A 67,525-nucleotide genomic window follows, 5' to 3' on the forward strand; every position below is an offset into this window, starting at 1 on the left:
TCACTTGTATGTTTATCTTATATGCATATATATATATATATATAGAGAGGATAAAATGCAGACGCGAGCGAGGCTTTATAATTGGTTCCATTTTGTTTTCGTCTAGCCGTCTCGGTGCTAACCGGAGCCATTAATGAAAGCGTGGGAAGCAAGAATTTGTCGGGGGGGCGGAGAGGGGGGGGGGGGGGAGTTTGAGGGGCGTAGGACTTTATATGATCATCATGCATGTTGCCCTTACGGAGTAATAAGCGGGTTCTTAAAGACTCTTATGGTCTTGAATTCGAATATTACTCTGAATTTAAACTCCCGTGACTCGTCTGGGGTTGCTGTGTAAGGTCACGACGTACTCCTTTTGATTTGGTGTACTCGAGTCGGAGCATGTTTCGAATTATTAAAAAAAAAAAATGAGCTCGAGTCTAGAGCATGTTCCGAATAAAAAAAAAAAAAAAAGAAGATCATCATGGATGTTGCATGCTGGTTTTATGTCACTAAATGACAGGTGGCGGTAGAATGGTGTGCCGTAAGCATTGACGTATATGATGATCTTATCATTTCGGCTCTGACGAAAAAGAAAAAGAAAAAAGACTCCTGGTTTTACTAGAGATTCATGCACTTGTTAAACAGTGTTGTGTTCACTTGATCAGTTTTAAAAATTTAACGTTTAAAATCTTGGTACCGGTAGAAGAAGCAACTTAGAAACACGTAGTAATCTTGGGAAGGATGGTGAGAACGCGCAAGAAATTGCGCCTGTCATTTTCATTCTGGTCAGTATGTTTAGATCTCCCAACGGTTTGGCATTCAGTTAAACGGAATCAGGGTCAAGACGGGTAGTTAAGTGGAGCCAACGGCATTTATCGTATCGTATGAGTCCTTTTTTTTTTTTTTTTTTTTTTTGGCGATTAAACCTGTAGCTCATGTCGGTGTGACTTCTACCATTTGATTAAGACCTTACTTGACTAAAGAAAAGCATTCCATTTTTCCCATATCGATCAGGATGAGTCATCAAATCTAATTTCCGCATCATCCTACTTTTGCTCCAAAATGACTTTTGGAACTATAATAATAATAATAGGGGTCCCGTACAATGGTCATATACCTAATCACCCGGAGCCACTTGTAACCTTGCTGCGTCTTTCCCCTACTCTATTCGGATTTTCGTCCGACTCACACGTCAAAAAAGTTCTTTTTATTAAGCTTATATATATACTACTACTATTTTTTGTTAGAATTTTTGAAATCTTCATATATATATATATATATAGTCTCATAGATGCAGGGACTCGTTATTGTTTTTGAGGTGTGAGTACTCGGAAGTTCATCGTCCACTCAACTCGTTTGGCAAAAAGTTAACGACTACTTTTTGGGTTTTAACTCCTCACCAGTGCTATTTGATACTCAAACGTCAGTATTTAGGTTCATTTGGCAAGTGCTTGCTCCGGAGAATCCAGGTGCGTCTTCTAACGAATTTCTCATTGTTAGATGAAATCTTTTATTTATTTGTTCGATTTTGAGTTACTCCACATGACATCACACACGGGATCCTCAGAACCACTTTTTCGGTGCCACTTCTATATTTATGCCAAGTGTCCTATTTATTTAATTTGTCATGTGCTGTTTATTTGAATTTCTCCTATCATCATCACGTGATAGGTGGGATTGACACTGAATTTGATACCCAATAATAGCATAGAGGATCCCAACTGATGACATCATATGTTGAGGTGAGAATTGTGGTCGGTTTAATGATGATCCTCCCGAAATTAGTGCACCCCCCAACCATATTGCTTGCTTTATTCACAGTAGAAGTGGGGTGCATTGCATCTAAATCGCTCCAGTGAATTAGATATTGAAGTGGACTACCGTGTCCAATTTAGCAGCTGGTTGGAAAAATCGTTCGTTCCTTATTTAGGAGGTATGATTAAAGTGGAACTCCTTTTTGAATTCTTTTTTAAATAGTGGGGTCGGTTTCAATATATTAGTTGGGGCTTTTTCCTCTTCTTTTCCTTTCTTTTTTTTTTTTAAATCTAATTTTGAAGAAACCAATTTAGTGTAGGTGTTCGAACTTGGTTAGGATTGGTAGCCCCGAAGTATTATCTATATAAGATATCCGAGGCGCACGAGCGTATTTAGCGCCTCAGGCTTCTTCTTATTCCGTCTCTTTCATCCTCCAGTTTTATTGTCGGTTACGTTTGCCCGAACTTAAAAAGTCTCTCCATTAACGGGTATGCTCGCCACAACTTTCTTTTCCTCTTATACTCCTCCAATCTTTACTTTTGCTATCTTAAGTTGAATTCTTACCAGTACATACATACATGCATATCTATATATATATACAGGAGTACATTCGGAATTTTTCATGAAGAAGTTCTTCGTCTAATTTACTGGATATCCTATGTGTTTTCCATTGGTTAGATATCCATTTAAGGCTGAAGCCCAATACAATCCATGTTAGTAATTTTTCTTTTGGGTCTAGTCCATTGATGGTTTCTTTAGGTGGGAAAAAAAGATGGGTTTCTCCGAACGAGGGAAAAAAAAACTGTTATCTGTTAAAGGTTTTTTTTTTCGACTCAAAGCAATTGATGTTATCTGTTAAAGGTTTGGTCGGTTTCTTTCCTGTTTGTTTCCTAGCCCTGATGGAATTGTTGTTGTTGAGATGGCTGTAGTATATTCTTTTCCCCCTAAGTAGAAATACAATACAATACCTGGGTCGGTCGTAAAAATTCCAACCCCATGTCGAAGACCCGTATGGACGTTTACCATTGCAAGGCCCAACGATTGAATAGTACTATGCCTGACAACTGTTGCTACAGGTAGTAGAATTTTGACAGGCTCAATATGGGATTCAGCAGATTGTTTGGCACGACGGCGAGGTATGGCGTGGATTACTTCTCAAGAGCAAGAACCGATAAGATTGAACCCCACGAATACATTGAGGATGATAGCCCCGACGAGCTCAATGCAGCTGATTCCAAGTACAGTTATTGGTTGGTGAGTAAATAAAGGGTTGTGCTCATCTCATCAGATAGCAAAGAAGAATCCAAGATGATGTTTTCCTCTGGAATTCAATTCCTTAACTTCCTTTATTTATTTGTTTATTTTTCTTGGAATTTGGGTATATTGTTTATTCTATTTTAATTTGAACGTAGAAAGAGCACCCTTCTGCATTGAGAGCATTCCAAGGGATCATGAAAGCAGCAGTGGGAAAGCAAATCGTCATTTTTTTAGATTACGACGGGACTCTAACACCCATTGTGGATGAGCCCGACCGTGCATTTATGTCTGATGCGGTAAACATTTGGAATTATTCAGACAGCATTTGATAAGAAGTTATAGCCATCAGTCCGCCACTAACCGCCTATCGATATCGATATAGATATCATCAGCGCAGCCGCCCATGACTTTTTTTGCTTATACAGTTCTGAAATGTTGTGATATGCAGATGCGTTCGGCTGTAGGGGAAGTTGCCAAGCACTTTCCGACCGCTATAATAAGTGGTAGGAGCCGCAACAAGGTAATAAACTGCATGTAATGCAGTAATATTTACGTATATTTAAAAATATATATATATATATATATATATATTTTTTATTATCATTTACCTACTTCTTATCCGAAAGGAAGCAAAACATATTAATTTGCTTCTTCTTTCCTACATTGATTTAGATCCAAATATTTAATTATGTTATTTTGTTTCTTGTGTTTAATTTGTTTTTTTCGCTTTTCAGGTATATCAATTTGTTAAGCTAGATGAGGTATACTACGCTGGGAGCCATGGGATGGACATCATGGGGCCTCCTACGAAATTGAAGTCCTACTCCTACGAGGGCAAGTATCACACAAACGCCCTTGATAAGAAAGTATGTAAAGCAGGGGTTGACCGTAAATTGAAAATACTTGTATGCATGTATATAGATATTGACAAACTAGCTAATACCGCTGGATAAAAATTTGCAGGGTGATGAACTATCCATCTTCCAACCTGCCAAGGAGTTTCTGCCTGCAATTCAGGAGGTGAGCTGACTCAAAAACACAACATAGGTTTTTTTTTTTTCCCTGTTATTCGTTCTAAGCTTAAATCTTGACGTTGACAACTACAGTAGGAAGTATGAAGGACCGACCTTTGATGTTTTGTGGCGAATTTTGCTTTGAATTTCCTGTGATGGTGATACAACTGCTATATTTTTTGTTACTTGTTCGGATTCAATCAAGCAAATTTCTTGTGCTTCACCAGATATTAGATAAGATGCAGAAGGGAACCAGTGACATCGAAGGTGTCTTAATCGAGGATAATGGGTTCTGCATTTCTGTTCACTACCGACATGTTGCCCAAGTTGTAAGTTTTACAGCATCGTTCTTGTCACTTGAATAATCAGCCCAAAAATGATGACAAATTCGGACTTTGTAATAAATACCCATTAATTATCAGTATTTTTTGGGGTTTTCCGCAGGATTATGGTCCATTAGAAAAGAAGGTTCTGTCGGTACTTGCAGGGTACCCACGCTTTCATCTGACGAGAGGCAAAAAGGTTTTAGAAATCAGGCCATCGATACAGTGGAACAAAGGCAATGCACTGGCTTACTTGCTTGATACCCTTGGCTTTGCAAGTTCCAGCAGAGTTCTCCCAATTTATATTGGAGATGACAGAACTGATGAAGACGCTTTCAAGGTAATCATTAGTTATTTTTTGAAGAACCGTGATTTTTACTGCTTAATATGTACTGGTAAATTTTCGAGATTAGACGGTTTGATGGCTGTTAAGGCACACGAAACACGAAAGTTTAATTCTTGACTGGATTGTCCAGGTACTTCGACGCAGGGGAGTAGGATATCCTATCATCGTCTCTTCGGCCCCAAGAGACACTTTGGCTTTATGCTCCTTGCAAGATCCTTCAGAAGTGTTATCTTTCTTGATACGTCTGGCGAGGTGGGTGTCCTCCTGATTAATTCTCTCTTCAGAAGTGTTTTCGGGGATGTGGCTGGTGTACATAGATGAGAGATACATCTTCATATCATGGGACTTGAAGTTTTAGGCAGGTCCCAGTAGACACTAGGTTGTTATTTCGTGTACAGCAATCGGAAGGTCTGCACTGCGGTTTTTGGTCTAGTGCAGATATCAGCTGAAGTTTTTCAACCCAAGACTTTGATGGAGGAACCCATGACAAGAAGAATAAAGAAGAAACAACACCCCCTGCCCTTAGTATTACGTCTGAGCTGCATTTTAATTAAATTCATCAACCATCCTGAACTCCTGATGCTAAACTATCCATTTCCATGCTCTTTCTAATCTATATATAAACTTGTATTTGAAGTTGGCTGTATTCGAGTATAGATAGAACAACTCTTGGCAGCAAAGATTTGCGATGCCCATGGGTGCAGGTTTCTTCCTTCTACAATTTTCTATTTGGGTCAAGAAGTCTGGGCTGGTTCTGGAAGTCTTGGGAGCCTACGGATGACGAATCGGTGGAGATTTTGTCCAGTTTATCGCCTTGCGCTATAAGAGCATCTTTAGCATTTTTGAAGCGGGTATTAATTCAGCAATGATCAGATTTTCACTGGCGGCCCATGTTCTTGTCCTGTTCACTAGATTTGGACAAACGAAGCTTGAAGCTCTGGGTATAAATCTACCCCCCAAATAGGCATCAATCGTTTTATTATTAGCTTGGGCAAGAGAAGGAAACGTGGGCGAATAATAATCAACCCTCAACCCCCGCTAGAAAACCTACGTATGCCGGGTGGTACGGCAAGGATTGTACCCTCCAATGATTGGGTTGGATGAAGCCCAGCATCCATGTCACGTATTCTCACTTGTCTTCTCCATCTACAGTCTGCAGCCTACACGCTTTTTTTTTTTATATATATATATATATATATATATAAAAAAGAAGAAGAAAAAGGGTGGTAGTTCCATTCCATCTTCTATGTAGAATAATCTATGTGCATGATTTCACTACTACTGTCTCTCACCTGTCGTCACTTGCCTTTGATTAATCACTTCACCCACCAAATATTTTTCTTTGTATGATTTGCAACGGCACGCGTGATAACCGATCGATTGTCATTGTCAATTGGTAGCTCTTTCAAAACCTGTCCGTTTCAGAAAACAAAGAGTGATGATACCCAATTACGTAAATTTGCTTGGATTGCCGAGTTTTTCAAATACTATTAAAATTTTTAAAAAGCACTCTAAAAAGTAGTTTAAATTTTTTTTAACATTTAAAAAATATCTTAAAAAATATTTCAAAATATACTATAAAAATTCTGTTACAGTAAAATTTTTCAACTAAAAAATAGTTAATCCAAACACAATAGTCTTTTTTTTGGGACTCAGAAAATAGTAAATTTTTTTTTTCTTTATTGTCATGTCATGGGGACAACATCAATCAAATAATAATTTTAGCTCACTTCGTTCTCTTTTGTAGCCTACCATACTAGTAACTAATAATAACAAGTCGTAGTTGTACATCGTGGATGCTCCCAACCACCCACCACTTGGGATGTATCAAAAATTAGAACTACCCTTCTGTACTCGGATGCTAAAAAAAGCAAGGGCGGCTGAGCAAGGCCATTGGTCCCTGGCCCAACTTGGAACTCTCTCTTGGGTTGGACACGTTTTGACTCTCTGGCCTTTCCCACCCGCGCACCCCACTCAGGATCCTCGTGTCTTCAGCAATCACAACTCAAGCTAAGGCAGCTGACACATAACTACCAGCCAGTATGATTACCATTAATTCTTTTAAGTAAGTAATTTAACTAATTTTTTCTTTGCTTTTTTTTTAAAAAAAATAATAATAAATAAATAAAGCGAGTATGATTAATTTGGTGATTTACCAAGTCCACTTGTGGATTGATTATCGATTCAATCCTCATTTTCTCTTCTAGAACAGAGCCTAAAGTACGATCGTAAAAGACTTCCAAACAAACGCATTTCATGTATGTCCAATGAATGGATTACCTATTAGAAAGGGTTATCATCCGTTTGTTCTGCCGCAGAATCTAGTCTAGTCAATGGAGCAAGTCCGTGTCCGCTTGTTGACTATCAAACAAATGAACGGTACTCAAGTGCCAGTCTCATCAACATAAGTAGATAACATGGCAACTCCATTCAGCCAGAATTTTCGTCGTCCTCTCACGTGCCCGGCATGTGGATTGGAATCATCATGTTGTTCGCGCATCGCGCGTTAGTTTTCCCATCTGGCCTCGCCTGCCAGTGTCCCATGTGCCCGTGCTTCCGTCTTTCTGATCTTCTGCTGCATTTGCTCTCTTCCCGCTGCATTCTCTCTCCCATTACATTCTCTTTCTTTCTTTTTTTGGTTTTTTTTGGGATAATGTTGCTCTATCACTTATCCGCATCCTCTGGAACCTGGTACAAAATTTTGTTGACCTCCTCCTTTGTTTTGTTGTAATAGGCTTTCTTCTTCATCTCCGGTGAGGTCAGATCTTCTCTTCGGGTTACCTCTGGTCTGCCCCTCTTTTTGTTTTTTTTGTTTTTTTTTTTTTGGCTAAAGTTCGTATTTCTTTTGTCCCTTGTCCACTGACGTGCAGTTTTCTCTTTTTTTTCTCATCCACGGGCTTGTTACCGCCCAAGGACGTGCCATCTTCACTGTTGGTTGCAGATCTTGTGCTTTCTTCTTTCTCTCCAGTGAGGTCGGGTCTTCTCTTCAGGTTGCTCTGTATTCATGTTTTTCTCCTCCTCTGTAAAAACTTGTTTGATGCTAATGGTTCTTGTGTTTTGTTGTGCAAGCATTTTTTTCATTGCTTTTAGGAGACTGGTTTGTGATTTCTTTGGTAGCTGGGATTTGGACTCTGGAAGCCGTTTGTTTGGCTGCCCCTCTTTACTTGTCTTTCCCTCTCCTCCCCATCATCAAATTCCAGCCACATCTTCTAATGTAGCTCTCTACTACTTACAGACGGAATCCGCAGTAGAAGTTTCTGAACTGAAAAAGGAAAGCTAATCTCAGGGAGATAGATAGAAGAGAAGGTACGATGGCGTCCAAGATGCAGAGTATCGCGGTTCTTCAGACCGAGAATAACCTTGCAACCGGAGGTATATTTTCTTCAACTTTCTTCCTTCTCTCAATATCTCAATCTCTCTCTTTCGCGCTCTTTTTTCTTTTGTTTCAATTAATCTGAATTTCTATCTACATTTCAACGGAGTAGTAGTATATCGTCCTTAATTGGTGCACAACATTAGGAAATCTTGTTCTCTTTCGTTGTTTCCCCTCTTTAATAATCGAACCACTTCAAGAAAAAAACCGACCTTGGGAATTATTTTGCCCTAATACCCATTGTGGGTTTCGTAAATTTTGGTAATTTATTATATTTAGCTAAGAGAATTGGAGGTTTTGGTATAATTTGTGTAAAATTCCACGATTTTTCGGCTAGCAGTTTGGGCTTTAGAATTGCTGGCTTTGTCTGAATTTTTATCTCTTCTATATTTAATGGATATCTGAGGATCATTTAGTATCTGAAACTAATAAATCTACCAACGCTTACAGTCATGAGTGTAGAGTTAACTAAATATGTTAACCTCTTTATGAATAACTTTTTAAGGACTTTTATGCTAATTCTTCGCATTCAAAAAGGAGATAAATGGAAGAAACATTATTTTCTGATATTAGAGACACCTGCGGGAAAGAAGATGATAGCAAGTTACTGACCCCAGGTAGTATGAGATGAGATTGTATTGTAATTGAGCAGGGTTCACTTATCATAATAGATTGAATTTTGTAGTTTTGAACTGATACATTGTTCTTTTGATTGACTGAATGGCAATTTGGGAGCCATGCAGTTTGTTTTTCTTGTTTTTATTTTCTTATAATCCAAACCTGAAAAGGATTTGTTTTTTTCTCTTCCGAGTGATTGTTTGGTTTTCCAAAGATTTAAATTTTCCAGAGATTGATTGTTTGGTTTTCCGAAGGTCAATCTCTTTAACCCAAGAAAATAATAATATTAAACTGAAAAACAACAAAAATGTTGTCTTGGGAAACTATTGTTTATTTACATGGCTTGAAAGTTGAAATTGCCAGAAACAAGAAGCTCACTTTCTCTGATGGTCATATTTCTTCATCAGGTTGACCATTGCCAAAAAGAAGAGCTTAGCTACAAGACATCTCATAGCAATATCACGTCTTATTGTTGAAAAATTTGATTTTATGGTAGTGTTTGTAGGTTGAGTTATGACCCATGATTTATGCTCAGGCCCTTAAAATGGAGATATATAGTTAAGAAAAGTATAAAGGATTGGGGTGGCTTCAACATTTACCTTCAACTAATTTTCCTTGTGTTTTTCCTTTTTGAATTCAGCTTTGTGGAAATTGTGGCTCCTGTTTTCTCGCGGGATGCTTGGCGATGTGTTTGGCATATGATTCAGGTTCCCTTCTCTAACTTTGTCATTTGTATACGTATGTTTTAAGCCTTGTTGTACCTCCAACTATTTTTGCTTTTAGCTGCTCTCATTAGCCTTGGTTCTTTCCAGCTTAGAGCTCACGCTGATTTTTTACTTTCAATAACATTTCTAGAATGATTTGGTGCATGGTTGGGGATTGGATTTTGCACTAAGGAGATGTGTGGAGGTCAGTGGTTTTATTTGTTTCTTATCACTGTATTATTTGAAAGATTTAGAAAAGAAGGCTTGTCTACCTGCTTTTCATATTCCTGTTGGAAGGAGAGATCTGCGGGACAGTGGCATGTAAAACAGATAAAATTGGAAAACATGTATGTATTTCAAATGGATGTCTGCGTATTATCAGTTTCATTGTAAGTGTATTTTGCCTGTGTAGCCTGCACATGAGAAAATTGATGTGGTTGACTCTCAGTGGATAGTTCATCAAGTTATTCCTTCTCTGGGAAGTCAGGTCAGTTAACTACTTTATTACAACCATCGGGACTTGCTTTTCCTTTTCCTAGAGGTGATTAAAATAATGAAGTTTAGTTGTTTGCAAATGTTGTTCTGTTCAACTTTAATTTCCATTTTTGAGCAAATGGTTCTTCATTTATAAAATAAGCAACTTTTTAGCAGCAACCCCCTTATTTACATTTTTTTCTTCCACGTCAATTATCCTACTTGTCCCTTGATCTGGTTTCCCCTCATTTAGATTTGTTTTGTTGATAATGATGCTAACAGCTTCAGCTTCGTTGATTCCAGGGTCAATCTGAAAATGGAAAAGCTCCTTGGCAAGGGGTATGTAAGCTGTTACTTGTTCGGTTTCCATTTCAACCTTTCTGTATATTTTTTTATTGAGGCCTTTTCTTTGTCCTTCGTTTTTTTTGCAAAAGTCAACTCTGAAAGCTTCTTCATCCAATTTTATGGTAATCTGAGTTATTCTATATCACCTACATTCTAACAATCATGTTTAAATTAGGATTCATAGGTCTTATATCTGCACTCTGTTTGAATTGCATGATTTTGCATTGAACTGAATTTCATTAGATTTGTCCAAACGTCAAGTAACTAGCTTGAATTCTTTTCTATCTAATTTGGTAGGTAAGAGAGAGGTGCAGAAGTGAGTGGGTGCAGTTTCAAGATCGCCTAGCCAATGCAGATAAGAAATATATTGAACAGTTTGGGAGGACTTTGAATTAGCTAATTTCTGGTTATTACCCGTAACTTTCTTCATTTTCTTTTGTCCTTTTTCCATCTTTGTATCATTGTACGGAAGGGTGTTTTGGAGCCCAATTCTCTCACTCGATGTCTTTAAAATTTTTTTTTTTTTGCTTCTAGCGGGCGGTAGCTGAACTTCCTGTAGTAGTGAAAACTAACGATCTGAAACTGGAAGAGAGTGATCCTTTTTTGTGTATAAATAGATTAGACTTTGCTTCATTTGACTCCCATATTGCCAATATTCATTTCCTTTTCTTTCTTTTTTCTTTTCCTTCTATTTTTTTTCGCCCTTTTTTGCCCTTTTCTATTTTCTTGAGACGGGGAGGTGTGGGTGGGAATCCGTTGGTTGCCTCATACTGAACTCACCCGCTTACAGTTGTTATTTGGAGAACCATCCCCTGTTACCACTTTATTGAGCTTATTACCATCAGTAGTGGGATTATATGAGTTGGAGTACTTACCTACTTTATGTTTAATATTTCACTATTAAGTTGCGAATTTGGAGACGGAATTTCTGTTATATGCCAAATTTCTAATATTCTGGGTATCTCTTTTGCAGGAACGAGGTATTTGAACAACAGAAAGTTTTGTATCCTTCTAAGTTTTCTTGCATTTGGGTATTGATACTACTCACCTTTATTGCTCTGACTCCTATTTCTTTGCACAAGTTCCCTTTGACCTGCAATGCTTCTTTACTTTTTTTTTCTCTTAACTTCTTGTAGCTCTGATTGGAAAAGAAATATAGAGACATTGGAGAAAATAGTGTAACCAGTCTGAGGACATTGATCAATCTTGGTTCTGAAGTGTACATGCAAGCTGATGTGTATGTCTCTTCATACCATATCAATGTCATTTTACTTGGTTGTTCATAGGATTAGTATACATTTGAAGTGTTTATCAAGATATGAAAGAATTCATTTCTTTTTTGTTTGAGGTGTGTGTGATTTATTATAACTATATATGTTTGTGTCTGCCTATGCACTGAAAAAAAAAAGAAAGTATATGGTACCTTAGTTGTTCCAAGTATGTCTTCAGCTATGGTGAACAAAGTGTTGTAGGTTCTTTGGGCTACGAGCTTGGGTTTTGGTAGTCTCAGTACCAGATGGAATCATGTTAGATTGATATAGGGTGCAAGAGAAGTGTTCTTTACTTGATGTGATGGTGCTTACTGTAAACAAATATGAGAGATAATTGCAGAAACAAGGCAAAAACAATCAATTATGGGGACAGTTCAAAACTTTAACAGCTTACGAATAAGCGATCGAACCTGAATTTATCTTTCCTGATTTCCAATTTTCAACTCTAGATATTCCCCAGGCAATCACGACCTTCAAGCTTCTCATCATAACTATGCGTCTTTAGGAAACATCTGTTTTTTTGAACTTGATAAGTGGAGCCGATCCATGTATTCTTAAGGTAGCTATGTCAATGATTGAGTTGGAATGGAACAAACAAAAGAGAATGATTTATAATGTCAATGTATCCATGAATGATTTATAAGCCTATGTGCTTGATTTATCAACTCTAGATATATTGAGTGATTGAGTTGGATCTATTACAATTATCTATTGATTGAATACCTTGAGCTTTTTGCCAAAATCTGTCTCAAAACTGATTTTGATTTGTAGCTATGGTACATTTGCTACTTGAGGTTGTGATGGTTATGTTGATGTGTGGGATGGAAACAATAAAAAAAGGCTGTACCAGTTATTTTTCCTTAATTGAATTTGAAATGTCTTCCGCTCCATGACAACATTTGTCAGTTTTTTATCATACTTGTTATATTTGTCAAAACAAGGGTTCTTTTTTTTTTTTTTTGTTTTTTGCCTCTGAATTTGAGATTATGATTTCTTTGTTATACTAACTTATTCTATTGTTCGTGGAAATTTATTACTTTAGCTCATTTTTCTGAAAGTGATCAATTGGAATGCTAAAGCAAGATGAATTGTATTAGAGACTTCTTTTTGTTTCAGACTTTGACAAATGCTGTTTTATATCCTGTAAATGATGTTCTTCTGTGTTTGGTTCTTTCTGCGAGATGTTACTTTTGCTTCGGTGTGTTGTGTATAAAGGCATCTTCATAAGTTACTTGTGTGAGTGCTGTTTTGAATGATTACACTTATTCTTCTTGAATGATTTTGAATGCTTTTGACTGAATAAATAGTGTGTGCAGACTAGGAATTCATTGGTTATTTTGAATGATTTTGAATGCTTCTAATTTTTTGCTGCAGAATTCTGAACTGACTGCTCATGTGGCCAAGCAGTAAAGAGGAAGGAATCTGCTGTCCTATGTTAGGCATTGTCGTTTGATTATGAGTGCAGTTTCATTGGATGTTTTTTAGTTAATGTGTATTATGTAGTTATAGTTGTTAGAGGACTCAAGCACAGAAATTCTGTAATAGCTAGGTTGTTGCCATTTCAGTTTGTTGCCATTCTGTAATAGCTAGGTATGTATTGATCATATAATTTCTGAAGCATTCTTGATGGGAGAAAAAGACTTTGGGGTAAAGAATCAAGAAATCATATAGAGAACAAAGTTGAAATTAATGTAAGACGAGACCATACAGCTTTCCTAAGATTGATTCTTTATTTGGTTCATTATTTCTGAAATAAGTTAAATTCTTTGACCACCTTTTTTTTGCACATTACTTATTCATTTTTTTGTGTTCATCCTAGATTAGATTAATAGTTTAAATATACTTTCCACAGTAATTAATTTATAATCAGTTCCACAATTTAGGTCTTGGTTTTCTTTTTATGACGTTGGTATAATAACCTATAAAAATGTTGGGTATATCATAATTGTTAATGTGTCTAAAACAAAATGACTTCTTATATACAAAACAATTAATGTCATTCTTATATACAAAACAACTAATGTCATTTTTAGTGTGAAATGTCTTATTGAATTTCACTTTGTGTATTTCAAGCTTCTCTGGCCTCCAAAGACGAAAATTCGCTGAGAAGACAAGAGCAACAGCCGTGATGAAAGGATTGTTTTACTACCATTACTTCCTTACAAGGACTAAGGACAATTCATGAGGTCCTAGAATCCGGTATTTATTACTACCATTATATATATATTTTTTGCTTAGACGGTATTTATTATGGCTGATATGGTTTCTTTTGTTACTTTATAAACAGATCATGAAATCTCAGAATCAGTTCTCCATCGTATTGTCTCATCTATGAATCCATTCCTAAAACATGACTGGACTACATTCAATTGCTTCTATCAATTTTATCTATCAAAGTACAAGTACAAGCTGGTATAGTTTTGCATTCTCTAACCTTATTAACTCTCTTTCTTTTGTACATATGTGTATTTACTTATCACAATTTTTTTTCATACATTTATAGGATCTACCAGAATTTGCGAATCTAAGGCTAAATGAAGATAGTACGACGACTATAACTCTTACAAATAGTCATAAATATTATCATGTTGGTATGACCGGCAGATGTTTTGATCAAAACTGGAACCGTTTTGTTATTGATCATGATCTAAAAAATGGCCAGATATTGCTTTTTATTCCACAATCCAAGACTCCCTTTGTTGTGCTGGTGTTTGACCGCAAAGGAATAGAGAAGTTGTTTCTATGGCAGTTTGCATTTTCCATTTGATGGCACATCTGATTTACGTTGATTCTGCTTCAACGCAATGCACGGCATTTGTTGTATTTATGTTCTTAATGGAAAAAAGTTCTGGTTAGAAAAATGCTTCCAAAGCACTGCAAATTTAATGTTTAGCAAGTTCCTACTGTTGTAAACAACAATTGAAGCTTTCATAATGGATGTTCCAACGGCATTACTTATTAAACTTTGATGTTTAGCAATAAAGTTGATCCTACCTTTGGTTACAAAAAACAAATGGCTGGTATATATTAAATTTAGAAAAATGCTCCATTAAATTTGCATTAACAAAACTTCAGAGTTTGGAAGTTCCTATTAAAAATTTAGAAATTTAAATTTGCATTTCAGACTTTGGAAGTTTAGCAAAATTTAGAAATTCAGGCTTTGGAGGTTCCAAAGCACTTCCATTAAATTTAGAAATTTAGCAACTTCCATGAAAGTTTGTAGCCAAGAAATATCAACAAACCTTCAGACTCATGGTATATATATACTAAAAAATGTACATTTCTAAATGAAATGTTTTTTTTCTTACTTCAGAAATGGAATGGGCATTTTACATTACTATCGCGCGAAGCGCGTTATTGCCTCCTAGTCCGAACAAAAGAGTGGAAATAACGGGTGACAAAGGACCTACCATTCCAATTCTAACCCAAGTTGAATTCGCCGTCAATTTTGCTTTTAAAAAAACCTTCCTTTACCGTAAACAACGAGTTAAGTAATTATTATGCAGGGCAACAAGAAGAGGATTTTTTTTGTTATGCATCTCCACCCCCCATCTTTTTTTTTTTTTTTTGGGTTAGGAAATTAATTGTACGTAGTGATCGATGAGTGTGTTTTGATTGTAAGTTATTTGTCCAAATATCGTTTTGTCTTACATCACAATTACAATTTCCCATACACCTTTTTGTCTTCACAATTATCTTTTTATCTCACATACATCACATCACAAAAAAAGTGCTACAGTAAAAATATCTCAAATAACTTACAATCCAAACACACTCGTGACGGGTTTCCTCACATGGGTTGCTAACAAAAAAAAATAAACGATGAGTTAGTCACTTTATTGCAAAAAAAAAAAAAAAATCGACTCTTGTCCAACCATGCAACACATTTCATCCGTTAAACATACATTTCATGTACGCCAAGGAACGTGAGAAGAGCCACCCAAAAAAAGGTGGTACTACTTTTTTTATATTTCTTGGGGCGCGGCAGGCAAATTGCGTGTGTTGAATGCATGCTGAACACGTTTGAGAGTGATAAATTGAAGCGAGTAATTGGTGACTAGCTCGTGTTAAGAATCAAAATTTGAATTCAATTAAATTTAAGGAAGTGATTAAGGAGTTTCAGTTTTTGTAAGGTGCCCCGTGTTTGTGGGATTCGAAATCCTTCATCCCCTTTTAATATATGCTTTTGGAGCTGGTTGTGCCATAATGATACGGTGATAATTTTCCTTCCCATGAAAGAATGGACATCTGGTTTTTCCAAAGAAAAAAAATCAGTAATTATTAGTACATTTAATGGCGCACTTACTGATAATAAAAAAAAAAAAAAAGTAATGTGATACAATAACGTGTCAACGCTAACGATGTGGTACCTGCTCAAAAGGAGCATGCAATATAGCCTTCCTTCCTTCCTTTAGGAAAAAGGAAAAACTAAATAAATAAAACAGAGCACAAGTAAGTAATTCCGTATTGGGGGAGCGGGGATAGGGATGGGGAGAATAAATATGAAACACAACTAACAGCAGTAGAGCGTAGCAATCTCAAACTTAACGCTCTCGGCGGCGGAAAACGACAAAATTATCACTTGCATGTAACCGTAACGGTGAATGAGCCAGCCATGACCATGAGCACGAGCCAGCCAAAAAAAGAGGAAAGCCACGTGAACCGAAGACGTGAATACGGGGCGAGGTCGGGGTTATTTTGGTCTCCATGAGATTTAATCTCAATGGCAGCGCAAGACGACAAAAACAGTGGCTCGCCTCAACAGATATAAGGTGTATTAGGAAGGCATTGAAGGGCAAAACGGGGAAAGGCAAGAAAAGCCGCGGCCAGTCTCTGTCTCTCTCTCTCTCCCTCCCTCCCTCCCTCCCTCCTTCCCTCCCATACAAGGAAACGGAATGGATGATTGTGGATTGAGTGAGAAGAGAAGCATCGGCGGCAGCAATTACTGCTACTACTAGCAAAGACGGCGGCGACGATTTATGCATAAGACTCGACCACACCAGAGTAAGAAGTATATTATTTTTATTCGTTCTCTCATATAGGATACCAACGAATGTGTAGTAGCAGTCTGGTATTATAATCATAAATAAAATAGTATGTGTCCTCCAATAAAAATTTCGGTCCCGTTCGTTGAATAGATACATACATGGAATAAAATATATATATATATATTTTGATAAATAAAAGCGTGATTGCGTGAATGTTATTGAGTGCCCGCAATTTATATATTTTTAATTCCTGAAGTGACAGAATAATAATGATAATTTTAAGCAGTTATTTTTGGGAATTGGCGATGAATTGGTGAATTCAATTACAGATTCAAGTCCTTGCTGCTTACTACTGCTGCTGCTGAGTTTGCAAGCCTTCGTCTGAGTTGAGTTGACTCGTCTCCTTTGCAGCGTCCAAGATTCAACCGTACTTTCCTCCTCAGTCGTTTCTTCTTTAGGAGCAGTCTTTAGGCTTCGCGCATTACGGAGACGGAATAATTTCGCCGGCGGGTCGTTGATTGTTGGATGTCAAGATGAACGCGGCCGAGAACGGATATAGCGGAGCCGAGAGAGAGTACATTAGGAAGCATCACAGTCATCAGCCGGCTGACAATCAATGCAGTTCCATTCTCATCAAGCGCATCAAAGCTCCCGTTCATCTCGTATGTTTTCCTTCTCCTTTTGTTTTCCCTTTAAGTCCTTTCTGTCTTCCGTTATGGGACTCTTGTTTGTTTGTCTGCTCTGTGACTGCTTCTTGTTGGATCGCCTGATTGATTAGTTTGATTTCTAGATTGAGCAGATTCGGATGAGGCTTTGTTTTTTGTTCTTTTCGACGAGATTTCTTCACGTTTTACTTTGCGATTCGTGAGTTTTGGATGATTTTCTTGTTCTTGAGTCTTGATGTTTGCGTTTCGTCCGTTGACCTACTTTTACCCGGTGCTCTCTGTCTGCTAGAACGGGTTTGATTAGAACCTGCGACCATTTGGAATTGAAAGAAAGATTAGGAAATTCTTCCATCCTTTCTATTTTTTCCATATATTGTGATAAAGTTAAAATAGAAGCCAAGGATTTGGATCAAGTGCTGCTAATCTGAAATTATTGGTTTCCTCTTTTGTGTTCATTAAATTCCGTAAAATAGGAGATGAAGGGAGAGATTCAGAGTTCGTGTACTTATTAAACGTGATGAGCGGCTTGCATTGGCTTTTTCTACGGGGACACAATTACAAATTCTTGACACTGTACTACATTTCATGAAATTCATACGAAGACAATATTGCAATTTATATCAAAAATAGATTGAGAACTTTTACCATGATATGCCATATTTGTTGAGAATCACTTATAAATTTGTTGAAGAAGTGCAGATGAAAGTCGTAGTTCATTTGGAAGGCCAATATGTGTAATTTTCAAATTTGTTACCCTGTGTATTTAATTTTTATCTAAACATGAATAGATATTAATCTTTTCTGGTAATTCTTTTCTTCCCAGAGTCTCTTTTATGGTCTAACATTTGGTATATGCTGGTTTCTTAAGGTTTGGTCTCTGGTTAGGAGGTTTGATCAGCCCCAGAAATATAAACCATTTGTCAGCAGGTGTGTTGTACGGGGAAATCTTGAGATTGGAAGCCTTAGGGAAGTGGATGTCAAGTCAGGGCTTCCCGCCACTACCAGCACTGAGAGGTTAGAGCTTCTTGATGATGAAGAGCATGTGCTCAGTGTGAGATTCATTGGAGGTGATCATAGACTCAAGGTATAGTTCCCCATCTCTGCTCTTGAATTTCTCTTTCTTATGACCTCTTCACAATGACTAGATGTTTTACCATTATGGTGATTGATACATACTCTCTTGATGCAGTGGTCACTTTTTCTTGAGCGTTATGGTGATTGATACGTACTTGTGTATCAGCTTTCTAGTGGAGTGTGCAATAGTTTGGGCCTTATGTTGATTCATTTGTATAACAGTTTTCTAGCACAGTTTGAAATGGCTTGAACATAATGATGATTCATTTGTGTATCAGTTTTCCTACTTTCATGAAGTTCATTGAACATAGTATTATATTTACAGAGCTTGTTAAAGGAAGAAGAAAAGGGGGGGGGGGGGGTGGTTGGCGTTCTAATGCTTAAGTGTGAACGTTTTCCTTTTTGTATTCTGGCAACTTGTATTAGTTCCTTGAAATTCTGTTAGACTTCAAGTTGCTTGCCTTCCTTCTTCAGTAATACATCCGTGGCTTAACACAAAATTTCATGTTCCCTGCCCCCTTTCAGAACTATTCCTCAATTATTTCAGTCCATCCAGAAGTCATTGAGGGACGACCAGGAACCCTCGTCATTGAGTCTTTTGTCGTGGATGTGCCTGAAGGAAACACCAATGATGAGACTTGCTATTTCGTTGAAGCAGTGATCAAGTGCAATCTTAAATCACTTGCTGATGTTTCAGAGAGGCTTGCTGTGCAGGACAGGAGTGAACCCATTGATCGGGAATGAGGAAACTGGGAAGATCTATTTTAGGCTATATTCGCCAAGGATGAAGCTTCTATCAAGAGTTATGATTTTCTGAGGCTTCGGAGGCTGACTGGTGGAAGCTGGTTGTCCATATTGCAGAGGCTTATGCTGCTTTCTCGTTCCTCTTTTGTTCACTATGTTACACTCTTTTTTATTTCAAGTCTTATTGAACTCTCTGTTTGTAGTAGCCCAAGAACCACAGATTTTATAAAGGTTTCAAACCCCAAAAAGAATGTCAAATGCACGAGCAAAGCAATGCTTGATGTGTCTGTCTTTCTGGTTTTGACTCTGTTGGTATGTCATACTTTTTAAGAGTTGTAAATATAGATGTATGTGGCGGAGGGTACTAATGTAGCTATATTCTCTCTGCTGAACTTTTACTTCGCTTTACAAATTACAATTGCAGTTTGGAGGAAACTATTCTGGGTGGCGGAGTAATGTTGTACATGCGTCGACTTGCATGCAATTCAGTAGCTTGAGACTAGACTTTTAAATTTTTTTTGTACTTGAATCAATTTAAAGATCATGCACTTTATAAACCCTAAACCCTTGGGGTTATGCTGGATGAAGAAAACAGGCGGCAACGAAGGGCCGCACTCTCTTGAATTGTCCTCGATCTTATTAGCATTCGACTAAAAAATGTAATTGAATCAAAATAACAAAAAAAAAAAAAATTTCAAAAAAAAGACAAAAGAAAAAGTAATTGAACCAAAATGACAAAAAAGGACTTAATCAACCGCAATAGTTGTTTATCATCCCTTGTGATTATGAAAAAAGGACTTATCAACAAAACCATGAAAGTCAAGTCAAATATTTCACGATTCTCTAGATGTCCGACCACTGAACTCCTTACTCAAAGGCGAACAAAGCAGAGATAAGCTCATTAGTAAGATTCTATTCTTAGTAAGAAGAGGTTAAAACATTAGAGCACATTTTTTTCAACTGTAACGCTAGAGAAGAGGCTTGGAAGACACTTCCTATCAAAAGGGACGGTATTCAAGAAAGCTCGTGGAATTTCTGGAAGTGGTGGGAAGCGTTGCAGGGTGCTAGAAACAGAGTTAACGGCATCAGTCATATAGAAGCCACATCAAACTTCTTGTGGCAATTGTGAAAAGCAAGGAATGCCTGTAACTTCAACAAGGAAAGTACATAAGGTAACCTGATCTCAAGTAGAGCTCTAGAAGAATGGCTGGAGTACAAACAGATGTGGGACTTGGAGAAAAGGGAAAGCAAAAAGGATGATCCAGAAGTACCAACGATGACCATCACAAAAGAAATTCAGGATCAACATGCCATTCTAATGTTCACAGATGCAGCAATGGACAAAAAGAGAAGTAGAGGGGGATTGGGCATCGCAGCAAAGGACCATAATGGAAAACTTGTCAAAACTTGGGCAATCCCTACTGGAATGATGAAGGATGCTGCCATACTAGAAGCTGAAGCAATTAGATCAGCCATGCTCAAATCTCTGGAAGAAGGGTGGACATTCAGATTGTAAGTGTCTAGTAGATAGAATTAATCACAAATGTTTTGGGCTATCTCTGTCAGATGTGTTGGTAGATGATATCATACATCTTAGCCAATCCTTTTGGCGATGTTCCTTCATATTTATTGGAAGGAAATATCATTGCACTAGTCATGGTTTGACAAAATTTGCCATTAACCTAATCGATGAAACAAGATAGGAGCTTGACTTCCGTGTGGCTTAGGATTGAAGCCCACAAAGATGTCCTGGCCGTGTGCCAGTAGTATGTATATACTAGGAATATTGTAACCTTTCTCACATATATATTAAATGATGACATTTTGACAAAAAAAAAAAAAGATTCTATTCTTAGTAAATAATTTCAACTTCGTCAAGCTGTAAGCGTCAAAATTTCTACCCTAAAGGTGGGCGTATTATAAACGAATATCAAAACTCTATCAACCTAATCGTTCATTTACAATTTTGCCATGAAGAAGTTCCTTAAATATGCTATAACAACAGAGAGGGCAGGAACAACTAAGAGGTTTTATATGAATATTGCTGTGGGGTTTCTATACGCTGTACACGTCTGCCTGCCGCTGCAAAACAACCAGAAGAGATGCAGTGCCCAATTAAGCCAAAACAAGCTCCTCTTCTTCGTTTTGTTGCTGCTGCTGTTGATCTGTTAACAATCCTTCACCATGTGGAAGGAGAAGCCGTTTAATTTGCTCAGAAGTTAAGGTCTCGTACTCAAGAAGTGCATTGGCTAGGACATGCAATGCTTTCTCATGCTGGCAAAAAAGAACATCGAGAAAGATCAATTAATGTCCAGTTAATAATCAGATAAAGTTGATGCTACAAACAAATACACATGCAACGATATGTGACGTAACATGCAATTCCTTGGGTGACAATGTTTTGGCCAATCAGTTTCAAGGTACTGACTACTTATTTTCAGTCGTCCCTTGACTCTTAGATCTGCAGACAGATTTACCATGCCAAAAGAATGTCTCTCTTCCTGGCTCTCACTCTTTCGATCAGTTCAAACAAATTTCATATATCAGAACTTCACCTTTGACTCAATAACCACATCCGTGCAGGAAGACTACAACTTTTCTCTTAATTACAGTCCTGAAACCTGACAAAAGGATTCTACCAGTTGAAGTTTGACTGGCCAGCAAGATGTAATACATGGGATCAATCATTGCTGCAACGTTGTTGTCAACATTAAAATATAAGCTCTTTTTCCTCTACATTAGTCAATGAAATTGTTAAGACTCGGACATCAAAAGCTTTCCAAACACAAATATAGCATCTCTTTTGGCCATCTTCCCCCAAAACTCCCTTTCACAGATACAGAGATGTGAAAACCGTACCTTGTTGGCATTGGAAAAAAGCATAGCAACCTAGAGCATAACCATCCACTCCCTTATCCTACTTTTGATAAATGCACATGTTTTTGTTTTCTAATCTTAAAAGAAATAGCCCATGTTTAAATGCTCAAGGATATTTACTACTTTCCAATTAGGCATTTTGCCATGATGGTGACAAAATTACTAATTTGACTACTACAGAGATTCAGAGTGAAAATTTGCTAATGTGTAATGCATTTTGCGTGAAAAGCACTTTACAACGTTTGCAGGAATCAAAGAAGAAAGGTCATATAGTCATATGTATCTAAGACCAACCTTTTTTAGCAGTGCTTTTACACGATCATAAGCTTCTCTCAAGAGCTTAACCACCTGTAAATGACCAAAAATACAAATTGATTACCAGTGAAAAACATTTCACTACACCCTAAAAGCATCAAAATCCAAAAGCATACTTCAGCATCAATCCGTGATTGCATTTCTGAACCCGGCCGCTCTTTAATGTGGATTGGTCCAATTGCATCACTCATCCCACAGGTAGATACCTGAAAAGTAAAGGAAGTACATCTCATACAGAAGAACAATGGAGCTTTTTCTTAGATGAGGCAGACAGAAGAACAAAACTAATATTAGCCACTAAGCTTGGAGAGAGATAGGAACATGAAACAAGCATCAACCATATATTGAGCTAATTCTGTAGCTGTGTGGAGGTCACTACTAGCTCCAGTAGTAACATGGTCCTGACCAAAGATAAGCTCTTCTGCAACCCTTCCTCCCATACAAACATCAAGTCGAGCTAACAACTGCTTCTTGCTGATTGAGGTCTCATCATTTGATGGAAGCTGTGTAACCATGCCCAAAGCAGATCCACGAGGCATGATTGTTGCTTTGTGAATTGGATGTGCACCTTCAGTATTAAAAGCAACAATTGCATGGCCACTCTCATGATATGCAGTGAGCTGGAAAGATAAGTTCAAAATAATGTAACATTATAATGCCACATAACCTACATCATTCAAGCATTAAAATAAAGGTAAAGCAAAAATGATAAATTCAGGCCTTAACTGATGCTATTTAATATAAGTCCACTGCAACACATCAAACAAGTCTTTTAAATACTCCTGTTTTCAACAAATCCTTCTTTACCATATTCTTTGACCATTAATACTTTCTCTGTACCCTCTCCAATTTATCCAGCAAAAATTAATACAAAGAATCTGCAGTACACTTAAGCTGTCTATGTTGGTCCTGAAGCCTAATCCAGAACAGATACAGGAGGAAGCAAGAAGCATCTTGAATTTCAAGTACAAACTAGCTTAAAAGAATGAAAAGCTAAACTTCAGAAAAGCTGTCTATATTCTTAGAACCTACTGTTTGTAATAGGGATTTGGCACACCTTTTTTGACTCTTCAGACAGATACATAGTTTTCCGTTCCGTACCCATGATGATCCTGTCTTTAGCAAACTCCAACTGCGTTGATGTTAACTTCTCAGCACCTTCAACTGCAGCCTTGATAGCAGCAATGTTAACCAAGTTTGCAAGATCTGCTCCATAGTCATGTTTTAAGAAATAAGATCAGATGTAGTTCCTCAAGTGACTCACATGATCACAACCCCTTCAAAAGAAAGGGTGAACCAGACCAAATTCACAGAAGTAAAATTCAAAATATGTCCAGGTAACTGATTTTTATAAACTTTTTAGACAGATTATTAGCAAAGTAGTTGGGTTTGGAGGCAATTGACAGAAATTAAAGGATCAGGGATGTGATCAAGCATAACTAGTTTTGTTGCCAACGAACCTCAACCATGTCTAGACAGATAAAATGACCCAGATCAAGCAACTGGCCTCTTATGTGGCCCTAATACCACTATATGGTGAAAGTAACAATGAAATCATTGGCGAGATACTGACTTTAGGAAGGAAAAGTAATTCAGGCCCGGAACTTCAAATTAACTCAAGCCGAAACTTCAAATTAACTCAAGTTGCAGAGATGGTTCACCTTGCAGAACTTAGTGAGGAAAAAAGAAAATGAAAAACATGAACAAAAACATGCCTGCCCCATTGAACCCTGGTGTACCGCGAGCAATTGCTTTCACATCAACATCATCAGCTAATGGTTTATCCTGTAAGTAAAGCTCCAATATCTCTTGGCGACCCCGCACATCTGGACTTGGAACAACAATCTAGAAATATTTCATCTCATTGTTAGCTAAAGAGACCTGAAGATAATGATTTAATTGTATCTCACTTTCATTTTTATTTTTGGTAAATAAAATTACTAAATTCAATACAAACATCTAACAATGTTGCAAGGTGGTTATTGCTGGAGAACTCAGAAAGACGAGCCTAACAGTTCCCTCAACAGGTAAAGAGGGTAAAACCAGAATGCCAATTTACTGCAGCGCAATAAATTGTTCAAGAGAGATGCTCGATAAAATAAAATACCTGAAGAAATAAAATTTTGGAACTTACATCAAGATTTCACTGTCAGATCAAGGAAGCAAAAGAAATTTTAATGCAGTCAAATCTTTTCAAATAACAGGTACGTCAGCAGAGATTACAAGTCATTCTTGAAATGACAAAAGATGGGCTAATGAAATAAAGATAAAGAACTTTTTAGAATGACAGCAAAAAATTTTTGGTGTACCATCTTGCAGATGTAGAACAAAACAGATATTGACTAAACTTGAAAATTGACCTGACAATGCCCTATATCAAGTTCAATAGCAATCAACGATGAAACAAGAAATACTCAAGATCTCATGTCATCGTCTTTGTAGGTTTATTAAAAGACTTGCATGACCAGGTTTATCAAAAGACTTACATGACGATCAAATCTACCAGGTCTTGTTAAAGCTGGATCAAGTATATCAGGCAAGTTTGTGGCAGCCATCACTATTATTCCCTGTAATGCACAAGGAACATATTTGTACTCCACAAAGGATGGAAAGAGCTAATTTCTTAATGTCTAAATCAGTGTACCTCATTCTGTTCAAAACCATCCATTTCAACAAGTAGTTGATGAAGTGTTTTCTTCGTGTGACCTTCCCATTGCTTTCGAGTTGATCCAACAGCATCAATTTCATCAATAAAAATAATGCACGGAGCCTGGTGAGCCAAGAAGTTAAGGTTTAAATTTGGGGAAATTGCACATCTCAAAAAAAATGTTTCACATGTTTCTCATGCAGTCAAAGGGATTTAGCGCATCTCTAAGTAAAACATTCAAACGGTTTATTTAGAGAAAGAAACACTTTTTATGATGATTAGTTTCATTCATATATCAAAGAAGAAGCAGAGACAAAATTTACCTTTTTCTTAGCTGCTTGGAACAAGGATCTTACACGTCGGGCACCAACTCCAACAAACCTAGGATAAAGAAGAAAAGTGAAACTTTTTCCCAATAAAATGGAAATTAATTAAACCCAATCACCAGAAATATTGGAATACATGAATTTAAAAGTCCTGTGAAACTGATGCATGTAGTAATCCAGCAATTGGCGGCATTCTTGTCTTCCATAGTTCCATTAACTGAAAATATATTCCCATTGTTGGAATGACTTAAAAGGAGGCTATTCCACCAGATATGGAATTACTTAATGAATGATATTCATTTTCATTTCCAGTAAAGCATCAAAAGTCAATGCTCATTCCTTAATCTTTAATTTTTAAGACAGATACTATCGAACATGGCAACAAAATGAAAACTTAAATTCTGGGACTCATACAAAACATCCAAAACGCATATGGCAACATGAACAGGCAAGATATCAAGGGTCATTATTGAATGGTCTCACTAAATCATCATGACTCACAAAAGAAATTACTCCAAGCCACAAAGACATGTAAAAAGAAAATAAAATAATCAAACAAGTGGCTTACATCTCTTCAAATTCAGAGCCTGCTCTATAAAAGAACGGTACCCCCGCTTCTCCAGCGATTGCCTTCAATTGAGACACACAAACCAAAACTCTTAGAAGGTAATCAAACTATCAAGAAAAGGACGATAGAAATTTCAAAAATGGAAGTTTTGATTAAGTATCCAAAATGAGAACATGAGAAATTATTTTAGCACCAATAACAAAGTAAGGAAAAAGCATGTCTCTCAACTAAGCTTGAATAAATGTGTTACTCCAACTCCAATTTCTTGCCATTTACCACAGATAAATTTTTAAGCATACACTTGTAGTTTGAGATTGTGGTTTTTATACAAAAATAATCTTGAATTCCTTGCGCTTTCCAGAAAAGTGTACTTTGTTTCAGAATCCTCAAATTAGCAAATCTTAAGCCACATAAGTTTAACTGCTTAAAAATGTACTGTGTTTCAGAATGGTAAAAAAAGGGAAAAAGAAAAGAAATTACTCTAAAAGTGAAAAAGACAAAGCAATAGGACTTGGTAGATCAAAAATTTCAATTGATAAAATGGGTAACCTTGGAAAAAGTTCTTACTCTAAAAGGGAAATAAACAAGAGATTTGGCATATCAAAACTTTCAAAAATATAAATAGGCATGCACTAATTCATAAAGCACGAGCAAAGGAACAAAAGGCAGGGAGCAAATAACCCGCACATGAACACTAAAAGAAAATACCAATTGTATGAGCTAACAGTTGCTACCCTAAATGGATCACAATAACACTTTGGCAAAACACACACACACACACGCACACACACTTGGCACTGATCTAAGGTCATGAAACACATACACACACTTGGCAGTGATCTAAGGTCATGAAGTCTTGTAAATATTTTCATAAGGTCATGAAGTCTACACTGATTCCATATACTTCTTCAGGAGTTCCTATCTTTTTTTATATTTATTTTCATTATTTTGGGAACATGATTTACACTGATACGAGAATTTCAAATTGTTCAAGTGTAGATAAAGCAGTTCTGTTTTTTTTTTCTTTTTCATACAATAGTTCCGTTAGCCAAGAATAGATTCCAAACACATAAGATCCTATGAAATGAAATTGTAAAATACCACGGACCAATTAAACATCACAAAAAAGGCAACTGCACCAACGTATGACTGAAGCTATATCAGGGGAACGCAGGAAGCTGAATGATAAACCTAGTGATAGCCGCATCCAGATGTTCAAGCACACACAATCCATTATAAACAAAAATTTCAGGAATGCAACAGCTTACCTTGGCCAGTAAAGTTTTTCCAGTCCCAGGTGCTCCAGTTAAAAGAATTCCCTGAAACCCATTGCAATCTAGTGGATAACAACTTAGACAGACAGCTTTGATAATGGACAACAATATACAAATGGACAGACCTTTGGCAATTTGCCTCCTAGTCGAGTAAACTTTGAGGGGCTCTTGAGGTACTCAACAACCTCCTCAAGCTCTTGTTTAGCATCATCACAACCTTTAACATCCTTGAAAGTTTTAACATTCTGCAATTAAAAGAAATATGGAAATTTGAATTTCAGTTTAGTAGTCCAATACGTGCTATAAACTGAATTAAAATCCCATATCAATTCAGATCACATGCACTACCTGTGCAAATTATCAGATGCAATGCAGTACTTTATCAAATCACCATGAGCAGTAGAATTCGTAAGAGCAAAAATTTTGTAAGTTATTATAGAATAGAACCAAAAAGATATGACAATTGTCAAGTTAAGAATCCACATGGCATAACATGCTGTGCAATCATCACATTTTAAGATATTGAAGCATACCTTGCTGTGAAGCATTTTCAAGTGGAAAGTGTAAATGAAAAATCAGATCGAAAGACGGAGGAATTTTAAACAGGTGAAATTTCCAGCTCTCTTCTGCTACTTTCATATATATATATATATATATATATATATATATATATATATATATCAGTTAAATTACCAAGCAGTTCTCTTATAAAATACCAATAATTTAAAATAATGTGAGGCAGTGGACTCTGCCAAAAATGGAAAAGTAGACTTTGACTTCATATGAATTGGATGAAGGAAACAAGTGAAGAGAGTTTGACAATAACTGGTCCAAATACCCACCTTTTCAGGCATTACTTCTTTATTCAATTCTTTCGGGGCATAGGAAGAACTAGATCCAACACCTGAAGTTCCTATCCCACCTAAGCTCCCAATATATTTCTGAAGCGCAGCAGCACCCATCAACCTAAAACCAACTCAAGATTCCATAGACGTTATAATTGCGCATATATCAAAACAAATTTGAGGAATAAACACAAAACCTTACCACACCAAACCAACAGCTATAGTGAACAAGATAGTAGAGATAAGCTCTTGTGCAAAACGTGATGATCTGTTGGAGACTTTAGGATCAACCTACAACAGAAAGCAGTTACAACCAAGATTCAATATAACAGACAGGGAAATGTAGATCAAAAACTATGTGGAGCAACTAGAAGGAGAACGAGGAAAATATAAGAATCCTACTCCAATGACCAGAGTTATGCTAAAGAGTTCTTTTAACAACACAAATGCACAAGACTTTGCTCTTAAATGAAGAATTGGTGACAGGAAATTCCTGCAATTGCACTCATTATAATCATTACCATTACAACATGTAGTGGCTGCTTATCAGATATGCCAGGGCTAAGAAAAGGTTCATCCATGTTGCCTGAGGCACGTTGTTTCAGCTCTTGCAACTACATAAATTCAAAGGTAACCAAATGAGAGAAAACTGGCAGATAAATGGAACTAGTTAGACAAACAACAATGGAACATCTTCGGCTAATTGAATAGGAGCAATGGCAGCAGTGGAAATATTAATTGAAAATTTGATGGTTTCTATCCAAGGCATTGCAACAAAAGCTCATAACTAAGACACATCAAGACACAAATGGACTTTGATTTAGATGAGATTGGACTCAACAAGCAGTCCCTATCACTTCCTTCCACTTTTGACGATTGCCATTAAGTCAGAGAAAAGGAATGGAGTGACTGAAGCAAAAATGGAATAGACAATCTACAAGCTAATACCAAGGAAGGAAGACTAGAAGGCTTTCCAGATTGCTCATCAGGAAGATAATCAGCAATGGCATTAGTTGCCACAAGAGCTCGGATGTACTCTGCAACCCCCCTACTATCAACTGCATGATCTCTTTGCTCAAAACGGCGAATAACTGACTCAGGGCTGAAATAACAGAACAGAAAATTACCACCAGAACCTAAGAATCAAATCAAAGGGAATAATATTCTAGCTGCAGGGTATTTGCTTTCGCTCAGTTTCTTTGTCTAAACATCAAAACCAAAGTAAATAACAATAAAGGATATGCAGTCAACATAATTCAACACTTGATCCATGTATTCATCATCCTATTAATGTAAGCAATACAATACTCCAGTTAAAAAAAAAAATTTTTTTTTAAAGTCCACCCTTAATTCAAGCTCCGAAACCAAGAAGTAACAACAATATAGAAAAGCCAGGGCCCAAACCTGTGCTTATTGAGCTCGGCTAACAAAGCACTCTGCTTGGCTGCATCCTTGGGATTTGAGTCCGCCTCTGCAATCAAGCGCTCGAGGCGCTTCTCTTGGCGCCAGAAGGGCCACCAACTAAACCAGGCTGGCAACATAAGCTTCTCGAGCCCTTTCCTCGCTGTTGCAAAAAGTCCCATGAAAAACACCACAATTGGCAACTTACTCCTCACCCCCTCGCTCGACGTCCACTCACTCCCCGTGGCGCCGCTGGCATTATCATCAGGTGGCCCCTCGGTGGCCTGAGGCGGTGCCGGTTCAATCCCCGTAGCTTCACCAGAAGAAAGTTGACTACTAAATAAGGATTCATTACTACTAGTATTAACATTAAGTTGTTGTTTTTCAGAACCTGAACACAAATCATTCTTATCGGAAGAAGAAGAAGTTAAGTCAGTAACGTCATCGGGATGAAACGCACAGGCGACAAGCAACGGACAATGGCGGCAAAATCGAGAAGTTGAAGCAGGATAACGATGAAGATGATTAGTGAAATATAGTTTAGAAAGTAGATACAAATGATGATCAAAAGGAGGAGGAGGTAAGGGACTAAGATGGTGGAGGCGTTTATAGGAAGATGACGAAGAAGATACGTTACGGCTAGAGGGGATAGGGAGAGAAGGGGGTTTGTAGAGAATAGAAGCCTGAAGCGTAGTGGTCATGCCTAGGCCTTCACTTGTTCGTAGGTTTTTAAATTAGTTGAATGCCGGAATAATTAATGTGATTGCCGACGGTAATTAGGGTTTTAGGAAGAAGAAGAAGAAGAACTAATAGGGTGGGGTCACTTAAATTGAATTCCAAAAGCAATAAATAGAATTTTGGTTTCACCAGTGGAAGGATATAGGAAGCGAGTGGAGGAGGAGGAGGAGAGGGTTTTGCAGTGCGAGCCAGACGACCCACACGATATATTTTCTTTGTTCAACGCTTAACAGGCAAAATGGAGTGGGGACTGGAGGCTGGGGAGCGGATCCGGTAAGGAAAATCTTCTACTACTAGCTTGAGAATTGAGATGGACAGACAGAGAAGAAACCTTATCCCCTACTCTTTTAACTCGACTGACAGAAATTGGCGGTCTGCCTTCATGCTCCTTTCTCTTTACTGCTTCATTTCCTTTCTGGTTTCCTTTGTCGTTTCTTTAACTTAAGCTAATCCTACCATTAATTTCCAAGCGCACATCACTGCTACCTCCAAAATCCCTTTTTCCAAAAAAAAAAAAAAAACCCCCCCTCCTCTCAAATCTTAATAGGATTGCAAACGAATCGAATCGAGTCGAGTTTTAAACTAATCGAGCAAGTCTCGACTAAATTTTACCAAGTTCGAACTCGACGAGCTGGCAATTTATAACTCGAGTTCGAGATTGAAAAAATAAAAATAATTATTTTATTTTTAAAAAAAAAAATAATATAATATTTTTTCTTAATAAATAATAAAATATTAAGAATATATATAAATAATTTTACTATTAAAATAAAAAATAAAAAATATATATACACTTAAAATAAAAAAATATATAAAATATTATATATATATACTCGAGTTTAATATTTTAAACTCGAGTACGAACTTGATTTCGACTCGAGCCAACTTGAGCTCGATATTAATCGAGCTCGACTCGAACTGCTGGATTCGTTTGCAGCGCTGCACCGTAGTGAATACAGGAACCTCGCCACATGATAGTCCCAGCCAACTCAATCAATCAGGTGATGGGTACGTCCCATTTGTTCTATTCTACTCTTCTTTTGTTTTTTTATTAAGCTTATTGTGTTCTATTTAACTTGTCCTATCGCCTACCTAGTGATTAAAGGAGAGTTCTTAGGGTTTTCTTTTATGAAGTTCAAGTTCAAATCCCGTGCTTAGCAAGAGAATTAAAAACAAAGTTGAAAAAGGAAAGTTGCCCTTGATTTTTTTTTTTTGGTGTCAATTCTCATCATATCCTTCGATTTTTAGACTGTAACAATTAACCGTTGTAATGTATACAACTGTTAGACATTAGTCCCAACAGTAACGAACCAACTTTATCTTATAATCATGGAAGTAAAAATGTGGATTATTTTCAAATGCATAGTTTATGCGTTCACTCAATACAAAAGTAGTATGCTCGTATGTATTACAATTTGTCAAAATTTAGCCAAAAGTTGTCTCTTGTAATCTTGTTTTCCATTAGTACAACGAATATGATTCCAGTTTTGTATATCCAATTAGGTTTATACGAGCAGTTAGTGCATGTTTTTTTATCAAATACACAGTTTTAATATGTCAAAAATTCAGTATAGTAGAAACATCAGTTTTTAAAACATGAGATCATAATACTTTACTCACATGCTAAACTCAACCCCTGATACTTTGGTACTTCTCTAAATTTTACCAACGGCATTTTCTTGAGTCTTCTCTTCTGAAGTTAAAACTCAGGGTTCTTATAGCCCCGATTCATTCACCTCTGATAAAGTCACCTCAAGGCATAAGTGATTTAACTGCTGTCTACTCGTTAACACGACTATCACAATGAAAGAATGTTACGTAATTTCTTTAAATGTCAAAGTCAATCTTACATCTCCGCTTACACAGAAAGAGGTATTGCATAATTTTTGTAAATCTCAGGAGTTGTTTGGTAAATGAATTTCAGGTCCATTAATGGGGTATCAAAGGCAATGATAGATGGAATTTTTTGGCTTGTTTGGAAGTGAGTTTTTTGGCCAAATTTTTTAGCTACAAGTTTTTTAACAACTTTAGCTACAGGAACCCAAAAAAACTTATCAAATTTTTTAATCTACACACTTTAAAATATCAAATACACAAAAAACTTCTATCTTTCTTCTTCTTTCTCCCTCCACCCCATCCACCATACCTTCTTATTCCGGCACCGGCGTTCCCAAATTTTTTTTTCCCTTCCTTTCTCCCTCCCTGGCCAAACTCCCCCAACCGATGCAGTAGCAGCAGTTACTTTCCTCCTACTCTGGTACTTAAAAACCTTTCATCTATCGAGAAAACCTACCCAGATTCCATCGAGCCTGCCTAGTTGACTTCTAAAGAGGTTGCATTCCTCCTTGTAGGCAGAGGCAGCATGAAAATGAAAGTCAAACACAAGCAAGTCAATCCAGCAGAGGATGAAGATGACCAGTTCGTTTGAAAGAAGAGATCTTGATCAAATGGTCAAGCAGAAAGCACAATTGACTTCAGTCACGCCAACGCTACGGCTGACGGGGGAACAGGGGAACAGAGGGGGTGGGGATGGCGGGGGCAGAGGGGGTGGCGGGAAACGGGAAACGAGAAGGGGAACAGGGGAGGGGGCAACGAGAGAAGGGAGGGCTGGCGGGGGGAAGGGGTGGCGTGCGGGGGAAGGGGCTGGGGGGTAGCGGGGGCCAGGCTGGCGAGGGAGGGGGAGGCGCAGGGCAGCGGGGGCCAGGCTTGTAGAGGGGAGGGGGAAGGGGCAGAGGGGCTGGCGGGGGGCAACGGGGGCGGGGCTTGCAGAGAGGAGGGGGAAGGGGCAGAGGGGCTGGGGAGGGAAGGGGGGTGGTGGGGGGAAGGGTTGGCGGGGGGAGGGGGAGGCGGGGGGTAGCGGGGGCTGGGCTTGTAGAGGGGAGGGGGAAGGGGCAGAGGGGTTGGTGGGGGTGGCGGGGGAAATGCAGAGCAGAGGAGAAGGGGAAAGGGAGGAGAGGAGTGGCGGGAGGGGGAAGGAAGAAGAAGAAGAAAAAGAAAGAGAGGAAAGAAAAGAAAAAGGAAAAAAAGAAAAAGAAAGAGAAAGAAAAAAAAAGAAAAGGAAAAGAAATTCACCTCACAAAAACTTTTACAAAATTTGTTATCTTACAAAAACTACTAAAAAAAATTTTTTCACCTTATAAAACTTTTACAAAATTTTTTCAAAAACTTCTACAGTGCACTACAGTAAAATTTTAGACAAACTCCCAAAAAACTCAGGTTCCAAACAGCCCTTTGTTTGGTTAATGTTGATTGGAATGAATTAATCGTATTGATTACCCTCCACTGTGGATTTTTTTTATTACCTACTTTTTTGTCTACTTTCAAACTCATTCACCTTACTTTATAAAATATGAAAAACAAAAAAAAAATTCAGAAAAAGCTCCCCTCTTTCTACTCTTTGATCCAATTTATTTTCTCCCATTCCCTCTACCTCGATCTCTCTCACCCCATCGCCACTCTTCCCCAATCTTTATCTCTCTACCCCTCTCCTCTATTTCCTTCCCTTTCCTCCAATCTCTCTCTCTCTCCCTCGCCTCTTCTTGTCATGCAATTTTTATTTGTTTACTCCCTCATTTTTTTTAAAATTTTAGTATTTTCTCCCCTTTCTCTATGCCACTCTTGTTGACCTTCCTATCTTTTTTCTCCCCTTTCTTCCACTTGTGAAATTCCCCCCCCCCCTCTCTCTCTCTCTCTCGCTCAAAACACCTTCGGGTGGATGACAAACAAAATTTTATCAACCAGAGGCAAAATTCGCAAGCTTGATGGACCATTGTTTTGGTTTCAAACTTTTGTGATTGAATCTTATTATTTGGGTTGATTCTGATGCCTAATTGGCTATGGATTTTACTTTGTACGGTGAGGGCCATTTTTGTTCGAAATTTCAAGAGTTTGGTCTTAATTTAGTTGGAGCGTTAGTGATGCCGCTGAAAATCATGATTGTGTTAAAGATTTTTATTTATTTTTTAAGAAATCAAATATGTATATCGAAGTCAGAATCGATGGCGTTGGGAAATATCCAACGATCTATGGCCGCCACTGGTAGTTGCACTTGTGGAGGTTATAGTACTTGTAATGTTTAATGGTCAAAGGGGAGGAGGAAAGAGAATAAAAAGGCGGGGAAAAGAGCAAGAGCAAGAGCAAAAGCAAAACTCCTGAAACTTTCTCCTGAATTTATATAATTACCAAACACTTTAAGAGTTTTTTTGCAAAACCATTGTGATTAACCAATTAATCATACCTATAGTGATTGTGATTGAAGAACTTTAACCAAACACCTCCTTAGAATCAATCTTACATCGCGACCGAACATCCAGCATAGCTACGTACACAAAACGCACCCAAATACTCAATTGGTTCACCAATGAGCTAGAGCGAGTCAGAGCATAAAATTAGAAACAGCAGATATGCCGAGGGACTAAGAAAATTTGAGCTTGCCAGCCAAGGTCTACCGCTTTGTCAAACACTATGAAGCAAAATGCATGCTTACTAATACTTGGAAAGCTGAATCTGGGAATATAAATAGGAGAATTCCCTCCCAGAAGATGGTCCAAGTAACAAATGCGGCCGTGCGGGGACTACAACTAAACGTAGCCAGGAAGAGGCGAAAAGTAATAAATTAACTGCAAACTAGTACGCCTGACGGCGAGAAAGTTATAAAAGTTAATATACATTACACCCAAGTCTACCGAGAGTTTTCAAAACCCATTTAAATCCACAAGAAGTTGAAGAGCAGAATCTTGCCGTTGAAATCCTAGATAATAGGTAAAAAGGAAAAAATATTTTATATTTTAAATTGACATCTCCCCATATCTGCCAGGCTTCACCTTACCTCTTCGAACTCTGCTTATCAGACGAATCCCTTCAGCCTGCTCCAAACAACACACAAAGCTATGATATCAAGAACATTCAATTAATTGCAATGCTACTGTGGATGATAAGGAGGCATTGCTGCAGAATGTGGCAGACCGTTCTGGCCGTGCAATGGCATCATCCCAGGGCCCATTTCAGGAGGCATGCTAGCAGGTGGCATGTAAGGGTGATTATGCATTTGCATGGGCATTGGTGGAGGTACTGCCGGGGCAGAAGTGTTCCAGCCTACTGAATGCTGCGGCATTGCAGTACTTTCAGGAGGTGGAGGATACTGGGCTCCATTATATTGGTGAGCAGCAGGACCACCCATTGCAATTGGCTGCTGCCCCAAAATTGAAGGCTGAGAGCTCATCATGGGGGCATTTGGAATTGTGTAATCTCTACTGCGATCGTTGTTGACCTGAAATCAGCTTATGCAAAATTTAGGTACCAAGGATTGTAACAAATAAATTCAAGTTGTAAAGAGAAGGCTTTCTTTGCCTAAAGATTTTGCACCACAATTCTCCATTATTAATTTAAACAATAATTTATAATGCCAACAATTCACTTTCATGCAGAAATAGTCGTAGATTATCCACGTAAGCCTGAGCTCAAATTTTGCCATGCATCTGTGTGAAGAGCTAGACATGATTATGTAAACCACACCAGAAAGATGTAAGCAAGCTGATTTGTTTGCCTAGTCTTTTATTGAACCGATAAATCATGCAGGAAAACTATCCTTGATCGTGATATTTAGATGCTGCATCTCAGGTGGACTAGCATCAAGGTTGACAGAAATATTCCCCTACTCAAGATACATCTCATGAAACGACACTGTAAACCTCCCGATCTGAGGATTATCTGGCAACAAGATCGAGGAGGAAGAGTGATACATATGAGATGCAGCATCAAACTGCAGTGTATCTGAAGGAAATGTTCTGCTCATTCAAGAAAAGTAACTCTGAGGAAACAGTGAACAGGTAAGCCTTAATTCTTTCAATTTGCTGGAAATGAGTCAGATTTACAGGCAGAAACAAAATTAGATTATTAAGTTGTCATCTCATTTATTATCAAATCCTAGGCCACCTGAATGTAGCAGCAGAACAAAGTCTGACAAAAATTTTAACCAAAAAACATCTAGGACACATGGAAGATCTCGCTGATGTAACTCCATATCCTTCTCCTAACAGCAAAAGAAACATCTGACTCTAATTTCCCTTTTCCTCCTTTCAATTTTCTTCTTTTTTATATATTAAGAAATTTTCTGTCTCTTTCCCTTCTTGTTTCCTTTTTTGTCGGGCAGGAGAAGAGGAATAAGGATGAGGGGGAATTCTTCTTCCACTTTAAATAAAAAAATTCAAAGATAGAGCACATAAAATTCTAGTAAATTGTTGCTGATAAGAAACAAGAATAGCCTAATCAAAACTCCAGGCTACTTCCCCAGTTTAAGAAATATAACACAGCATGTTCACTACATGGAGATGCAAGGCCATATCATTAAAGCTTAATTGCAGTACCATCTCTGACGTTTCTTGCCTTCATGATAAGAACTAGGTGCAAAATGCCAACCATTGTAGGATGTGGAGACCAGAAAAGGAAATATGCATCAAGTGCTAACCTTTCTCTCATAGGAAAAGCATTTCATAAAGGATTTTCATGAAAGATGAAAATACTTTCTTGCTGACTAATGGATTCAAGATACGACAATTGATCTAACTGTTCAGCTACCAAAAAAAATGGAACGAAAGAGAAAAGAGTGATATACCTTTATACTGAGATCAGTGTGGCGAGAATAGGAAATATGAAGCTTGCAAAACCCACCATCATATATGCAGTGTCCCTCTAGGGCTTCCTTTGCAACAACAGCAGTCTGGACATCTGGAAGACTATTGGTTAGTACTTACTGCACAATCTAAAGATATGCTAGCAATCAAAAAAACAGTTTTTGCATTTTATATGTTCCTTTTCTTTCTAAAGTTGATTGGACCAATGATTGATGTTTAAGAAAACATGATATTCAGATAAAAGTACCAAGAGTTTTAGACATCAGAAGAATGAAATAAAACTGACAAACTGAAGTTAGATGATCAGATTACTCTGTTAATATTTTTCCCCTTAAAGCAATCAAGAAACCATAATAACAAGCATCTAAGCCCTTTTCTCAGGAAAGCAACCATGAAAATAGGAACTAAACACATCATCTTACTGAAGATTACTACTATTTCAAACTCATTACGACCTGTGCAGACTTATTTGGTTAGTCTCAATGCTAAAGAGAACCAAAGAAATCTAATCCCAATAACCAAAAGAATAAGTATAGGCTCTATGTTTTATTACCAGGATACTGTATCAATGCCTGAACGCCACCATTCTTATCAAACATCGCAATCTTTAACACAGGGCCAAAAGCAGAAAAAACCTGAAAGCAGATTAAATACAACAATCAACAATTAAGCAAAGTTGAAAGTTATGAATTATTTTAAAGCTTTCTCACAGCCATAGGGCTTACCATATGCAAAACATCCAAGGTCACAGCATATTGCATGTTCTCAATGGAAGCAAGAAGAACATTACTCTCCGGCTCTAATTTCTTCCCATCTAACCCTAAACTGAGCTGAAGTCAGAAAAACATTAATTAGATTATAGTACCAATGGAGTCCAATATTGAAGAGGCCATTTGCTATATATACTTATATCACCAAAAGCAAGCATGTAAGTTTAGAAATTAGAAGAAGACATCCAAAGCTGACAGAATAAGTGCAATTAAACTACTGTATCCAAAAAGGAAAAAAATTAGATTACCAATTTAAGTTGGTTGAAATCTAATTTTGCAAGTATGCAAAAGTAATAAAAATAACATATGATGGTTATTAAGCCTGTTTCATACTACAACGGGTGGACAAAGAGGCAATGAGACGCAAAATAGAGGGCATAGTCCAAAATGCTATCCCCCAGGTGATACTTACTAGCCATAACTAAACAAACTTCAAGTATTGTAAGAAACAGCTCTTCCAATTGCTTACCTGACCACTAGCATCTATTGCAGAAGGTGCCACAGGGAGGTTAGGATTGGTGTAATCCCTGAATAAAAGAAGTTATGGTGCAACACTTCAATCAAGAGACATCCAGCATAAGACAGGCATAAGAGAAAATAAAAAACATGAAACAGGATGAAAAAAGTATGAAATGATTGACAGAAGAAATTACCATTAACAATACCTGCTACGATGGGACTGAAATTTAACACTCAAATCAGTATGTGCAGAATATGTGATTCTAAGGGTACAAGGTCCCAGCTGCGGAATTAAATACCTGATACATGGAAAAAAAAAAGAGTCAATTAATGCACGTGTCAACAGGCTGAGCATTTACTAGCAAAAATAAGGTTAAGAATGTAATCTGAGCACATAATTGGGATGCAGGACGCAGATAAGTTAAACAACAGGAAAATGGCAGTTCATTTCAAGCAATGAACGAAAATCACTTGGATAACCTATCAGGTATATTTTCCACGGAAACATGATGATGGAAGAAATTATTTATAATCAAGATCATTCCACACACAAGGAGCATGCACAAAAGAAGGCAACTGTGAAGACATCATCAACCAGAAAGTGATAAAGGCCTCTCTATCAGTTACCATAGCAGAAATGTGGAGTTACAGGGCAACAGGGGGTATGCTAAACCAATAATAATTATCATTACTCAATAAAGTGATGTGAAATGATAAAAGAGCAAGAGGTAAAATGGGGTAAGGAGCATGCATGTACCCCGTTATGGTAGATTCTTAAAAAAAGCTCCCGAAAGATGTCCAGCCCCTACACATTAATGATCCACAAGACTGGGCTACACCCCAAGCCCAAAATTAAATTCAACATCACCTGGGAATGCTTCTTCCATCAAGGGCATCCTTCGCAGAAGAAGCAGTTTGAGCATCAGAAAATTGGACTAAAGCCTGGAAAAGAAAATAATTCATAAATGTGACAAGTTGGAACCAAAAGTACCTACTATTAAATTCCAAAGTCGTAGCAGTTACGCAAACCTGAAATCCAGCTGTCTTCTCAAACGTTGTAATTTTGTGCACAAATCCAAAGGCAGAGAATACCTGAAAGATAAATTTAACTTTCAGGAGAATAATCCAAGTTGGAAATTTTCGAGAGAATAAAACAACAAGAAGTACACAACACATCCTCTGCAGTTAAACAGGTTTCTATCCATGACCACGCTGAGGATATCGTACCCAAAAAAACCAGAAAACTTGTGGAAGTTCCAATTTCAGTGCCATAATCATAACTGAACATTCAGCTTCCACAACAAGTATTAACTACAACGGAAACAGAAACAAGACAGAAAGCTGGTAACATGCAACTGGAAAAAGATGAAGGGCAAATAGACCAACTTAACTGTACCCAAGCCAAAGGAAATGAAAGAAATTTTAAGTTTCAGGAGGGTTATCCGAGTGGGAAAAATTTTTCCAGAGAATAAAACAAGAAGTACGAAAATATCCTCTGCAGTTAAGACAACTTTTCATCCATGACCACGCTGAGGATATAGTACCCAAACAAACCAGAAACTTGTGGAAGTTCCAATTTTAGTCCCATTACCATAATTGAACATTCAGCTTCCACAACAAGCATTTACTACAATGGAAGCAGAACAATATAGAAGGATGAACACATGAAACCGAGAAAAGGCAAACAACGAATAAACCAACTTAACCATACCCAAGGAAATGAAAGAAATGGTTTTAACAAGAAAAAAGAAGCAATAGTAAGAAATTATTTAGACTACCAGAGAGAAGAAAAAAAATTCTCCTTTACAAATGTTAAAAGTTAAGAGAATAAAGTGTTGAAATATTCTTTTTCTGTATATAGTTTTTCTTGATCGAAAAAAGATTTATTTCAGTGGCATTGGTAATGAAGAAAATAAAAATTTTCACTAAAAGACCAATTTGTGTCTCATGACTTCTCTTCATTAGATCTTTTTCCCTGTTCCTAGTTCTGTCAAATAAAGTTTGAAACTTGAATGATAATTAATCCAGAATCTAAGGATAACACTGCAGCTGGGTCATTAAACTTAACAGCTACACAATGAGGTCTATCAAACTAAAGAGCAAGAAAATTGCAACAAAAAAGAGGACTACGACATTACCCTACAAAGAGATGGAACAATCACATTGTTTATATTCAGCATCTAATAATTCTGCAACGAGGTGACGGGAGAGACAGGGCGTATACAGGAAACAAGAAAAAGAGTTAAAAGTATTTCACACCCTTCAAAAGAACTAGTCACGGAAATATGAGTAGGAAGTAGGGTAGAAAGAGCCAGGAAAGAGAAAGAAGACAAACACACATTCGCTCTTTCTCCCGATGCAATAAGCTGCCATTGAAGATATTTCCTTGACATAAGCCTGCTGATCCATTCACATTCTAGTCAAACAAGAGCTTCACAAAGCAGGACATATACTACAGCCAAACCACCAAAAACCCTAGACATTTGGTTCTACTGAAGATAAACCTTCTAATCAGGAACTAATAGGTACGTTATTGCTTACCAAGTGAAGAACATCAATGCTTACGAGGCGTGCATCATTACCCTCAATTGTCACCAAGAGTACATTCCCAGCAACATCTGCAGTAGTTTTGTTGTTCACTATTTCTTGCCTGTTCGAATACTGTAGGTAGACGGTTTTCCCTCGTACCTGAGCTGGTTCGGAAGATGAAGCATAGTATGATATCATTGCAATTGCTTGATTCAATTCTGCCTGCACCATTGATAGAGAGAAAGTAAGAAGATTAAGGTCGAAAGCAAAGCAGAAAGAACTAGGGCAACCAAAAAAAACCAGGAATGGGAAAACTTACAAACTCTATAAAAGCTTGATTACGATTTGATCCAACATTACACTTTGTATTGACGACTTTACCAAATGGCTTCCCTAATTCAATCAGTTCCTCCTCTGTACACTCCCATGGTAAATTTCTTAAGTGGAGAACCTTGGATGGGGGCTGTGTGTAGCGGAATTGAGGCTGACTGGAAACAGATGCCATTCCGCACCACAAAGCCTATCTACAAACAAGAGAAATTCATGGTTTTATCTTACTTGTACTAAAGATCGTTAAAACTCATATATCATGCATGAAAATTGAAACTTAGAATCGTTTGACCAATCAATAAATCAATCACAAATTACATCGCAAGTTATGCATTACAGATTCTCTTACTACAGTGACCCCCACCAAAGCCACCACACTCAGATTAATACGAATATGTCAAAGTCGATGGTATAGTTCAGCGGTAAAAGAAAGGCGAAAAATGAAAATCAGACAGATTAATACGAATATGTCAAAGTCGATGGTATAGTTCAGCGGTAAAAGAAAGGCGAAAAATGAAAATCAGACCACGTCAATAACCTCAAGTAGAGAAACCAAAAAACTAATTCAAAGAAAGAAAGCAATCGACACATAAAACTGAACAATAAGCAGCAAATTACTTTGGTACATAGCAAATATTTAAGAATTGACAGATTATCGACGTCAATCCAAAATCGATCTTGGATAAAGACTTCCACGTTCAACGGCAAACAATATACAAGTCCGTAGACGGGACCGGGAGGCGGTGCTTAGGCGGAAAGGAGAATAAATTGGAATAACTGAAATTAGGGCACCAAAGGGGGAAAAGGAGGAAATTGGAAAAATTCGGCTGAGGGAACTATTACCTGAGAGATTAGAGACGAACGTAAAAGTCGATGGAAGCTGCGAGGATATAGACGGCTGTAAATCGGTAGGTCGGAATTGCCGAATCGGAAGTGGAGGTCGAGATGCGAAACTTGGCGCCGGGTGGGGCTTAGGTATGCACCTGCGGAGGTTAGCGCAATGAGATAGGAATCTCGAAGCTGGGAGTTTCCAAGCACAGGAGGCCCGGCCTTATGGAACGAGAGTCCTAATACCCAATACCTAATTGTTTCTTGGGATAATGAGGTTTCTGACAAATTCATTGACCTCCCCTGAGGTTTCCACAATTACACTGACCTCCCCGGGCAGAACTTGGACCCCAATTACTGGCATCATATGATGCAAAATTACACTATCATGGATAACCCCCCTTAGACACCTCGTCCTACTTGATCTGCTACAGCTTTGCTCGGCCCATTCCCTGTTAAATTCCTCTAATTGGGCTTCAACGAGCCGAACCCAAAATAAGGAAAAAGGGCTCACTTTTTGCCCCGAACTCAACCCATTATTAAATATATTATATGCAAAAAATACTAAGCTTATATATTTATGAAGTATAATTTTTAATTTATTAATTAGATATTACTTTAATTGAAAGAATAATGCTTTAAGATAAGCACACCATTATTTTACACACTCTTATTTATTTTGCAACATGTATGAGTACTAAACATATGAAATATTTAATTCACTATTATTATTTGAGCCTGACATAGTTTTTTTTTGTTGAAATTAACGTGGCCCAAACCCAATCCACCATTATGCAATAACTTCAATATTATATTGAATCTTAAACTCATCAATTGTTTTTTCACCAATATAAATATGGTCGCATGAGGAAATTAACGAGTGTTCTCATTCTCGCCACCAAACCAACGCACTTGAGATCCTCGGTGACACTTGGCACAATATTATTGGTGGCATTGGATTGACATAGAAAACATGTCACCGAGGATCCCAAGTGAAACCCACGGCACATTAGGAAGAGCCAACTTGGAGAAGCATTCAAATCATTAATCATAAGGAAATTGCACGTACAAACGAGCGCGAGGAACAAATTGGGCAGTATGATTGGTTACATATTTCTAAAATATTACTACTTCAGAATCATAATGTTACAAGTCTTGGAGAAAAAACAGGTACAGACAGACGATATTGAAGCACCAAATACTCAGTCAGGTCTGACTAAGGAGAACATCTTTGTAAGGAGTTGCAGGGACAATAGCAGTCTTCCCTTCCTCCGCAGGCCTTTCCCTCCTCCTGGAGGACTCCTCCAAGATGAACGGCACCTGGCCTTCTCTCAAGTCAAGCAGTCGCTCTTGTGCTCCACCTCGCAGTTTCTCCAACTGTAATCCATCACCTTGCTGCATCTTGAACACTTTCACAAGATTTGCTAGGCCCCCAGCGAAGAATAACAGGCTCCCAAATATGCCAATCCATATCCACGTCAAACCCTGCGAACCAATACGTGAAATATAGAGATCAACTTCCCGAATAGAAGCAAAGCTGGAAGATCAGTCAAAGTTTCAAGCATGGGTACTGCTCTTGTCTCTGGCTCAGGATTTTGTGCTCAGCCCCACAAAGAATTTGACTTACCAATGATTTCATACCGTGATGGATATGCCCTGTCTGCTCTCTGCTGTTAAGGATTGCTCCTACCAGAAACAACAAGCTTCCCATCAAGAATGGAATCTGGATGCTCTCTTGCAAGATCTGAACATGCCCACCAGCTCTCTCATAGATCTGACAGGAGTTTTGGATTGAACCAAGTAGCCATAACGCTGAGCCAGCAATCAGCATGTTCAACGCATGCCGCTCTACCTTGCGGTAGCCATAGCCTCTTTCATCCTACGCTTGTGAAAAGGTTTCCACACGAAGGAATTACCAAATTAAGTTATCGACTATAGAAGCAATGTGTAATAAACGTCTTCGACCTTTATTATAACCTTCACACAGCTTCAATATAATTAAAAATGGTTACGAACCTAAAAAGCAGCTTAATTAGCTAACATTTACACATGCCTTTCAAGGCATAAATTGTGCGTATGAAGAAAATCAACGAAATGCAGTCTCGCAACTCTTCAAGAACTGAAAAATTGTGTTGCAACATTTATCAACAGTCACCACGCATTGGATGCAATAGACAGGAGCTAACAGTAAAATGTAGTGTAAGAGATTAGCTTGGAGAAAAAGTTGATAATGCAATTATATGATCGAATTCCAGGAGATCACTGAAATTGGGAATCAATATTGCAGCTATATGTTCCTACCAGCCAAAAAAAAAAAAAAGCAGCTGTAATCAGAAATGATAAAACCTAAATTGGCAAATTTCCTCCACATGTAAGCCCATTATGGGGTTCGAGTTGGAATATAAAACATCTCAATCCCAAAAACTATTAAAGCTGCAAACAGAAATTGATCTAATTGATCCTAACTAGCAACTGGAAAGGCTTTCTCTGCTTAAAGAAAAGCTAATGATCTTCTCCTAGTCGTAGGATAACTTCTTGATTTACCCCGCCCCGTCAGACAATCTGCTCTGCTTACATGTAACCAGACTGTAGCGTCAAATTTGATGCTTTTGACGCTGAAGAAAGGGGCATCTTTTAAATTCGAAGCCCTTGGAGAATAAGATGTCCATGCAATCCTCAAATGATGAGCAATAAAAACAGGAAGTGCAGTGAATTACAGTGCCGTCATTTTTGCTGAAGCCAATCGGTATTTGCTAACCAATTCACCGGCAGGGAGAGTACAATTGGTTCCCTATCCTTTGGATTTACCAAAACAAGCAAACAAATAAATAAAGACGTAGCGAAGTCGGAGAGTTACCTGCAAGAAAAGAAACAAAATTCCTAGGAAAAAGAGAACGGTCCCGAATGTCTGAAGTACAGGTGCAGCAAACTCCACAGCTGCGAACTGGGTATCAAACTTCAATATGTTCAATCTACAATCGATCCCGGAAAGGTGAGCGATAAGATCGTGTACATTCACTAAAGCAATAACCGGGAGGGCTACGAGTAAAAGAACCAGCCCTGATCTGGGCTCTCCGGAAAGCTGAGCGGCAAACCCACTCAAAAGCACGACGGTAGCAAACGCGTATAGCCCAGCGTTGATGTACTCTAGCCTGTTCCGGGAAGATCTTGGCCCGTACATTCGGCTCTCCCGGGCTGATGCAAGCTTCACCATACTCAGTAAACACGCGAGGGATTGTGAACGTGATTCGCGAGGAGGAAAAAAAAAAAAGAGTGCAGCAGATGAATGTAGAATTAGTCAGAGATCGAGTCTTGTGAGCCAGAGGAACTGGAATGCAATATCCGCTTCAAATGGAAGAAAGAATTGAGAAGCTTGGGGGGGTTACGTGTCTTCGTGCATGTAGTACATCAAAGCATCCTCCTCCTCATCCTTCACGGTTTTTTTTTTCTTCCAATATTATAAATCGAAAAAAAAAAAAGAAAAGAAAAAACCTGAATCCGGGATTCCGATTAAATACTACACTAGTACTTGAGACACTTATGTGTTATCTTAAGAATTTTGTGTTTAGATACACCAATTAACTCTACTCCTCTCTTGTCTCAAATTCAGTCGATACTTCTCCAAGCTAGCTTTGATTGACACTATTAGTTCATGGATTTCTTTAACCATGACTTCCTTTAAAAACCGAACGTACAGAGTCATCATCTTCTTAGTAGTTTAGTAAACTTCATGGACAAGCGGTACAAAATTCTTGAATCCTTAACATTTGAACTGAATTTCACATAGCCCTTATTCAGGGAGAGGTAGCAGTAGATTAATTTCATATCTTGGACTCGGTAACCTCACTGAGCAGAAGCTGCATGCAGTTGCTCTTTTGGCTTCTCAACATCTGTCGCTTCACTTTTTCGCCATCCTTTTGCTGCATCCCGTTTCAATCCTTCTTCCATGAATCCATTTTTCCTGTACTTGCAGTAGAGCAAAAGCTGAAAGATGCCTAAAGGGCTGCCAACCAGATTTGGGGACTGCAAATATCATAATTGAATTACTTTCTTAAGTAACAAATTCGGCTGGAAAATCCATAAGGAGAAAAACTATTCGTTGAGCTCCTGATATTGAGACAAACCGCGAGGAAAAGATCATGGCTCAGTAATCCGTAAGTCATCCAAAGGGAACTGGCAAGAAACGAGAAAAGGGACAAGTAGAACGGCATAAATTCAACGCTCTTGGTTTGTATCACTTGTTTCTGTCGCACCACACAACAAATATTAGTGGTCAAATTAAATACTAATGATAATAATAATAACAATAACAATAACAACCCAGCTGATAAAAATGTCCCATGTTTCCAGAACTTCCCTTCAAATGAACCCCCCCCCCCCCCAAAGCCTTTTCCAAAACAACAAAAAAAAAAATCGTTAAAACCACTATAAACATGTCGGTTTTGAAGAAGCTGAAAGACCTGAAACTGGATTTTGCATTGGAAAATGACTCACCACAACCACCAGAGGAGAACCATACATTGCCACTGATGCTATCAATCCAATGCTTCCTACGAGTATCTTTCGGTGGGAATGATCGTGAAATGCAAAGACTGATAGTAAAGCAATGACGCAGAATCCAAGGATAACTGATGTTGTTAACACTGCAACCTTCTTCTGCACAGCGCTCATCAAAACAAAGAAAGATCAGAACTTTGTTTGTTTCAAGAAAAGGCAAAATGTTACAGTGCAAAATCATCACAATGGAATTGTGTTGTCGCAGGGTGCTTTCCATTATTCCTGGGCTAGAAGTAGCTTGCCTTGGCATTTGCGGGGGCAAAACAGAAGTATATGAATACGAAGGAGAGCTCCAAAAGAATTCCTAAGCCATTGATCGTGACCACAGGGACGTTTTCCCAGCCATTACTCACAACCGGCAAGCCGTACCATGTATAGAGGAAACAGTTCAATAACGCAATGGTGTATGGAATGCATGAAAACTCTTCAGTACTTCTCTTTCTTATGACTCTCGAAAAAGTCAATCTGCAAGAATAAGTATGAAGATAAAATATAAATCAAATCAGTAGAATGTTATAAATTTCTTGAAGTATTTTGGGAACTTGTAAAAAATTAACGCATGCACGAGCATGTTTGGATCTTTCAAACAAAAAGAATGGTGAAACTTTATGAGATTCAATTTGCCCGTTGAAGCTGTTCTTTCCCAAACCAAAATATTAACTTCAAATAAACATCAGAGCAAAGCACTTTTGAGTTACATAGGAGCAGCATAGAGTAACATGGAGGCGGCATTCCCTGCAATAAGAAACACCGTGCAGCCAATAAATTCCTAGTCACAAAAACCAATTGAAATTCCATGTCATAATTACTAGGAAGACAAAATGGGAAAAAAAAGAAGATAAGTAGGTATACCCATAATTCCCACAGCCAAACGCAACCTATCTCCCATGTTATAATCTTTGTAAACAAAAGGTCGAGGAAGAACAAACACACCAGTGGAAGCTGGGCAAATGGCAAGGTATGTTGGAGTGTTGCGCCTTCACAGTTTTAGTGTCAGGGTCATATATATATATAAGCATGAAAAGAATATATTATCCAAATATATAAATAAAAAAGAAATTAAGTAGAAAAAAATGTGGATGGAAATAATCAGTGTTTTTGCATCGCCCACCGAATTTATACATGGAATTGCCCCATAAGCAATAGTGTTAGCATTTGATAATGAGACGAATTTATTTTGTTGCTAGGAGTAATATTTTGGTTGTGTCAGTGGAAGTGTCACTGGACTTCCACTAATTTTTTAGGTTTTGTTTGGCAGCTATAGCAGAGGAAAAACTACAGACCCAATACTTAATCTTTGTCATGGCACTGGTTAGCATGTTAAACATTAAATTTCAAACAGCTCTTCATCAAGTACAGGATCAAACTCTAGTAAAACTTATACAATTAGATTGGCAAATTCCGCGTGTTGAGGTCTAATATCTGCTTAAATTTTCCCAATATTCAGAACAAGCATCATAATTGAAGATGTAGCTCTGAATTTTCAGAACAGGTATCATCCTCTAATGTTTAATTTATGTTCCTACATATTGTATGGAGAGATCCTCAGATGCTTGGCGGCCAGGAGGAAACAGTTGTCGTGGTTCCTCAGATGCTTGCGGAATCCATTTGATTCTGCAAGTGATCAAAGAAGAAATTCTACAGTAGCGGATCAAACTTCTGGTGGGTTCTATTCCATGGCGAATTGGATTTAACTTTTGGAGCAGAAAATCAATCAGAATGAAACCAGATCTAGTAGTAGTGCACTAGTATTAATGGGCTATTCTTCATTTACAGGAAAGAAGCAGTTGCTAATCAAATTCTTTTATGTAATGTACGAACTGCGAAGATGGGACACCTTTTAAGGATGTCTTTTTCATCACTTCGGGACTCTGATGCTATGCAGCATTTCTTCTGATGCCTGTGAGGACTAAACAAAGGGGAAAAAAAAGGAGATGATGAGATATGGTTCCCTTTAGTTCTTCTACCAATAATAAAGAACATTCTCTATCTCTTCAAGCCAAGCATCAGCAGCAATCAGCTGTTCTGATGCTTGATGCCAACATTATATTTAATTCTGGTGCTTGAATGTTATTCCAAGAAATAGACATATTAACTTTTCTAGTAATGATATTGTCAATATCCCCTTCGGGGCTCAATGCCATTGTCAAATCTACCATAGTGATTCCGGGTCCAATATCGTTAAATTACAGCGTGCTTTTCTGCAATTTTGTGATTCTTGACTGGCTGAACCATGCCCGCCTTAAAGTTGTATAGGTGTCATGCAGCAGTTAGCTGAGTCAACCACACTCCAATTGATATAAAAATGTATTTTCCAGCGTGGTCTTACTTTCTCGATGCGCAGGACAAGAAATCGAAGTCCATTTGTGATTCTTGACTGGCTGAACGCCTGAACCATGCCCGCTTTAAAGTTGAGTCAACCATTTAGCTTGGTGGAATGGGAAACCTTGGCTCCCACCAAAATGTCACATTTAAATGATTTATTTCAAAAAAATTCAGGCGAGTATGTTGTGCACCCGTTTGGTCCGGTGGTGGTTTAGTCCCCTCCGAGTTATCCCTGGATCTCCTTAGGTCCGCCCCCTTCCCCTTAGTGTAGAATAGACTAGATTATACAACTGTTGTCGTCTCCGAAAAAAAAAAAAAAAAAGAGTCAACCACATTCCAGAAGGTTCATAAGCCGCTGAATATTTATTCCAAAAGGGTTTATTCAACCTAATCGTACCACGTAATCTTTTAAAAAACGTTCTTAGCGAGTTATTTCAGTTCCATGCTTTCGTTCCTTTGAATCAAAATGAAACAGAGCACTAAGTTCAACAATTATTTGTTATAAACAAGTAGTTAGTTTATCGGAATCAAAGGAAATAAGAATGGAATTTTCTTTGGTGACATAAGTTCAAATTGTAGAACGAATCAAAAGTTGTGGATAATTCTTTTTTACTTATATTTCTTATTTCTGATTCTTAATTCAATTTTTTATTAAGAAGTCTCTATTTTAAAAAAAAAGATCGAGTTCTTCAAATTAGGCAAACAAAACGAATTTCTTATTTTTATCGTACGTATCAAATAAAATATAAAAAATAAAGAATTTTTTTTTTTGTCTATTTCCATTTCCCCAAAATCCCTTATTACACGGCCAGTGCCCGCCTTGAAGCGTTTAAGGTTAGCAAAATTTGACGGAATGTTTGTCGGTCGGGTGTCATGTGTGAAAATATACATAAAATATGTATATTACTAAAATGGAGAGAAATTGGATTATCAGTATTTAAATTTGAACAAATGAGCTTTGTCATTTTTTTGAGGCATTAATATATTAATATTTAGTTAAACTATGAGTAATTAATGCTAACTAAAATTACCACCAAGTATACCATGCAAATTTGATAAGAAAAATATATATGTCTTTATTACATTTCATTAAGATGCTTTTTTTCCCTTTTTAATGATAGCTTTCAAATATACATTTTTTTGTCATTGTTACTGGATTTATAATTGTCTACATTTTTCATTTAACAAATTTAAGTCAGTGTCCAAATTAATAATATACTTATATACTCTTTTGTTTTAAAATTATATGTATAATTTGTTTAGCAAATATACGTAAAGAAATTGAAAAACAGTAGAATTAATAATGGTTAGCATTTTTGCATAAGTTTTTTGTGTTTGATAAAAGGACATCTATATATGACTTGGATCTATAGCTTATCAGTAAATTTGCTTTTCAAGGCAAAAGAGAATAAATTGAAGTACATTAATATAAAGGATAGACAAATACAAGATAACAGAATTAAAACATACGTAGGTAGCAAGTCAAAGCAGCTAAGTCGAAGTACATTAACACAAATGATAAATAGATACAAGATAATTAAATTAAAAAACAATTAGTTCAATTATTAAGCACATAAGCATTATATTGTTGGAAACTAATTTTATGCATAATCATTGTGAAGGTTTATTTAAGTCTTCTGGCCAGCTGGGACTTGTTCAGCTTCATAGCTTGTGATAATGGTAAAAGATGTTCCTTTGATTACTTTTTCTCTTGGAGTTGTTTTCTTAACAAATCACAGGAGTCACTTTCTTTGGAATATATTAAGTGGCAATGTTAATTCAACTGTATAACTTTAAATGACAATAAAAACATGAATAAACATAAAGTCAAATGTTACTAAATATTTGAACATGAACAAATCAAAATAAATTTGACACAGAAAAATGTACATTGCATTAAGCAAAAATAATAATCTTGTTCTTTATAACAGGATAGAATAAAGGTTGAAAACTCGAATAGAAATAATTAAATCTTAAGTTAATTTGTCAAATATAAGTTGAAATGTTAATGTAAATAGTAATAAATATAAATTCTAATTGAATTATATGTGTTCAAAATAGAGAGATTGAAAAGTCTACTCAAAATAATTCAACCTTGTAAAGAAATGGTAAATGCAATATAATTTGGATCATTGAGCACATTTAAAGCAATGCAAATCCATAGAGAAAGCAAAAGAGAAAACTCAAAATTCAGACAATAAAAATATGAATAAACATAAAGTCAAATGTTACTAAATATTTGAACATGAACAAATCAAAATAAAATTGGCACAGAGAAATGTACACTGCATCGAGCAAAAATAATAATCTTGTTCTTTATTATAGGATAGAATAAATTGTAAATAATCTTTTACTTTGCATTAACTTTAAATGATAACTTATTTTGACAAATATAAATTTAAATGATAATGTTGAAAACTCGAATAGATATAATTAAATTTTAAGTTAATTTGTCAAATATAAGTTGAAATATTAATGTAAATAGAAATAAATATAAATTCTAATTGAATTATATCGGTTCAAAATATAGAGGTTAAAAAGTCTATTAAAAATAATTCAACCTTATAAAGAAATGGGAAATGCAATCTAATTTGGGTCATTGACTATATTTAAAGCAATGCCAAGTCCATAAAGAAAGCAAAAGAGAAAGCTCAAAATTCGCGCAAAGTGCCATGTGTCAGCAAAATGAATTGCTACAGTAACTATGGCCTTTTGTTTATCTTATAGTACTAGAGGTACCTCGGCAACGCACAGCCAGGGCCCTCTAGAACATTAGTTAAATGCATAATAACAAATGTTTTAGTACATAATGAATAGAAATATAGGAAAAATATTAAGTATAAAAACAATTAAAATTTGCTGTGAAAAGAAATTTCATATATAAAGTTAACCCCAATTTATTGTGATTTGGAAAAAGAATTTTTAACCAATATTATGTGTACGTAATGATACCAAAAAAAAAAAAGAAAGCAAATCTATTATGAGTGCATTAATGGTTTAATAGCAGCATAGTTTTAGTTGTAATTAAATAAAGAGTAGTCATAATGTTTCTAACATTTTAATAATTAGAAAAAATATAGAAAGCCACAAAAACCTGTCACTATCTTCAACATCAATAAAAAAAAATACAAACTTGCATATTTTTCTTTCTTTTTTGAAAGAAAGAGCGAGTTAATCTATCCATTTAAATCATGTCTAATAGCATTACAAATAGATGAAAACATTATCTAACCAAATAGTTATAGAATACATATAGCAAGTTAAAATAAAAACATGAATTGCCATATTTATAAATCTACATATGCAAATTCAAATCCAACAATTTGTTTGATTGCAAATATGTCTTCTTAATCAAAATAGAATTTTCTAATAATATTTTGTAGAGTGACACTCTAAGCTAAAAGCCTCAATACTAACTTCTCACCAAATGCATTCCTTTGAAAACTGCAATTGTTTTAGCTAGTCAAATCGACAAAATATTATTAACTTCTTTAGCCAAATAGTAATGATATGTCCAGTTCTACGCCTAACAATCATCTCAAACTCTAATTACATTATCTATCATTATAAGCAATAGAAAGGGATAAGAGTACAAAGTCATATAGAACCAATTTAAGTAAAAGATTCTGAAATCTAATTTTGCATTTCTTTTATTTCCAAGCTATCATTTGCTAAAATTAAAACCATGAAAATAAACTACCTATTATGAATACAAGCTAGTCATTCAAATGTTGAATGAAGAGATATAAAATATTATCTTCACATTCTAAATTGCTAGTCCCAACAATTATTTTACCCGTCATCCACCTTATCCAGTTTATAAGCACGTTTCACAATTAATAAACTTTATATAAATTAAAATATAATTACCTATCCATAAATTAAAAGATTCTGGTTAATTTTTAATTTAATAGGCATCATTTTTTTCTTCCTGATCATCGTTTACCTTGGATTTTCATTTATTAGATTTTTTTCTCCTCTACTGTAGTACTATCACCCTATTATCAAATAACAATTTTAATAAATAAAAAATTAGAATTAGAATGAATCTGCATAATGGTGTTATTTATTTTATGAGGGAAAAGTAGTTACAATTCTTTCATTATTAGCCTAAAAACTCTTCATGTAATCATCACCCGTCTTGTTGTCAGCCTTTTCCAAAAATAAAAAGATCAAAAAGTAGTTTCAGAATAAATAAAATATAAAAAACTAAAAAAAATGTTTCTTTAGATTTGGGGAAAAATATTCACAGTATCACATACCTATTTTGGGCAGAAAAGAAAGTCAGATGAAGAAGAAATAGGTAAGAAAAGCAATAAACAAAGGTTGCTGATCAAGACGCAAAAAATGACAAAAAAAATATCAAATAGTATATACCAAAAAGAGACATAAAAAGTAGAAAATCATGAATCATAATTATTTGACTATGGAAGAAAGGAAATATCAAATCCATTCTTGATCTCCGATAATGAAATCATTCATTTAGTTAATTATGGACAAAAATGAAAGAAAATGCATCAACTAATCCAATAGAGAAAAAAATAGAATAAATGATTAATTAGGATGATAGGAAAAAAAAATGGAGTACAAAGTGGAAACTAAATAACAAACCTGCAGTGTACATGATGATTTGTTTAATTATCTTTAATCAAAAAGGAGAAAGGAAATAAAGTGAACAAAAGAAAAAATAAGCAAAATGAAGAAAAGAAAAGGAATGGACCACATGTCAAAATGAGAGGAATCCACTTGGCAATCATTAGAGTTGCTATAGTAACTTGGTTTTCTTCTTGTATACAAGGTAGATAAGTTCCAGCGTGGTCTTACTTTCTCAATGCGCAGAACAAGAAATCGAAGTCCATTTTACAGCATAACTAGTCACATATTTGGTTCATTTCTGCTTCAAATCAACTATATTATAATCCGAGTCATGAAGACAGCAAGGGCACCCCACGAATCCGACCATTTCAAATGCCTTAGGAGATATTTGGATTTATAGCCCGTCAATTATATTAATAGTTAAATGTATTTAAAGATTGATAAATTACATACCCAAATGCCTTTTAAGTAATCAAAACAACTTAGTTGTGATAAGATTGAGGGATTTGATAATTGATTTGAAAATTTTCTCATATCTCTCAAGTTGTATTGATTACTTAAGAGACATGGATTTGTAATTTGTAATTCACCAATCGTCTAAACACCTTTTAAACACTAAAACAATTGATGAATTACAAATCCAAATGTTTGTTAGAAAATTCAAACAATTAAAACGAATTGGTTGAATTCCAAATCTTCCATCAAATTTTTCCATCCAAAAGAAGCCAAAGAAATTTAAGAAATTTCTAAATATCTTCAGGGAATCCTTCAATCCAGTGAGTGGCAGCAAATGGACCTGTTGGTATCTTGGAAGTCAATGTAGGAGATGGAGAGATGACGCGAGATAGCACTGCCAATTATTACTAGGATGATGGTCTCAAACTATGCTACGAGTATATATATATTAGGGATAATTGCAGAAACCTCCCCTGAGGTTTCTAACATTTGCACTAACCTTCCCTGTGATTTGAAAAATTATACTGATCTCCCCTGAGGTTACTAATCCTTTGCAAATTCAGTCCAAACGATTAAAATATTGTTTTAGGAAGTGAAATTAGAATTTTTTACCAAATTGTCTTTTGTACTACATGTCCAATGAATGACAAAATACTACAAATCAATTAACAATTAATAAATTTTAAGGAGTATAGTTTATAGGCAAATACGCATTACCTATTTAAAGTACAAGTTCTTTATGGGTATTTTACTTTCAAACATTTAATTTAATACAAATATTTACGCTCAAATACATATTTGTATTTACCTTCAAATATTTAATTTTTGTTAAATATAAAAACTACCAATCTCTCTTCCGTAAAAATATTAATATAACACTTTTTCAATTTTAATTACAAACATTTATGTATTTAACATAAATTAAAATAAAATACTCATAAAGAGTCAATACTTTACTTATGTAATGAATGAATGCCATAAAGAATTAATACTTTATGGACCATTTCTTTTTTAAAAAAATATTTAATTTTATTAAATAAATAACTTACCGATTTTCTTTTTGCAAGAATATTACTGTAACACTTTTTGAATTTTACTTACAAACATTGATATATTTATCATAAATTAAATATTTGAAAGTAAAATATTCGTAAAAAATCGGTATTTTAAATGAGTAATGCGTGTTTGCTTATAAAGAGCCGGTAACTATTTAAAATACCGGTTCTTTAAGGGTATTTTACTTTCAAATATTTAATTTAATACAAATATTTACGCTCAAATACAGATTTGTATTTACTTTCAAATATTTAATTTTTGTTAAATACAAAACCTACCAATCTCTCTTCGGTAAAAATATTAATATAACACTTTTTCAATTTTAGTTACAAACATTTATGTATTTAACATAAATTAAATAATTTAGAATAAAATGCACATAAGGAGCGAATACTTTACTCATGTAATGGATGAGAGTCATAAAAAATTAATACTTTATGGGCCATTTATTTTTTAAAAAATAATATTTAATTTATATTAAATAAATAATCTATCGATTTCGTTTTTACAAGAATATTACTATAATAATTTTTGAATTTTACTTACAAATATGGATATATTTATCATAAATTAAATATTTGAAAGTAAAATACCCGTAAAGAGCCGGTACTTTAAATGTGCAATGCGTGTTTGCTCATAAATTATACTCCTTAAAGTTTATTAATTGTTAATTGATTTATAGTACTTTATCATTCATTGGATATATAGCACAAAGGGCAAATCTGGTACAAAATTCTAATTTCACTCCCTAAAATAATATTTTAATCGTTTGAACTAAATTTGCAAAGGATTAGTAACCTCAGGGGAGATCAGTGTAATTTTTCAAACCACATAGGAGGTCAGTGCAAATGTCAGAAACCTCAGGGAGGTTTCTGCAATTATCCCTACATATTAATCCTACACGACCAACTTGCATTAATCACTTTTGTCTGTCAGAACCCCCTCAAAAGTTATCCAGTGCCATTTTGAGATTCGAGTATTGAAGCAGCAAACACTTGACGTAAAATCACTATCAGGCACGGTTAATGCCGTATAAGATAAAAATGCACCATTCTTCCTATCTTTGAGCATCAATCCCCGAAGGGATGTAACAGAATTAGCGTGTTCAAGTTGCCTTTGTCCAATTACTTCTTTACATATATAATCTAAAAGTATGAAGAGAAAAGAAAATGAGAACAAAGAAATATATGCCACCAGAAAGAAAATAAAGGACCCGTGAGCCTGAAATTTTTGCGACTATGATACAAGTGTCTAGTGTACAACAATTAGTGGTATACGGCTACAACGGAAGACTGCAAAGACGTGGAGCATGCAGCAGTCTCCGTGTGGATGGAAGTGTTCTTCTAGTAAACGTAACGGCGAAGATAATCCACTCGAGCTGGATGCTTGAGCTTCATGAGAGCCTTTACTTCATGCTTCCGAACCATTTCTCTGGAGATATTCAAGTTTCCTGCAATCTCCCCCAGTGTTCGATCACCTTTACCATCAAGTCCATATCTCTGTCTGATTACTAAACTCTCCTTAGGCTTCAAAGAATCAAGCTGTTGACCGCCAAAAAAATAATAATGATAACAAGCAGGACAGTTAGTATCAAGAGGTGGAAATCAAGCAGCAACATTTCCAAATAAAGAGAATTGAAGGAGTAAACTAAATGCAATGTAGGTCTAAATACAAGTTAATTAATTAAGATTTCAGTCGCTTGCAAGGAGCATACAAAGCAAAATTACTGATAAATACGCTACATTAACCACGGTAAGTAAATCCCAAGAAAGAACATCCAGTCCATAATATCATTAAACCCTTTCTCCACAGGAAATACAAAATACTATTAGTATTATCTTGAGCAACACATTGACAGAGAATGCAAGTACAATCAATCTGGCAAAAGGTGATGAATTTGATCAAATTAAACCCAAATGACTAGGCCAAAAAAGATAAAATTACCACATCATCAAGAGCAAGCCTGAGAAGAGCAGGTTGCCTCCGCTTTTCTCCTTCAACACCGTCAACATCCGTAATCCCATTGATGAACTCTTCTTGAGTTGCTGAATGCCTTGCATGGAGCGACAATATAGGGTTTGACACCCTCATCACTTCATGGTATCTTTCAGGGGAAATTCCAACCCTCTCTATTATTTCGTCCTCTGTTGGCATTCTCTGAAGCTCAAACAACAATTCCAACTTGGCCCTCTGTATTTCTATTCTGACCTGCAGCAAAGGATACCTTAAGGGTTTGTTTCATGTAAAAGGTCGTGGAATATACAAAGGAAAAAAAAAAAAAGAGGCTGACTATCTTCTACAAAATTTTGAGAAAATGCAAACACTTCATGAGAGTACAGTGTATTATATCTATGGAGAGATAAACAAATTCCTTCTCAATATCAATGTTGATGGAGCCATTTATCCGTATATTTCTTGACTCAGGTGGTGAGAACCAAATTTGATTTTTCATCCGAATAAATATTACAAACAGTTTCATTTTCTCTCCCGCACCATCCACTCATGATTTTAACCACAAAAAGAAACCCCAAGACGTGATTTTGTTTACTTAAGATGACTGCCCAAGGATAGAATGGAAACTGATATATCATGTCTGACGAAGAGAGTATTTGACCATTTCAATCAGTCATGACCAGAGAAGAGAAGATCAAAGAAACTTACCGAATCAAGACCAAAGGAAACCTTGGTTAAGCTTGAAAGTGTCATTGAACGAATGATGGCATGTCTGATCCAAAAGAGGCCATACGTTGAAAGGCGGAACTTTCGTTTCGGTTCAAAGCGGTCGATGGCCGTGATAAGTCCCTTTACTCCTGCCTGACAGAGGTCTTGGAATTTAGGCCCATTCGTAAAGTCTTGGAAATATTTGTTCATTACAAACAAGACGAGGCGGAGGTTATGCTGCAATCAACGAGGAATGGTGATCATGGCTTTTCAGCATTACCAAAAAAATATGATTCATAGGGCACGTCAACAACTATTACAACTGGCTTTATTTGAATCACTTATATTTAAAAGTAATGTGGAGGTTCAAATTTAAACTCAAACAGCATTACAGGTCTAAACAGATTTGCATCACAAGCTTTTTCAACTCAGATATCCTGTTTCCTGACTATCATGATACCTAATGTCCAGTATTTTAAACTGAAACTCGTTGAAATTACAGAAAGATATCAGAATCCAAAATCCAGTAATTGACAACCAGGTCGAATGCTATACTAAAATATGTTAATGGCTTTGCTTTACTTCAAAATAATAAAGTCAGAAATGTAGTCCACTAAGCATCTCAATGCGATACCAATGGAGTCACGACTGGTAAATGCCCCACTAGACCACACTTTCCTAAGCAGCTTGTACAATTGCTGACGACTAGATGATTCACATTATTTCTGATAAATAATTGAGTAGAATTCGTATCCCATCAAAAATACGTGCAGCACACATCTCGATTTTCATTTTGAAAAGGTCAAATTGAGAACTGTGTTGAGACTTCCCCAGGAATAGGATCTGCCAAAAGTTTCCATATTTGGCAGCTACATCTAATAAAAACATCATGCAATGCGGAAATGCTCCCCAGAATAAGTAGATACCTTAATCAATTTGTTTCTTGCCGCTTGACCAACTTTGATGTCTTTCCTCAGATGAAGAACGTCCAAGTTTGTTGCCTCAGCTAATTCACCATCGGTTGGTTCTCTTCCCAGATCATTTGGCAAGTTCTCTTTCACTTGAATAATTGCCTAGATTATTGTAAACCCAAGTTCAAAAATATCAAAATCTTGCGCTCATATACTCAAGGCTTAGATAGTTCTTAGCGCGCATTTCTGTTTCTTGCATAAAGAAATTTGTTCTCACCTTCATTGGTTGCATCAATTTGAAAAGCCACGAGTGCTCAGAAGAAGGGAGAACTGGCGGAATCTTCATCTTCTTCCAGTCTAAGCTAGTAAAGTCAGTAGAACCCGAATATTCTCTTAAAAGTCTATTGATTTTTTCATCTTCATCATCCTCACTTGATTTTCTATTGATTTCTTCATCTTCATCACCCTCACTCGATTTTCTTTTCTGCGATGAAGTAATCGCTTCACTGTCTCTTTTCTTTCTCAAAGTAACTCTTTTATCGAGACTCAATCTTTTTGACTTCTTCCTCGGACTTCTTACCACGGTGTAATTAGTTCCCTTCTCTGCCTCCACATTGGCTTCTTTCATCCTCTTTCTTCTCTGTTGGTCTCTTTTCATGCCGAGGTCGTTAACTTCCATATCTGAAACTTTAGTTGCCGGACTGAGCTTATAGATATTTTCAAGCTTGGCAGCAGCCTCATTGTAGTCGAGTTCTAAGGTACTTGAAGCGGCTTCCAGAGCAGAGACGGCCTTTACTCTTTCAGGACGCTTTACCACTCGCTTTAATCTCTTCTCGTTTACGTTAGATCCCTCGACAGGTAAAGAAAGAGATTCCCTAGGGGCGACCAAAGCAGCATTTTTTGTTTTACCATTTTTGAATGGCACCAGTGATGGTCTTCTGGGCTGAGATATACGTGTTGCCAATTTTGCATTCAATCCCAGTGGACTTCGTGCAGCAGAGCTAGAAACAGTCACAACTCCCATGAGAAGTGCAAATTAACCTGATAGTTGGTACAGAGACAGAAGATCTTCTCGAGATTCCTCAGTCCTGCAACACCATTTACATCGAATTACGAAAAAAGGAAAAGCTTTATACTGAAGAAATAAATGCCAATGCCAATTTTCATTGAATTTTCTAGAACTTAAACCAGACAACTTGCCCCCAGTGCTAGAGAATCACCAGCAGCAGAATCATATTAGTCACAATACCAGTGGGTGTTCCACTGGAATTCTTAACAACTTTGGTTGCATATAATTTGCCGAGCAGTTTGAATTGATAAATAAGAAGCGTCTGCACTCAACCCGCAAACTAAAATATTGCTGTAGAAGTACTGAATTATGACATCAAACCCCGTGCTCTAACACATAACGACCTATTTGCTCTTCTCCCTTGAACCCATGAAAGATCAGACAACAAGAATAAAATCAACAACTCCAGTCGAATTTGCATTCATCTCAAAAATATCCCAGACATTTTCCTCTCTCTTTTCTACTAATTAGAAGTAACTTAAGGCAAGTAAACAACGCTACAAGAATATCAAACTGTCCTACGCCGCTCCGGAGGAGAACACTGGTAGATCAGACCCAGTTAGTACTTGAGTAAATAACTAAACATCGCATTCATCCCAGAGGTTTGTGTGACAAGTAATTGCAACCAAATACTTAATCCCATACAGTATTTTTATCAAGATTATATTAGTTCTTTTGCTACTATTGAAAGATTGTAGTATTTATCAAGACGGATGCAATTAAAGCAAACCTTTGCAAGAAAATAATCACAGAGAAACATATGATACAAGTCCAAATTACCATACCAAAAATTAGTGAAAGAAATGTTCTCCTGACTTCTGAATTATCGCGCGAGTTGAAGCAGTAATTGACTGGCGATTCGAGATTCCGGTCGAACTTGGTTATAGAACGAAGAATCTAGACATTCTTGCACTGGAAAAATACTATTTTAAATCGAAAACACACGCCAAATTACGGCATCCACAAGCACTTTCCGTGGAAAAATCGACGGCGAGAAATGGTGGGGGTTAAGGACAAGCGGTAAAGAAAGTGTCCACGAGGGAGGGGAGTAGGAGTGACGTGGGCAGTGCCACAGCAGAGAAAGATGTGTGGGAATTTCGTCGTGGCAAATTGAGAGTGGAAGTTGAGATATTTTTGGGAAGTTCATGGATATTGTTCTTCACACGTAGACAGTCCTCGCCGGGGTCAAGATTCTTCCAAAACACCAGGTAGGACCTACCTCTTGTATTATGGTGGTCTGGTTCATTCGTACGTTGAATAATACCAGCCACTTAAAATTATAGGAGAAGACAGGTTCAACCTTTTCCTGTTTGCCTATTTTTTCCTGTCCTGGTGGACAGAACTTTCAACTATCAAGAATTAACCTGTTTGTCATGCAAAATTTCCCCAAAAAAGAAATATAAGGACTAACTCGACTTTGCATACACCAACTTCTATCATTTTCTTGCTTTTTATCTTAAATTTTAATTTTAAACACTTTGTATCTTAAACTTCTAAAATTTTTGACAATTTGCATTATGAACTCTCAAATTTGTCTCGATCAAATCTAATTAATAACAACATTAGCAAGGTTAAGAAATAAATTATCATAGAAATCAATAACAATATGTTAAAAATGATCAAAAGGAGCAAAGGGGTTGTAATCTAGAACAAATTGGTCAAAAGTGTGTCCCATTCAATAACTAGTATTATCAACAAGACTAACAAGATAATGCATTTTTTTTATAATGTACACGTTTAATTTAATGTATTTTTTATTCTAATTGCAATTCCTTTGCACTATTTGACCACTTTAAGAATGCTGTCATTGATTTTTATGATCCTATGGCCTTGTTTGGCACTTGAGTTTTTTGCCAAGTTTGTCTGCTACAAGTTTTTTAAAAACTTTAGCTACAGTAATCACAAAAAAACTTCTTAAAGTACAATAAAGTTTTAAACAAACATCCAAAAAACTCACTTGTCAAACGGGGCCTATGTTTCATTAATTTTGCTAATGCTATTATTGATTGAACTTAAATAAGACAAATTTGAAAGTTAGAGTGTAAAGTAAGTTTTAAGATTAAGAATTTAGAATGTAAAGTCAAAAAACGGTATAAGTTTAAAAAAGTGCAAAATGAAGTTAGCCTGAGCCACTGTAGGTTATGTTGCGAATAGCAAGGTTGAAAATAGAATGTCAAGGGGGTTTTGGTCAGCATAACAAAGATTCTTTCCTTCTAACTTATTAGATAGTAGGCCTCGTAAATGAGAGGTTTTGGGTTTTAATTTTCCTGCCTTCTTTCGCTTTTTAAATGACACATCTTTTTTGATAGAAAAAAATTAAAAGAAAATGTGTCAAATAGCATAAGGAAGAGTAATTTGAGTGCATATCAATATCTATATTCCGAATGGAACAGATAAAGTTGCTCAAAAAAGAAAAAACACACAAATAAAGTAACGTTGGACCAAATAATTAATACCTCAGAGAAAATTAAAGTTTGTAATAAACGCATTCATTTGGCCCGGAGATTATGAATCACTAAAAAGTGGCGTTTACAGCATAAGGGTCTTAACCATGAAACAATTAGTCTGGATTAAAGTTTTTTGATAGAAAATATCATTTCATTCAAACAAATCTGCACTAATGATAAAAAAATACATCAAATAAACATGACATAGATACATATAAATTTAAAATCAACAGATATAACAGATCTAAGAAAATAATACAAATAAAGATAAAATTAATGCTCCTATATATATTTCATCTGAATGAGTCACCGTAGCACAATACATCATTAGTGCATGTCTGTTGATAATCAGATCTGTTTAAAATTGATTCAAGTCTAAAAAGAAATTTCAATCTGACAATAATGGAGAAATTGCAAATTTGAGAAACTAGATTCTAGATTTACAAAATCTCAAATTTCATAAAGATAAAAACTGAATAAATTCTCACAAAGAAAAACTCATAAGAGAATAAAACTCTCACTCGAATAATTTAAAAGAGAAGAAACTCTCACTAGGAGAGAAAAATCTCTCATTAGGAAATCTTAGAAGAGAATTTATTCAAATAAGATAAATTAAAAACTATAAAGAGTAATTTCTCCCATGAAAAAAGACCAGGTTTGGTCTTTTTCCCATGGAAGAAATGAAGAAGATTTTGATGGAAGGGTTAGAGAAAAGGGAGAGAAAAGAGTTTTAGAAAGAGAAGGGAGAGGAATGAGTTAGTCACGACTCACGACTCATGCATTATATATACTATATAATCACTTGGGATCCTCGAATACATTTTTTTCAGTGCCAATCCAATGCCACCACTAAAATTGCGCCAAGTGTCTTGTTGTCATTAGCACTTTAGTTTTTTATTAACTCAAATTGATTCAAAATTAACACAAATTTTCTTATTCTCTAAAACTCTGGACCAAAAGGCATCCCGGCCGGTCTAACTCCAGCATCAATAATTTTGCAGCTTCTGCTTTGGGGAAAAAGAATAAGAAAACCCTCTGTTTCCGACGATTGCCTTCATTTATTATCATCAAAAAAAGATAAGTGCTGGTTGGTTGGTACTCGAACAGGATACTTCTATCATCATCAAAACTGAGGAAGAGAAAAAAGAGTGCAACCATCAAGTAATGGCTTGTTGTCCCGTGAAGTACTTCCGTCTTTGTATCAAAGACAACATACGAAACTTGTTTGACCGCTGTGCATCGAGTAAAGTAGTAGTAAACTGTAAAAGTGAGAGAGTTCTCTTACTCTTACCATTACCATATGCCATGCATATGGCTGTTGGTTATTATCTGGTGGAGTCAAATTTGGTAAACAGCGTTCATCGTACATATGTCGTTACTTGAAAAACAAACGTTAGTGTCAATTGCAAAATGCAATCTCAAACTATTTTGGTTCGTAACTTACAATCGAAGGGATAAACTAGGGCTGCAAACGAATCGAGCCGCTCGCGAGCGGCTCGACATTAATCGAGCTCGAGCCAGCTCGAGTCAAACTCGAGCTCGAACTCGAGTTCAGAATATTAAGCTCGTTAGCTCGCGAGCCGGCTCGCGAGTTTGAGTATATATATATATATTTTTTATTTTTATTTTTATTTAATAATAAATTACGTATATTATATATATTTTTTTTTATTTTTTATTTTCATAGTGAAATTACGGATATATCCTTAATATTTTATTATTTATTCAGAAAAAAATATTATATTATTTATTTTTTTAAAAATAAAATAATTTTTTTTTAATTTTTTTCGAACTCGAGCTCGGCTCGACTTGATTCGAGTCGAGCTCGAGCTCGAAAATTGCCAGCTCGTCGAGCTCGAGCTCGAGCTCGAGCTTGATAAAATTTAGCCGAGACTCGGCTCGATTAGCTCAAAACTCGACTCGGCTCGGCTCGTTTGCAGCCCTAGGATAAACCATAAAACTTATGGAAACTTTCATTAACTTTTTTATTTGTTTATTGATCTTTCTTGTTCTCACACAAACTATCTTCGAATATGCATACAAAATGGGTGTGCTTTTCCCACTATTTTAGTTATACGGGCAAGTGGGCTAATTGGATTTGTACCAAGTCAATGGAAATGAATTTACGTCTCTAATTTATCTTCAAATGCTGTGTTGTTGCCATGTAGAAGGTCCGGTGGTACCAGGGGGACAAGTAGACCACGTTTGGATTCTGCATCCTGTTTCAGACCTTATTTTGAATTTCCAGAACTAACGACCGGCATTTTACTTTTTGAATTTTGAACAAGTCCAACTGCCAAATGGTAAGCGGTAACAACAATTCCTTCTTGTTGCCAATAATAGACTGGTGCTAATGTGTAGTCCTAATAATAAGTACTCAGCAAATCATCACGAAGAGTACAACCCGCTTCTAGACTCGAGACACGTTAGTTAGCACCAAAAAAAAAAACAAATCCTTCAGCATCATCATCAATACGCCCGTGGAAAAGTCATCCCCCACTTAATGGAGTAACTGAGTAAGTTGTTAACAACCCTTCACAGAGAAAGCTACTTTCCGCCCTACTTAAAGAGCCGTCATTGTCGATTTCATCAACACAAATAGGATTAGCAATCAGCTAAGTTTCATTTGCCGAAATTTGGAGTTACCGTGGGGAGAGTTAGATTTATTTGCCGAAATTCTTATTTTCGTAAGAAAATATTAGAAAAAAAATCAGCTAAGTTTCATAGTTTCCGTCTAAAGATTAGACAGCAAGCACTCTTTTGGGTTTTATTTTTTTTTTTAAAAAAAATTGTAATAGGAGGGGGTGAAATTTAAAAAATGAATAGAAAAAACGAGATTAGAATCCAGAACATTTAAATCCAGCAAACACTCGATTAAAAATTGACCCGTAAGGATTGACCCGAGCCGCAGGAGATTAGTCGAGTCTCGGGGGATTAGTCGGGTCCCGTAAGAATTGACCCGAACACCCCCGTGTCGACAAAAAAAAAAAAAAAACTAGATTAAGAGGATAGCGGAGCTTTGTCTCTTGCAAGTAAAATAATCTTCAGTCCAAGAAGAGAGTTCTGTTAGTCATCTTGACAAATCCGGATTTTATTGCAAGTTCATAATTCTGGGTTCTGTACAGTTTCTTGCAAGTTGACGTTTTGTCCATGATTTGTATTTGGAGACCTGATTAAACTTCAAATACATGCACAGCGAGACAAAGAGGGTCCAACAAATAAAAAGAAGAAAAGAAAAAAAAAGGCTCAAGCTGTCAACCTCAACGTAAGCCCGGGGGATCGAGTCTTACGCCAATTGCGCGTCATCGCCCTCAAGCCTTCTTTACTCAAGAGTTGCTAACTAAAATGTGTTGCTTTGTGGCATAATATGGTGGGAATGGTACCAGCAGAAGCAGTAACGCGGAAATCAAATTGAAAATTCTCAGTCGTCCCCCCCGCGGAAACACTCCCCTTCTTTCGTTTCTTCCTCCTGGTCTTCGGCTCGCTACTTCCCGGTTCCTACAATTGAAGAATCGTGGTAACTTTTACTCCTCATCATTGAATCCATCCTAATTCAGTCCCCCCAAGAAATGAATTAAGTGGAAGAAAATGGGCACCGTACAACAAGCAATGGAGTACCACCACGAACAGCAAGTAGAATGACAGGCTAATGCATGTATTAGAGCATGCATGTATTTCAGGTTTTTGTTGAATTAGTCAGCAATTGGGCTCCCCATGGAATTTATGCTCCCAAGCCCTTACAAGGCCTAAACCCAACAACACTTTCGCAATTCTCACGGTTGACCAAAGACCGCTGTTTGAACGAAGAAAAATCACTCGCTTTCCTCGGTCAAATTTTCAATTCTTCCATTCTGCTTCTGTTATACTACACTACTCTTTTCCTCAATCGCCTTCCTCTTCGAAAAAGCTCGTATGCATATATACATATATATATATATATATATATATATATATGTATATATAGAATAAACCTCAGACTCCTCCATTCCACACCTTCGAACTCACAATCGCCACCTTAAAAGATAGAGCGCACAATCTGATCAGCATCCCATAAATTTTCTCTCTCTTTCTATCACTGTTGGTTCCCGCAAAACAAAATAAATTTGCAAAAATAATAACTTGAGCATTCCTTTCTTGCCTGGTTGCTCCTTTCCGCTACTAACTTCCGGACGCAGATTGCATGATTTCAAAAGCAAAGATCGATTTTCCTCAACTCAGAGGCTTCCAGCTTTTCTTGCATGTTCATTTTGCCCGCAATCGCGCAAGTTCTGGCATTAAACACTGGTTTACGCGACCACTGCGCGGTGCTTGACTTGACATACACTTAAAACCTTTCTTAGCGTGCACAGCTCGCTTCTGCTTATTGGACAGCATTCCAGAAAGAGCTATACTGGTGCTTCTCTCTCTGTAATTTGAGGATGGAGAATTCAGCAGATTGGGAGCTTGGGAATCTGATAAATGAGCTAATGCTAGGGAGGGAGTTGGCTAAGCAGCTTCAGGTTCATATCAATGCCCCATCTTCGTCACCCGAGAGTCGTGACTCGTTGGTTCACAAGATACTGAACTCCTACGAGAAGGCGTTGAACATGCTCAAAAGTAATGCCGCTGTCGGAGTGGGAGAGAGGGAACAAAGTACAGGGACAACCATCGCAATGTCTGAATCCCGCTCCCGCCAAAATACAGGGTTGGCAATTGGAATGTCTGATTCCCCAAGATCCTTGAGCGCAAGTCCGCACAGTGATGATTCTGATAGAGAATTCAGGGATCAGGACTCCAGAGACGTCTCCAGGAAGAGGTAATCAAATCAACTGTTGCTCTCACTTCAGCTGTTTTAAGAATTTGTTTCACAAAACTTTGTTGTATTATCACTTCCTATTGCTGCTAACACGCTGAAGTCCCTGTTGCAGGAAGACTATGCCACGGTGGACAAAACACGTTCAAGTTTGTCCTGGGATGGGACTTGAAGGGCCTCTAGATGATGGCTTCAGTTGGAGAAAGTATGGGCAGAAAGATATTCTTGGAGCCAAACACCCAAGGTAACAAACATTTTCACTGCCAGCATCTACCATTGCCCCTTCTAATTTGGTGATTTCCTGGTACCATTGAAGTACAAAGACCAGCATGTTGTCAGAATCTACCTTTCAGAAAGTTGCTAGGATACCCCTTCTTGAGAGGGAAAAGCCAAAAAATGCCCAACTATATGCAACTTCATTACATCAAACAATAGGCTTCAGTTCACTGACTTTTGGCTCCATGATCCCAAAATATTTGCCCAACTACCCTGCCACTCCTACCATGCAGAGTCTTCTTTCTTTCCCCAAGCTGTCATTCTTTTGCATTGAACATCTGGCCTGGTCATTAGGGCAGTAACTCGAGGTAAATGCTGGAGAATAATCAAAAAGGTAAAATAGATTTTACAGCAGAAAAAAAAATGTTCATCCATGACTTGATGGAACTGAGAAAACACTTTTTAGGGTATTAAAATTAAGCATACCAATTATTTCTCATGCTTTATGTTTGTGTAACCTTGCTATCTACAAAGAAAACATAGCTGACTTCACCATATTCTTCCAGAGGTTACTACAGGTGCACTCACCGACACGTCCAAGGCTGTCTGGCTACAAAACAAGTTCAAAGATCTGATGAGGACCCAACAATATTCGAAGTTACATACCGTGGAAGGCATACATGTAACCAGGGTTCTGAGCCAAAACCACCAGCAGCAGCAGCTGAAAAGCCTGAAACTAGCTCGCAAGGGAAACATCGACAGGTGACCTCTCAACCGCAACAAAATCAACAGGGAATACTCCTGAGTTTCCAACGAGACCTAAAAGTTAACACCAAGGACTTAGACTCCCACAACCAACATTTCCCTACATTTGACTTCGCTTCAACATCAACTACAAAGCCAGAAACTCATCTTTTCTTGCCATCTCTGACTGATAACAACTTTGCAGGAGATTTGTCTCCTCCATTCAT

General features: G+C 36.8%; 9 protein-coding genes and 1 long non-coding RNA gene across 48 annotated transcripts in view; 4 read left to right on the forward strand and 6 right to left on the reverse strand.

Annotated features, from left to right (window-relative positions):
- Positions 1-1,852: 1,852 nt before the first annotated feature.
- LOC113728270 (probable trehalose-phosphate phosphatase 2) lies at positions 1,853-5,558 on the forward strand. Its single transcript, XM_072073331.1, has 9 exons — positions 1,853-2,222; positions 2,811-2,988; positions 3,147-3,287; positions 3,440-3,511; positions 3,726-3,857; positions 3,955-4,011; positions 4,232-4,333; positions 4,449-4,667; positions 4,804-5,558. Exons 2-9 carry the CDS (start codon positions 2,836-2,838, stop codon positions 4,939-4,941), a joined length of 1,014 nt encoding a protein of 337 aa, XP_071929432.1. The 5' UTR covers positions 1,853-2,222; positions 2,811-2,835; the 3' UTR covers positions 4,942-5,558.
- Positions 5,559-7,070: 1,512 nt separating this feature from the next.
- On the forward strand, positions 7,071-14,339 carry LOC113724906 (uncharacterized). Of its 26 annotated transcripts, XR_011832319.1 has the most exons (15): positions 7,077-7,459; positions 7,587-7,663; positions 7,909-8,045; positions 9,305-9,371; positions 9,520-9,573; positions 9,781-9,855; positions 10,125-10,181; positions 10,277-10,309; positions 10,485-10,593; positions 11,161-11,190; positions 11,324-11,424; positions 12,833-13,149; positions 13,532-13,657; positions 13,746-13,870; positions 13,962-14,339. XR_011832319.1 is itself a non-coding variant. In XM_072073332.1 (8 exons), the coding sequence occupies exons 3-8, from the start codon at positions 9,363-9,365 to the stop codon at positions 10,581-10,583; spliced, it is 306 nt and encodes a 101-aa protein (XP_071929433.1). In that variant the 5' UTR covers positions 7,071-7,459; positions 7,587-8,045; positions 9,305-9,362; the 3' UTR covers positions 10,584-10,594. The 26 variants fall into 26 exon arrangements, 1 of the variants encoding a protein (XP_071929433.1); XR_011832312.1 differs by having other exon boundaries at positions 7,079-7,459; positions 7,587-8,045; XR_011832300.1 differs by lacking the exon at positions 10,277-10,309 and having other exon boundaries at positions 7,083-7,459; positions 7,615-7,645; positions 10,146-10,181.
- A 1,916-nt stretch (positions 14,340-16,255) lies between these two features.
- On the forward strand, positions 16,256-19,236 carry LOC113724907 (abscisic acid receptor PYL8-like). Of its 3 annotated transcripts, none has more exons than XM_027247797.2 (4): positions 16,256-16,462; positions 16,776-17,108; positions 17,980-18,195; positions 18,711-19,236. In XM_027247797.2, exons 2-4 carry the CDS (start codon positions 16,980-16,982, stop codon positions 18,927-18,929), a joined length of 564 nt encoding a protein of 187 aa, XP_027103598.2. In that variant the 5' UTR covers positions 16,256-16,462; positions 16,776-16,979; the 3' UTR covers positions 18,930-19,236. The 3 variants fall into 3 exon arrangements, with proteins under 3 accessions (XP_027103598.2, XP_071929438.1, XP_027103600.2); XM_072073337.1 differs by having other exon boundaries at positions 16,271-16,462; positions 16,733-17,108; XM_027247799.2 differs by having other exon boundaries at positions 16,323-16,462; positions 16,858-17,108.
- A 1,573-nt stretch (positions 19,237-20,809) lies between these two features.
- LOC113724908 (ATP-dependent zinc metalloprotease FTSH 11, chloroplastic/mitochondrial-like) lies at positions 20,810-30,358 on the reverse strand. 3 transcript variants are annotated; one of them, XM_072073335.1, is made up of 18 exons: positions 29,574-30,035; positions 29,186-29,495; positions 28,730-28,883; positions 28,303-28,395; positions 27,984-28,072; positions 27,779-27,902; positions 27,062-27,181; positions 26,931-26,981; positions 25,663-25,724; positions 25,092-25,149; positions 24,766-24,891; positions 24,608-24,688; positions 23,837-23,966; positions 23,179-23,327; positions 22,460-22,741; positions 22,238-22,327; positions 22,101-22,154; positions 20,810-21,203 (listed from the first exon to the last, which is right to left on the reverse strand). In XM_072073335.1, the coding sequence occupies exons 1-18, from the start codon at positions 29,881-29,883 to the stop codon at positions 21,045-21,047; spliced, it is 2,442 nt and encodes an 813-aa protein (XP_071929436.1). In that variant the 5' UTR covers positions 29,884-30,035; the 3' UTR covers positions 20,810-21,044. The 3 variants fall into 3 exon arrangements, with proteins under 3 accessions (XP_071929436.1, XP_027103601.1, XP_071929437.1); XM_027247800.2 differs by having other exon boundaries at positions 29,186-30,358; XM_072073336.1 differs by lacking the exons at positions 20,810-21,203; positions 22,101-22,154; positions 22,238-22,327 and having other exon boundaries at positions 22,541-22,741; positions 23,154-23,327; positions 29,186-30,301.
- Positions 30,359-34,517: 4,159 nt separating this feature from the next.
- Positions 34,518-41,718, reverse strand: LOC113724910 (polypyrimidine tract-binding protein homolog 2). Of its 7 annotated transcripts, none has more exons than XM_072073342.1 (12): positions 40,630-40,706; positions 40,470-40,532; positions 40,323-40,399; positions 40,121-40,178; positions 38,811-38,873; positions 38,650-38,723; positions 37,988-38,080; positions 37,792-37,849; positions 37,278-37,382; positions 37,106-37,187; positions 36,534-36,646; positions 34,518-35,189 (listed from the first exon to the last, which is right to left on the reverse strand). In XM_072073342.1, the coding sequence occupies exons 3-12, from the start codon at positions 40,334-40,336 to the stop codon at positions 34,842-34,844; spliced, it is 1,008 nt and encodes a 335-aa protein (XP_071929443.1). In that variant the 5' UTR covers positions 40,337-40,399; positions 40,470-40,532; positions 40,630-40,706; the 3' UTR covers positions 34,518-34,841. The 7 variants fall into 7 exon arrangements, with proteins under 7 accessions (XP_071929443.1, XP_071929441.1, XP_071929439.1 ...); XM_072073340.1 differs by having other exon boundaries at positions 40,121-40,181; XM_072073338.1 differs by lacking the exon at positions 40,121-40,178 and adding an exon at positions 41,484-41,718 and having other exon boundaries at positions 40,323-40,532; positions 40,630-40,830.
- A 774-nt stretch (positions 41,719-42,492) lies between these two features.
- Positions 42,493-44,887, reverse strand: LOC113724911 (uncharacterized). Its single transcript, XM_027247807.2, has 3 exons — positions 44,326-44,887; positions 43,096-43,347; positions 42,493-42,953 (listed from the first exon to the last, which is right to left on the reverse strand). The coding sequence occupies exons 1-3, from the start codon at positions 44,680-44,682 to the stop codon at positions 42,675-42,677; spliced, it is 888 nt and encodes a 295-aa protein (XP_027103608.1). The 5' UTR covers positions 44,683-44,887; the 3' UTR covers positions 42,493-42,674.
- A 198-nt stretch (positions 44,888-45,085) lies between these two features.
- On the reverse strand, positions 45,086-48,004 carry LOC113723774 (bidirectional sugar transporter SWEET3). Of its 2 annotated transcripts, none has more exons than XM_027246749.2 (7): positions 47,863-48,004; positions 46,878-47,002; positions 46,724-46,760; positions 46,268-46,490; positions 45,963-46,124; positions 45,593-45,712; positions 45,086-45,491 (listed from the first exon to the last, which is right to left on the reverse strand). In XM_027246749.2, exons 2-7 carry the CDS (start codon positions 46,912-46,914, stop codon positions 45,312-45,314), a joined length of 759 nt encoding a protein of 252 aa, XP_027102550.1. In that variant the 5' UTR covers positions 46,915-47,002; positions 47,863-48,004; the 3' UTR covers positions 45,086-45,311. The 2 variants fall into 2 exon arrangements, with proteins under 2 accessions (XP_027102550.1, XP_071929446.1); XM_072073345.1 differs by lacking the exon at positions 47,863-48,004 and adding an exon at positions 47,552-47,747.
- Positions 48,005-55,658: 7,654 nt separating this feature from the next.
- LOC113724912 (RNA polymerase sigma factor sigE, chloroplastic/mitochondrial-like) lies at positions 55,659-60,076 on the reverse strand. The gene is made up of 6 exons (XM_027247808.2): positions 59,885-60,076; positions 58,308-59,118; positions 58,046-58,192; positions 57,120-57,356; positions 56,403-56,666; positions 55,659-55,999 (listed from the first exon to the last, which is right to left on the reverse strand). The coding sequence occupies exons 2-6, from the start codon at positions 59,052-59,054 to the stop codon at positions 55,802-55,804; spliced, it is 1,593 nt and encodes a 530-aa protein (XP_027103609.1). The 5' UTR covers positions 59,055-59,118; positions 59,885-60,076; the 3' UTR covers positions 55,659-55,801.
- Positions 60,077-64,621: 4,545 nt separating this feature from the next.
- Positions 64,622-67,360, reverse strand: LOC113724914 (uncharacterized). 3 transcript variants are annotated; one of them, XR_011832545.1, is made up of 2 exons: positions 67,221-67,360; positions 64,622-66,897 (listed from the first exon to the last, which is right to left on the reverse strand). It is a non-coding gene; the product is annotated as an uncharacterized lncRNA (long non-coding RNA). The 3 variants fall into 3 exon arrangements; XR_011832539.1 differs by lacking the exon at positions 67,221-67,360 and adding an exon at positions 67,041-67,176; XR_003457233.2 differs by lacking the exon at positions 67,221-67,360 and adding an exon at positions 67,041-67,174 and having other exon boundaries at positions 64,622-66,929.
- Positions 65,965-67,525, forward strand: part of LOC113724913 (probable WRKY transcription factor 53) — a 1,996-nt gene continuing 435 nt past the window's right edge. The window contains exons 1-3 of the mRNA XM_027247809.2: positions 65,965-66,341; positions 66,454-66,582; positions 67,121-67,525. The exon at positions 67,121-67,525 is cut by the window's right edge and continues 435 nt beyond it. Of these exons, the coding sequence (XP_027103610.1) occupies positions 65,965-66,341; positions 66,454-66,582; positions 67,121-67,525 (911 nt within the window). The remainder of the gene's footprint in view (positions 66,342-66,453; positions 66,583-67,120) is intronic.

This window comes from Coffea arabica, chromosome 2c (assembly GCF_036785885.1).
Source record: "Coffea arabica cultivar ET-39 chromosome 2c, Coffea Arabica ET-39 HiFi, whole genome shotgun sequence".
Classification (NCBI taxonomy): Eukaryota; Viridiplantae; Streptophyta; class Magnoliopsida; order Gentianales; family Rubiaceae; genus Coffea; species Coffea arabica.

Coding starts and splice junctions, on each gene's coding strand:
- LOC113724906 (XM_072073332.1), top strand. Junction 9,856..10,145: donor TTCCTTCTCTGGGAAGTCAG/GTCAGTTAACTA, acceptor CGTTGATTCCAG/GGTCAATCTGAAAATGGAAA. Junction 10,182..10,276: donor GAAAAGCTCCTTGGCAAGGG/GTATGTAAGCTG, acceptor TTTTTGCAAAAG/TCAACTCTGAAAGCTTCTTC.
- LOC113724910 (XM_072073338.1), bottom strand. CDS start 40,815: ATGGCATCTGTTTCCAGTCAGCCTCAATTCCGCTACACACAGCCCCCA. Junction 38,724..38,810: donor AGAAGACAGCTGGATTTCAG/GTTTGCGTAACT, acceptor TTTCTTTTCCAG/GCTTTAGTCCAATTTTCTGA. Junction 38,081..38,649: donor GATGGAAGAAGCATTCCCAG/GTGATGTTGAAT, acceptor TCCATGTATCAG/GTATTTAATTCCGCAGCTGG.
- LOC113724912 (XM_027247808.2), bottom strand. CDS start 59,054: ATGGGAGTTGTGACTGTTTCTAGCTCTGCTGCACGAAGTCCACTGGGA. Junction 57,357..58,045: donor CAAGAAACAAATTGATTAAG/GTATCTACTTAT, acceptor CGTTGATTGCAG/CATAACCTCCGCCTCGTCTT. Junction 56,667..57,119: donor TTTCCTTTGGTCTTGATTCG/GTAAGTTTCTTT, acceptor CCTTTGCTGCAG/GTCAGAATAGAAATACAGAG.
- LOC113723774 (XM_072073345.1), bottom strand. Junction 46,761..46,877: donor TTTGGCTGTGGGAATTATGG/GTATACCTACTT, acceptor TTCTTATTGCAG/GGAATGCCGCCTCCATGTTA. Junction 45,713..45,962: donor GTTCTCCTCTGGTGGTTGTG/GTGAGTCATTTT, acceptor GTGGTGCGACAG/AAACAAGTGATACAAACCAA.
- LOC113724907 (XM_027247797.2), top strand. CDS start 16,980: ATGAACGCGGCCGAGAACGGATATAGCGGAGCCGAGAGAGAGTACATT. Junction 17,109..17,979: donor TCAAAGCTCCCGTTCATCTC/GTATGTTTTCCT, acceptor TGGTTTCTTAAG/GTTTGGTCTCTGGTTAGGAG. Junction 18,196..18,710: donor GAGGTGATCATAGACTCAAG/GTATAGTTCCCC, acceptor GCCCCCTTTCAG/AACTATTCCTCAATTATTTC.
- LOC113724908 (XM_027247800.2), bottom strand. CDS start 29,883: ATGACCACTACGCTTCAGGCTTCTATTCTCTACAAACCCCCTTCTCTC. Junction 28,396..28,729: donor CTTCTAGTCTTCCTTCCTTG/GTATTAGCTTGT, acceptor GAATTTATGTAG/TTGCAAGAGCTGAAACAACG. Junction 22,742..23,178: donor TGTCTGAAGAGTCAAAAAAG/GTGTGCCAAATC, acceptor TTATCTTTCCAG/CTCACTGCATATCATGAGAG.
- LOC113728270 (XM_072073331.1), top strand. CDS start 2,836: ATGGGATTCAGCAGATTGTTTGGCACGACGGCGAGGTATGGCGTGGAT. Junction 3,512..3,725: donor GTGGTAGGAGCCGCAACAAG/GTAATAAACTGC, acceptor TTCGCTTTTCAG/GTATATCAATTTGTTAAGCT. Junction 4,334..4,448: donor ACCGACATGTTGCCCAAGTT/GTAAGTTTTACA, acceptor GGTTTTCCGCAG/GATTATGGTCCATTAGAAAA.
- LOC113724911 (XM_027247807.2), bottom strand. CDS start 44,682: ATGGTGAAGCTTGCATCAGCCCGGGAGAGCCGAATGTACGGGCCAAGA. Junction 43,348..44,325: donor TTTTGTTTCTTTTCTTGCAG/GTAACTCTCCGA, acceptor TCACAAGCGTAG/GATGAAAGAGGCTATGGCTA. Junction 42,954..43,095: donor ATCACGGTATGAAATCATTG/GTAAGTCAAATT, acceptor ATTGGTTCGCAG/GGTTTGACGTGGATATGGAT.